Raw genomic sequence first — 72089 nt, forward strand, 5'->3', positions numbered from 1 at the left:
ATAGTACTATCATAGCATTTTTGTGAGGATGCAGTGAGTTAATATATGAAAAATACCTGGAATAATGTCTGACATATAGTATGCTCTCAATGAATTTTAGCTGTTTTTATTACCTGTATTTTCTGCAATGACAAAACTTTTCAACAGTAATAGAAAATCCTCTTAAAAAGAAAAATTGGGGTTTAAAGTGTTAAAAGTTCCACAGAGCTGAGAGGAGTCTAGTGACTCAGCACTTTCCTCTCCCTTGTTTACCCATGTCTGTTGAGAAAACTGATTAACATGCTCAGAGGAAGAGATCCAAAATGAATTAGAAAGGGAAACAACCAATCTTTTTGAAACAATTTCCTTACTAAAGTTTTATTTTACTCACAACCAGGTTATATGACATTTTGCCAGGGGGCTTGTGGGGTCACAAAAGAGAAAGCAAATCTGCCTTTGCCTGCTAGCCCTAAAAGACCCAGAAGGACAGCTGACAATTTCCTTTAGTCCTCAAAGTGCTGGCCAGGCATGGCCCACACAGTGGGCGGGCAACCATGTGGTCCAGACATATGATGAGAGTGTCGTGACCACCTGCGTAGACAGGTTGCTCAACTTCTGGTCACCTCAGTGAAGAGACATTGACACCATGGGAAAACAAGACCTGTCCAAAGGGACACATGTTCCAATTTAGTAAATGGAAGAACTAGTAGTACGTCCTCGCCCACCTCTGAGAGGCTATTTAAATGTTTGACAAATATGGCATACCCACTGTTCTCACTGTTCTGTATAATTGTAAAACAGTAATTTTAAAAAAAAGTAAATGTTTGGTTCATCTTTTGCTTGCTAAAGCAGTTTAAGTAATACTGTCTGTTTAAGTGCAGCTCTTATAACAGTTACTTGTAATGCTAAAGTACAACATAACCACCACCTTTTAATTGAATGTGGCTGCTTATAGAATAATAATTGACCCTGAAAAACCATTAGAGAGTGTTGAGAGACTCAAAGAGGAAAGGAAGCTTCAGGAATATCTGGACTTTCCTACTCCCTGTTTTGAAGCATCATTTAATTAGTACCTAAGGGGATAAAAAGATGGTATTAGTATGCAATTATAGGCATAATTATTATCAATTTGTGAATATTTGAAATGTGTTAAACATCCCATAGTTTTGTCCTAGTTATGATCACAAATCCTTAATAAGATACATATTCCAATTCCCAAGACCCTGGCAGGCCTTTGAAGGCCACGGAAGAGCAGACATATCAGCCCCCTCACACAGGGGTCCTGAACTGCTGAGCCCATTTATGTCAGGATTCAAATCAAGACAACTAGTACTGGGAGATGTCTCCGGTCATCACCTAATTTGATATTCCTCAGGAGAGGTTTCTTCCTGGTAAAATGGTAAACATTCCTTTGAAACCTTTACCACATGTAGAAACAATCACTTGTCATGTGCCTAATAATCAAATTATACAAATATGAAGCAACAGTAGGATTATGCCCAGGCCAATGCCTGACACATTACAGTAGGCAATCAATAATTGCTTCTTACCACTAATAAACAACTGACAACCACCATCCAAGGAAACTTCTTAACTCAAGAACTATTTGATTATCAAGAGCCCCATCTGCTGGTCAAGTAGAATTCATCTGCAGATAGTGATTAAAACACCCACGTTATCAGAAAATTAGAAAAGATTAAAAGGAACGTCAAAGATAAAAGGGCCTTAGAAGTCAGCTGACCCAATCCACCTATTTTACAAATGAAGAAGTTTTTTACGATACTAACATATCCCTAGCCAGAAGAAATGGAGAAAGTCAAATAATTTATCAAAATTGTAGCTTACATAGAATTACAGTTCATATTTGAAAAATACTGCAATATAATGAGAATGAAGTTTTATAAGATGAAAGCAATCCTCCTATCAAAGACATTTTTTGGCTTAAATTGATACCCACCCTTCTCAAGGAAAAAGACATGGGACTTTGGAGATGGAGTCAAACTAATAGAGTTTTTCCCCATAGCTATCTGTTTACTTCTCTGGCTTAGTATCCTTTATCCTTATAATGAGTCACAATATTCCACCACAAGAATGGGAAATCACCCACTTAAAGCATCATGGCAGGCACACAGTAGGAACACCAAAATTGAAGAAGGAGGAAGTTTGATGATGTTACTATCATCAATACTGTAGACTAACACTAGTTTTCCTGTGTGCCTAATGCCAGGACTCTGAAGAGAAGTAAGGTAATGTGGAGGTTTATTCAGCCACAAAGAAAAATAAAATTATGTCATTTGTAGGAAAATAGATGGAGACTGTTATGTTAAGTGAAATAAGTCAAACTCATAGGGTTAAGGATTAAATGTTTTCTGTCATTAGTAGAAGCTAGAGAGGAAAAAAGAAAAAAAGGTGGAAGGTGAGGATCTGGGGAAAATCAAAGAGAGATCAGTAAAGGAAAGGACAGAAGGGTAGCAGGCAGGGAGGGAAGAAGTGCTGGGGAGCAATATTGGCCAAATTATACCATTATATTGTGTGCATGTATTAATATGTAACAATAAATCTCATTATGTACAATTATAATGCATGAGATAAAAAATGTGGAAAGAAAACTTCAGGGTCAAACTTAGCTTGTAACAGAATTGTTCCTAATATGGAAATAAAAAACTTCAGCAAGAAGAGAGAGGTAATGTATGTGAATATTCTTTATAAAATGAAAAAGTCTAATACAAATAGAAGTTACCATGATAGTGACAGTTTGTGATACACCAAAAATCACACCTTTAATCATCAATTGAACCACAAAAAAAAACTAAAAAAGAATAAATGAACATTTCTTAGAAAAACATTTAAAAAGCAAGCATTCATTTGTTGGAAAGATTTTTCTGGGCTCCATTTCTTCTAAACTCAGCTCAGAAATTGAACAATCCCCTCTTTAGTTCATTTATCTTGTCTCACATTTCACTATATGCAGCTAGTAGACAGTGGAGGTATTCTTTCTGTTACAAAATCTCCCCTATTGGATCTGTGAGTTCACTGGGTGCTCCTTTTGCCTTGTTAACCACAGGCAGCAGGGTTGGCAAACTCAGTCTTTGCATACATAACAAAGGTCCCTTCTTTTGGCCTCCAAGGTCATTTTCCTCATTGTCTTCAAGCCTCACCAGCAGTTCCCTCAAGGTCTTTCCACTGTCCCTAATGGTCTGAGGAGTCCCTTCTAGCTTGCCATCTCCATTTCTTCAAGACCCTGCCAGTTTCCAGCCACCACTTGGTCCCAAAGCCAAAGCAACATTTCCACCCCTATTATCTAGTGTTGCATAAAATCTACCTCAAAACTCAGTGGCTGAAAACAACCATTTATTCCCAGCTCCCCAGGTTCTGTTTGTAGGCTGAGGGGCTTGGCTGGGCAGTTCTCCCTCAGGGAATCTCACACAGTCAGATGGCAGCTGGGCTGGGCGTCCGCAAGGGCTCACTAGCAGGACTCACAGCTCAGCTGGTGTTGACAGGAGCAGCTACACATGGTCTCTCATGTGGTTTGGGATTCTTATGATCTTGAAGCTGGGTTTTAAGAGGGCACATCCCAAGAGCCAGCGTGCTTAAGAGGCAGGAAGCAAACACTGCCAGGCCAGTTAAAAACTATTCAGCATTGGCACTGTGTCACCCTTGCCATTTTCTACTGATCACAACAATCACAGACAGGCCACGTTTCAATGGCTAGAGAAATAACCTCCACCTCTTAATGAAAAGTGGTAAGGTTGTTTAGTACAAAACGTGGGTAAAAGCGATTGTTAAGAACCATTTTTGGAAACTATAATTATCTCCGTTAAAAATGGTGCAGACAGAGCTAGGGACTCTGCATTACAGTTGATCCAACCTATTAACCTGGTCAGACCTTGAGTGCTGTGTTTAGACTGCTGTCAGGAGAAAACTTTTTCTGAGGTATAGCCATTGCCAACATAAGCACTTACTGGCATGTGTGAAGGTTCATCCTCAACAGGAGGCATGTGAAGAAATGGGCTGTATGATGGGAGATGTGCATCCATTAACCAAAGGCAACTCCTTGGCCTTCAGTCCAGGGGTGACATCCTACTGCTTAGAAACTATTTCCACCCTGTAATGGATACAATATAAATCATAGGAATACTTTTTTAAGTAGACACAAAAATAAAAGCAGACATTCCATGCTTCAGTCTATTTATCACATGTATACATTTCCACTAGTCCCATCCCCAAAGGAGAACATGTAATATGCATTAAATAAAAGGATGGATGTGAAGGAAAAATAACTATAGCTTAGTTCGGAAACATTTATGGAGCATCTCATATGTTATAGAGGTTGTGCTCTATCTATCTCCTTAGAACATCCCTATGAGGTAGGTATTATTATCTTTATTTTATTAAGAGGAAAATGAGACATAAAGAATCTAAGTAACTTGTTGATGATGACAAAGCTGGTAATTGGAAGAGCTTGATTAATCCTGAAGTCTGAGTGCTGATTAATTCATGATGCTGCCTGATCAAATTCATAGTAACCACTGCAGAAACACTGATATAAAGATAGCTTAGGAGAAATATTTAGCCACTAAATTGATCTAAGTATAAACAACCCAATAGCAATATATATTCTCTTGGAGACCTTATTTTTAAATTAATAAAGAACCTCCAGTGCAGTTACACCAGAACAATCATAAAAGAATAAGTCTGAAATAGACATGTAGACCAATGGTACAGAAGACACAGAGACAAAACTATATAAATACAGTTACACTATGTGAAGGTGCCAAAATATACACTGAAGAAAAGAGAGCCTCTTCAACAAATGGTATGCTGGGAAAACTGGAAATCCATACATAGCAAAATGAAAATAAAGCCCTCTTTCTCACCATGCATAAAACTCAATTCAAAGTGGTTCAAGGACCTAGGAATTAGACCAGAGACCCTGTGCCTAATAGAGGAAAAAGTAGGCTCAAATCTTCATCACATGGGATTAGGTCCTGACTTCCTTAACAAGACTCCTAAAGCACAGAAATAAAATCAAGAATTAATAAATGGAATGAACTCAAACTAAAAAGCTTCTTCTCAGCAAAAGAAACAATCAATCAGGTGAAGAGAGAGCCTACATTTTGGAAGTAAATTTTTGCCACACACACGTCAGATAGAACATAAAATCTCCAAAACAAAGAACTCAAACTTAACACGAAAAAAATCAAACAACCCAATTAATAAATGGGCTAAGGAGCTGAACAGACCCTTCTCAGAAGAAGATATACATTTGATCTACAAATATATGAAAAAATGTTCAACAACTCTAGTAATTAGAGAAATGCACATCAAAACTACTTTAAGATTTCATCTCATGCCAGTTAGATGGCAGTTATCAAGAATACAGACAACAATAAGTGTTGGTGAGGATGTGGGGGGAAAGGCACACTCATACATTGCTGGTAGGACTGCAAATTGGTGCAACCAATCTGGAAAGTAGTATGGAGATTACTTAGAAAACTTGGAATGGAACCCCCATTTGACCCAGCTATTCCACTCCTCAGTCTATATCCAAAGAACTTAAAATCAGCATAATATAGTAATGCAGCCACATCAATGTTTACAGCAGCTCAATTCACAATAGCTAAACTGTGGAAGCAATATATTATTCTCTTTGTTTAAAATAGTTTCTTTCCCTTGCAATTACGAATATTACTATATAATGATAAGAAAAATGAGTAAATGATCTTGGCAAATGTATTATTAGTACTTGAAAATTGTAAGCAGATTCATTACCCTTAATTCCCACAAATTGTAGCCTTCCCTCAAATCTGGGTTCCTTCAAAATCGGGTTCCTATAACTAAGAATTTGCTTGTGCATATTCATCAAGCTTCCACCTGGAGAGGGGCTGTGTTGTTCTTGTTCACTCTGATAAAACCCAACATCTGGCACATGCCTTCTTTGAATAAATGCATACTTATCACTATGATCAAAGACTGATATTCTGCACCAGAATATTGCACACAATGGAAACAACTGTTCCGCTATTCAGAAGACCTGGATTCAACTTCAAGCAAACTGGGAAAGTAACTTATTTCTTCCTTCAGGAAAGTACCATTGAGCACATTTTGCCATTGACATTTTACAATTCAAATAAACATTAGCAATGATCATAGAATAATCTTAAGCAAAATACCTAAGCAAAATATCTAGCATTATTTCATTTTAATTCTATAAATACTATATTTCCTTTGTAAATCTGCAAACAGAGATGTGCTGTTCCTTCCTGAAGGACTCATTACCAAGCTGCAAGGAATGTGGCCAGATGATAAGACTCCAGTTGTTAGCGTTGTAAGGGTTCACACCTCAGCTTTCCAGCCAAGATCCTCCTAAACCTGAGGTGGCCTCTAGCCAATGAGACAATGCAATGGAACAACAGTATAGCCATCTTCACCTGCCATGCCCCTGACATCCAGTGTTTATTCTGGAGCTTTCTATTGTGCTGACAGCAATTTGACAGCTCTGCATCATTCCACTTGCTTCCTGTGCCTAATTTCACTTCCATTCTTTTCCATCCACTGGAATTATGCTCCTTTATAAAAGTCTTCACTTCTCCCTACACTTTAGCATCCTTTCCCTGGAAAATGTTATGACAAACCATAGACAAGTTTGTTCTTATTATAGTCTACACATTTACTCTCTCACTTACCTTTTAAATCTGTTTATGTAAGTAATGCTTAGTAAGTTTGGTACAGGTACAGAAATTTTGATTCTTCACATAAACACTGCACTTTGATATACTGGTATAAAATATTTTACATTATTTTTAAGTACTTTAATGATTTAAATGTATTTCACTGTATTAAGATATAACTATTTTTAAAAGATATGTATTTCAAAATTAGGAATTATGAAATCAGAAAATAACAAAACTTAATAGCACCATCTGGTGGTTGTTAACAGAACTGTCTCACTACTCAACCTTTCAGAGCCATATTCTTTGTGCTAGCTTCTGTACACCTCATTTGAGCAAGGTTTGAAAATACCATCTAATTAACAAAAAAGGTAATAAATATTGAATCAAGCCTTTAGAACTGATAAGTACATACAAAATTTATTTTCCTTTCTCAAAGCTTGAGTTTAATAATCCCTTTTTCTCCATGCTTCCCATCACTGTTAGACTATTTACTCAACTTGCTTATTTCTTTGTTGTAGTTGTGTCTGATAATTGATAAACATTTAATACTGAGTATTATAGGCTCTGTGAAATCAGAGCCTTACTTGTCTTATTCGCCATAACATCCTCAGTGCTAGCTAGCAAAAATATGATGGGTACTCAAACTTTTTGAATAAATGAATAAATCTTAATAAACAACTACAATGGGCTCATCCTTGGAATTGGGGTGGCAATGGAAGGAGGGGGGATAACTTACATGAGAGAAATTTTTCCTGTAAACTGAAAAGATCTTAGGATAAACATGAACAGAGTTGTTAAAGAAGTGAAGGCCACAGCCAACCAGGAAGAACTGAAAGGCCTAGCTAGAAGACATTAGAGGAAGACCACAACCGGCCAGGGATGTTTTTACAAGTGTTCAAAAGATTCCAACCAGTGAAAATGAATGCCTAGAGGGAACTTTCATCAAGCACAATTACCTTTACAACTCTGACACAGTTACACAGCCATGCTGAATATTTACAGGAATACTGATACTACTTTATAAGGCATCCAGTCAACTGTATTTTGAGATTTCAGGCTACAAAAAGTACCTAAATGTCATTAAGATGGGACTGAATGATTTATAAACTAAAAGTATTGGCCAGTTGAAACAAACAAATATAAAGGGTGTTAATTAGAAAAATTATTTATTTCTGCTCCTTTCATACATCTTACTGTCGAGGAAACAGTCTTGCATACATATGTGAAATAACGTACTATCACACACACTGTTTAAAGGCAAAGCACCATCAGTGAAGCGGATCAGCAGTCCAGAGTTCTCAGTTCTCAAGAGTTCTCAGAGATCTTGCTTCCTGATTTTACATTAATTTCTGAAAATCAGAAATATCTCCAAAAAATGTTAAAGGGGTTTGTAAAAAATAATCATTTTATTCAATATTATAATTTTAGAAGAACAGTATATTTACGAAATGAAAAACTAAGAAAATGACACTTAACATTCGTTGGACAGGTCAGTAGGAAAAAAATACTGTGATAAACTTGTCTCTGATACCAAGAAATTCTAGTCCAAGCTTTCATTTACTTCCTATGTTTTCACTTGATACTTCTTTTACTGCTGCTTTTATTCTTTTCCACATTTCATAGTAGAGGACTGGTACAGCCTTTAAAACTTCATCAACAGGAGCAAATCCAGAATCCATTGATTTCTTCTCAAAAGGCACTCTAACCCATCAGATAGCCCCTGTAGAAATAAAATTCATAAACACAAAAAGTGAAAAGGGTGCAACATTTTTCAAAGTGCTCAAATTTTATGATGAATCAAATAATCCAAAGACATAGCTGTGATTCTTTATCATGGTTCCTATTTCATAACTGGCCCCTCATCCCAATAAGTAAATAAATTATTAGCCCTCAGTTTATTACTCTTCCCCCTCAAAGAATAAAGTTGCAAAGCAAGGTGAGGATATAGCTCAGTTGGTAGAGTGCTTGTCTTGCAATGCACAAGGCCCTGGGTTTGATCCCCAGTACCACCAAAAAAAAAAAAAAAAGTTGCAAAGCAATACACTAAACACTGAATAAGAAAAAAGGAGAGAAAAGAAAACATTATGTAAAAGAGTTAAGAGTCAGAATCAATCAAAATTACAACAAAAAAATCACAAGTTTTTTATGAAAAGAAACTGGTTGGAAAAGTCTTATTACCACAGGAGAAGGTGGGAGAATGAGTGTCTGGGAGGTGAACCTTTTGGTTCTCAAGAACAATGTCAGAAGCATCTGCCCCAACACCTCCATTCATTTAGGAAATGTCCCAAGAACAGTTATGAGATTTAGTTATATTTATAGATAAGATCAAATTTCACACTGATCAAATAACAGATCCTTTATTAAATATGCAAGTTAAATATAAATATAGAAGCTAAAATCTTCTTTAAGTTTGGTGTTTCCTTTTGGAGTGACCTTTTGAGATCTAGTATTAATTAAGAATCTGCAGATCAGGGAAAAACAGGAAAATTATATAAAACTAAACACAATAAGAATGTCTTAAATAGTAGAATCAATCAGACATAACTTTCCTGTTAATATATGAATACACAACCAGCATAACTCCATATCACATACAACCACAAAAATGGGAAGTTATACTCCATGTATATATGTCAAATACATTCTACTATTATATGTAAAAGAAAAAATTAAAAAAATTTAAAAGAAAAAAATAGCAAGTAGACATTGTGAATATCTTTCTACCTTAACCTGCAGGAATTGAACACATGACTGTAATAAATTGAACATATGACTTTTATACATTTTTTTCTACACATATATGTATCCCTGCTTACATTCCTTTTTTAAATTTTTACTTTAATTATTTTTAGATATACACGACAGAGTATATTTTGACTTTTAGACTGTTATGAAGTATGCAAATAATTTTTAAATACATATAAATTCACCAATGGGGGAAAAAAATCTTTATATACCTTGTACTTATGGATGGCTTCAGAACCTCTCTCTTTGACCCTGCCTCTACCACTTATCAGGTTAACCTGGGCAACCTAACTCAGTTTCCTCATCTATAATGAGAGTTACTGTACAGGGTTTTAAAGATTATCTGAGAGAATCTATTTATACAGTACCTGCTATTCAGGGTAATAAGAAATTGAAAAGTGTTAGCTGTTATAATTATCAAAATCTCAAGGGTTGTTTTTTTTAAAAAGATACAAAGTAAAAACTATTTTATAACACTGAGGACTACTCAGTGTCTGGCACATGGCAGACACTCAAGAACTTGCTTTCCTAGCTCCTAGCTTCGGGACTCACTTGTTTCCACAGACAATTAAGAGCTATTACAGCCAGTGAAAGCTTCCCAGAACTCATATTGTTTTCCTTCTGTCATATAAGCTTGGCTAATCTGCAGCTTCAGTGGAGAACTTTCATCTAAAACAACTACTTTTACAATAACTTAAATACAACCCAACCCTTTTCATATCCCCTACCTTCAAACTGAATTAAAATAAAAAATAAAAAGGCCCTTTAGATATACACGTTGTCTTGGAAGACCCCACATATATCTTCTACTATAATGTCCAATGCATCACAAAAGGAATACTTTAAAACCATACACAAAAAGGCTCAAGAAAAATTTAAGCCAGGATCCACTGGCACCTACACCACACAGAGGAAGTTACTCAATGGCTAGCTTATACTACCTGTGGCCTCTTCAGGATGGTTTCCTGTCATTTGCATATACTAATACGTGAATATGCACTTTGGCCCTCCATCCCTCTCTCTCTCTCTCTCTCTCTCTCTCTCTCTCTCTTTTTTTTTTTTTTGGAGATTGGATCTTACTATATTGCTCAGGCTGGGCTTAAACTCTCAATCCTCCAGGCTCAGTGTCCTGAGTGGCTGGGATTACATGAAATCACCACCATGTCTGACTGTTCAGACCTCCATCTCCTGACACAGTACATACTGTGGTATTCTTTCTTGCAACCAGTGTGTGACGTATGTTTATGTACTATGAGTCCATGAATTATTGTCAACCTATATTTACATGGAAAAGAATAGTTAAATGGATATACATTTACTCAAAACTGACAAACCTGTATATGTGTGTGTGTGTGTGTGTGTGTGTGTGTGTGTGTGTGTATATATTCCTATCATTTGAAAAATTTAGAGGACACTTTGAAACACTGCAATACTATAAAGAAACCATTTTAGAAGAACAAATAAATCAATATCATGTACTTCTCAGTAGGAAATAAAAATGTGCTGAAATACATTTACTATGATCTCTCCTGGAATCATTTAACCCCTTCTAATAAATCAAAAATTTCATAATTATTATATTCAGTTCTGTGAACTTTTAAGTATTATATTCAGGTCTGTGAGAATTTTATGCAAGTATAATTATAGATAAATATAAGAACTCAAAAATTAACCACAGACAGGAGAAGCCACCATAAAGGATCTTCTATTTAACCTTTAAGGTATTTGTTCTTTCAATAATCACTGAGTGCCTTCAGTACATTAAGACAGACAGTGAACTAGGTTAGCATTAACACAGAAATTTCTGAAAATAGTATGACTCACATTATTACTTTTTCTTTTTTTTGGCACCAGGGATTGAACCCAGGGGTGCTTAACCACAAAGGCACATTCCCAGTCCTTTTTAATATTCTATTTAAAGACAGGGTCTTGCTAAGTTGCTTAGGGCTTTGGATAAGTTGCTAAGGCTGGCTTTGAACTTGTGATCCTCCTGCCTCAGCCTCCTGAGCCACTGGATTACAAGTGGGCACCACCACACACAGCTTGCATTATTACATTTTTAATCTCTGTAACAATCCTAAAAAAGTAATGGCTGAGGGTGTACAGCTCAATGATTGAGTGCTTGCCTATCCTTTGCAAGGCTCCGGGTTTGATTCCTAGTACGGCAATATAAGACAATGAGGGTGGTTAAGTCGTTTGCTTAAAACCGCAAGGCAAGAAAACAACAGAAGAGCATTAAAACACAAAAAGTCTCCTAATGCCTGTTCTGAATATTAAGGTGGCAATACAAATGTGTTAATACTTCTAAAGTTTCAGCTATATGGAAGAACCACATATAGGCATCATCATTCCCTAAATAATGTTAATTTAAGTTTTATTATATTCTTTTTTATTTTTCATTTCCTCCTCCTTTTTTGTTTTGTTTTACAGTACTGGGGATCAACTGAACTCACAACCTCATGCATGCTAGGCAAGTGTTCTGCCCCTGAACTATATCTCAGTCCTTCATTTATAAATTTATTTATTTTTATTTTCAGACAGGGTCTCTCTTCTACCCAGGCTAGAATCAAACTTGTGTTCCCCTGGTCTCAGCCTCCTGAGTACAGGTGTGTGCCAATATACATAACTAAGCAGGATTTGTTGTTGTTTTTGCAGTACTAGGGATTAAATCCAGGACTTCATGCATGTTAAGCAAGTGACTTATCACTGAGATACACTGTCAGTCCTAGAGTAGTTTTATATACAGCTTTATAACAGACTTGACTAATTGTAGGAACCTTGCTTGATTTTTAGTCATTACACTACAACATTGCAAGCCACCTTTTATTTTTATTGTTTTCATGTCTATCATGCATGAACCCCTGATTCAATGCCCAAGTGGCAAAAATAATTAAGAACAAAAAACCTCCTGCTTTTAGGTCAAAAGTGCCCTAATAGTGGAGGCTAAAGATAGTCTAATAACCATTCATTCTTTTTCAAATGAATCATTCGTACCAAAATCTTCTACCTGATGTCTGAACATTTTATTTTCTTTGAGCCTGTGTACATTTTAAACACAACATCCAACAGACACAATTTTATACACATTATCTTATTAATTATATTAGAAAATTTTTATCTTCACAATAAAAATTACGCCTTTGTAACTCTAATAATAAAAATATTAGGGATTAAAATTAATTTTTCCACTTCAAGTATATTGCTGCATATGCAAATAGCTAATGAACATTCCTTTTATTAGAGTCTATATTTCTTCAAAGGTCAAGGCATCAAATAAAATCATGTTTAATTAGTAAAATCACATCAAAGGAGAGACATCAAGTTTTTAAAGAAGCATAAAGCAGTAAACATAGAATACAGTAATACTGTTTCAGTGCTCCTGTTTTTTCCTTTTTAAAGTTACTTCTTGATAAAAGTAATAATCTAACTCTTTTGAAAAAAATTTCACCCTGAAGTTATCATAATCCATGTTATAGCACAGCCATCCTTTTGTTAGAAAATGAGTTGATTTGGAAAAGCCAGTGAGCTACTCACATTTTTTAACATCTTTTAACATCTTGTTATTCCACTTAACGTATCAAAACATTACATACCTTAGGATATTATAACTTGTGTGAAAGAAGAAATACACACACCCTTTCCTTGCTGGTGTCTTAAGCCAGCATTGTGTATAAACTGGGCCAACAGAACTCATAATCTCCTTTGAAATCACCAAATACTCTAGAAAACCAATACCATTGTTCCCCTTCATCTAAAACTGTTCACTGTTTATCTCTACTCTATCTACTCTACACCCACAGGACCAGGCATTAGGAGTTACAAATGAAAAATCATATGAAAGAATGAACTATAAATTTCCTCCTCTAAAAAAAAAAAAAAAAAAATCACATCTTGCTAGGTGCAGTGACACACGCCTATAATCCCAGTGGCTCGGGAGGCCAGGGAAGGAGGATTGCAAGTTCAAAACACCCTCAGCAATTTAGCAAGGCCCTAAGCATCTTAGTATGACCCTGAATCAAAATAAAATATTAAAAAAAAAAAAGGCTGGGGTTATGGCTCAGTGGTTAAGCATCCATAAGTTCAATCATATCTTCAATTTAGGTACAAGACAAGTGATAGAAAGTAGCAATTTTGTGTTTGGACCATTATTCTACTTTGATTAGATCTAAACATAAACTGCCACTGGAACCCAGAGGATATATCTGGTTTCTGTACCTTCAAAATTGGTTTTATTCAAACAATTTCACATACTGGCCTGTACAACTGGAATAGGGAGACAAATGTTTACATAAATAATTGTAAAAGATGGAGGATAATCCAGAGAATTAAACACTTTCCAAAGCTTTTTTTATAAATAACAGATGGAAGAGTTCTTTTATCATAAAAGTCAAATGCCTGAGCTAAAAAATAAGACACTTCTCATTTAACATACCTACGAGAAAACTGCAAGAAAGAAAGATGATACTAGGTAGAATGGGAACAAAACAGTTCTATCAGTAAAACCAGCTCACTTCTGTTTGCTACATGTCTCCAAAGATTTCCTCAGTTTCCATTAATTCCTAGTAGCTTCTTTATCCTCTCTAGGAACCTCTACTTTTCCTGCTCTACCAGTCTCTCCCGTTCCTGTACGCTTTGCCAGGATATGGTGGATTATTCCCAAACAGCAGAGGAGTCTAAGGGGCTATGTGACCGCACAGGCATTAAGCTGACAAAGAAACTTGTGCACTCTCTTTCCATACTTCCAGGGATAAGAGGGGAATACTACTGCAGGATAAAGAATTCTGACTTCTGAAGAGAAGTCTGCCCACTCTACCCCAGATATGTTAGACAATAGGTAGGCTAAGCCATAGGACAAGTGAACTTGTAAAATTCAAAATATTAGGAAATCAGTACAATTGACAGTAATGTTTAAACACAGTACCTAATAAATAAATAAACCCACCAAGAGTTCATCTTTCTGTCATATTTGCCCAAATTTCTAGTTACTAACGCATACATAGGCAAAATCAGAATGTAAGAAAATGTGATCAGACTTGCCCACCTTTCAAATTAATTATCTTAAATGGAATTATAAGTTTCCACAAAACAAATATGCTTTTCTTCTAAAGATAAGTTCTCTGATTAAAATAATTTTTAAATATATATTATATATAAATATAATCTTTTTCCAAGATTTTAGGAGGCAATAATTCTCTTTTCCCATCCAAGGCATAACAAATTTTTTCACACAGATTGAATATCCTTATTCAAAATGCTTAGAATCACAAGTATTTCATATTTCAGACTTTTAATATTCACATATACACAATGAGATACACTAGGGATGGGACCCAAGTCCAAAGATAAACCTCATTTATGTATGTCTATACAGACATAACCCAAAGGTAATTTTATATAAGATTTTTAGTAATTCTGTGATTGAAACAGTTTCATGGTATAGAATTTTCCACTTGTAGCATCATGTCAGTAGTCAAAAAGGTTTTAGATTTTGAGATTAAGGATGATTAAGCTATACCAATATTTGAAGAGCAGCAGCAATTAATGACTTGAAAAATCTTTCCTATTATTACACTGAAATCCCTTTTATTGATTAATCAAAAGGCACTTTAGGGAAAAAATAATTATTGCCAGTCAGTGATGCTGAGGTAAAATAACTAAATTTTCTCATGAACATGCATGGGGTGCAACCAAGACAACCTATTTGGTCTCAGTTTTATTACCAACTATAGCTATAACCTTAAGCAATAACAATTTCCTTTAGTTCTTGACCTTTTTATCTGTTTAACTGAGTGTTAAATTAAGTCTCCTACAATTTTACATTGTCCAAATAATCCTTTTTTGAATTTGTAACAAAAGTTAAACTGCTGATTAAACAAAATATTTAACTTACGGCAGTTTCATTCTCATGAATACTCTAGCCATGAAAAAGCTCAGTAGGACACAGACGAATCCAATGAATAGAAGAAGAAATCTATTGAGTTTTGGAATATTTGGTGCATTGGATCGGTCCAGGATTATGAAGCCTAAACCTCCCATTGTAAACAGGAAGCTGGATGCAAGTCCTTCCATGATATATTGTCCATTTACTCTGGAAAAGAAAAGATCACAGAAAAAAAAAATGAATATTTCCAGAAAAATGAAATTTTTCCCTTTAGATTGAGATTTCTATTTCTGCTTTATGTTAAATCATTTTTATGATAGTTTTTTTTATCCTTACAACTTTTTAATTATAACTTTTTATTTTACCTTTACAGCTTTTTATTAAACCTTTGGATATTTGCCTCCTCATTCATTCAAATATTTAGTGTGTCAATCATGTAGAAAGCACTGTTCTAGGAATAAAACCATGAACAAAACAGACAAAAACTTTTCATGTAGCTTATATTTTTAAAAAAGTTTAGTTTAGCTTTTAAAGTTATGCTATTTAAGAGAGCTAAGCTTGATGGTGTTCGCCTATAATCCCAGTGACTCAGGAGACTGAAGCAGGAAGATTGCAGGTTCAAGGCCAGCCTCAGCAAATTAGTGAGACCCTGTCTCAAAATTAAAAAGTAAAAAGGACTAGGAATATAGCTCAGTGATAAAGTACCCCTGGTTCAAGTCCTAGTTCCAGAAAATAATACAATTATGCTACTTAAATTTTTACTATTATTTTCAAATTAATTTGAATTGGTAAAAGTGTTTCTTAAAGGTTTTAACACAATAAATAGTAAACTTCTTTTTTCAGTGGGAAGTATTTTTAAAGTAAGTGTTCTTGATCCCACAAAGACTTCAGCAATCTATAGACCCTTATAATTATATGTGTATATCTGATTTTTCATGAGTTAGAGAGCTTCTATCAAATTCTCAGGGTTCCAGGACCTCTAAAAACAAATCTATTTGTTAAAGGGAAGGTTTTATGTAGGTATTATAAAGAAGGTGTGATATATTTTTAATTAACTGATTATTTTCGTGGAAAACACCATACCTGCACCAGATCCAAATTCCAAACAGTACAAAAGAGGACACTATGAAAAGTCTCCCTACTATCAAGATGTCCTGTCAGTTACCTCCCCACCTAAGAACCACAACCAATTTTTTCCAAGCATGCCCTATACATATATTAGCATTTCTATAAATATAAATGTACAGCTATATTTAGATAGATACTTATCAAGTGGGTTTTAGAAAGCAATGTGATAAGGATTGTTCAGGTGAAACAAACCACACTGGATTGTTGTTTCACATATTAAATGGAACTCTTAAGTCTCAACAGTTACTTTTCTCATCCAATGGTGTAGTACAGGGTCCACAATTTTTTTTTCTAAAATGCCATATAATAAATATCTTAAGGGGTAAGGATATAACTCAGTGGCTTGTCTAAGCATGTCTCAACAAGGACCTACATTCAATCCCCAGCACAACCCACCCCAAATACACACACTACAAATAAATAAATATCTTAGCCATATGGTTTGTGTCTTTCTCAGTTCAGCTACTTTAGCTTCAAAACAGCTATAGGTAGTTTACAGATGGAAACGCCTAATTCCAGTAAAATTTTATTCGCACACACACACACACACACACACACACACACACACACACACAAATGGCTGCAATTTGCTGACCCCCAGAATATAGGCTATAAATGTATTTTAAACTGACACTTCCTTTGAGTTGGTGATACATTAATCATTGTCAAATATTTTTATTTTCTAACAAATGAATATACTTCTACTCTTGCTTCGCTGCCTTCCACTTCAAAATCCCACGTTTTAAAGACAGTTTTTTATCTAAATGTAGATGGGTCCCCCAGGTTTTACTATATTTTAAAATAAGAATGGCATGCCCCAGCAATCTTCTTGCCCTCCATCAAGTCATTCAGAAAGGTTTTTTACCTGTAGGCCAAGAAAGCTACTGGCCTCTGATGCCCATGTTCATCAGTCATAGAGCCAACACTCGGAGGTTCAACAATAACATCATAAATTATTCCTATATGAAAGACAATAGTACAGATTAAATTGAATCCTAATCTTTAAAAAAGAATTAGTTCTCATTGTCTCTAAAGGTTTGTTTACATTTAAATAGGACTTCTTTGACTGCATTATTATCATCAAATTAGGTCAACAAATCTTCCAGGTTTCCAATAAACCATTCAGATATGCAACACAATGTTTTTGGGAAGTTTTCTGGCTGTTTTTTGTTTGTTTGTTTTTCTTTTTTTGATACTGGGGACTGAATCCAGGGGTGCTTTACTATTGAGATACATCCCCAGCCCATTTTTATTTTTGAGACAGGGTATTGCTAAGTTGCTGAGGCTGATCTCAAACTTGTCCTCCTGCCTCAGCCTTCCAAAGTTGCTGGGATTACAGGTGTGTACCACTGCACCCTGCTCAACCCATTGTTTTAAAATGACTTCTAAAATAACATTATCTCTAAAAGAACTATCAATTTCATAAAGGAAACTTTTTCAATAAAACTTGCTAATACTATGAATTATTCCATAATAAAGAAGACTTAACATTAAAGGTTTTATTTTTGTTAACACACAATCCACTGAGATCAACTGAATCTAGTTTCAACCAAGCTTTAATTATATTCTCCTCCTTTTCTACTGCCACACAACCTAGTATAGTTTGTCAAATACAAAAGTCATGTAATTGGTCTCCTGGTTCCACATTCGTCTATACTTTCCTCTCTGCCTAGAAATGTTCCACATATTCTTGTATTTCTATAAATTGAGAAACAACTAGAAAAGTTTTCCTGCTTAAATGTAGAAGGAGGAGACATTTTAAAAACACACCATCTGGCAGATTTGCAATACTAGAGATTCACAGTCATTAATATTAGTGTCCATCATTATGTCATAGTATCAGCATGAATTATTAATATTAATGCCCATCAATGCTAACAGTTTTCTTGGTTCCCACTGTTGACATCTATTCCTCACCTTCTTCGCTGTTTTTAAGCATCCTCACCCCAGCTTTTCTTAAACATGGCAGACCTATGCCTATCCCTCACCTAGCCTGACAAAACAATGACCTAGGAATTCCCTTATCTTCTCCCCATCAAATCTACAAACCCCTGATACTTGTATCCATCCTCACCTCCTTTACTTCAGCTACAATAGAGGAAAAGTCCCTCCTCTTATCAATGTGGAATTTCTTCTACAATTATCAGGACTCCATTCCCTCCCGCCTTCTCAGGCACTCTTTTCCTGTAGTTCTCTCTTTACTTGCCTCTCTTTTCACTCCCTTTCCCTACATCAACCCTCCCTTGACTTCTGATTCTTCTTACATCCTCTATGCTTTCTGTTTTGAAAGGAACTCAGACTTTAATGTCTTTTAATGATAATATCCTTTATGATAATGATATCACTAATGATAATCATTACCACTAATTATCATCATTATCATAACATAATTAATGTCCGATAATGAGAACATAGTTAAAGCAGATATAAGCTCAAGAGGAATTTGTGTATATTCTTCAATATCTAACTTACAAGAGTTCAGGAAATAAGCGACCAACTTCAGTACAGACCTCTTTCCTCAGTTCTAGCTCTTATTAGCAAATTTCACATATCCAACTAATTATAACCCCAAGTGGCCTCTGGTTCACTGTTCCCCATCAAAAACTCTTTGTTTATTCCCTCTTGGAAAACAACACTTCCATCTGTCTACATGTTCAAACCTGAAACCAGTAAGTTTCCTTCATACTTCATTCTTCCCCTACACTCAATCCACTGAGATCAAATGAATCTAATTTCAACCAAGCTTTAATTATATTCTCCTTTTCTACTGCCACACAACCTAGTATAGTTTGTCAAATACAAAAGTCATGTAATTGGTCTCCTGGTCCCACATTCCTCTATACTTTCTTCTCTGCCTAGCATATCTGTCCTAATTTTTCACATGTGGGCATACATGTCATTTCTCTAGAACCACCTTCTAATCTAAATGATGGCTCCCAATTCTATTTTCCATAACTTCTTGTTCTCCTCCTTCATTGCATTTGTGACAATTTGTAATAGAAAAAAATTATACAACATTTAACATGTTTCAACTACAACATTATAAGCTTCAGAAAGGCAGGATCATTATGTATCTGTTTACTATAATGACAATACCTAGTGAACAGAGATTCAGATGGACTTGCTCAGTACTTCTCAGTGATACATATTGTTTATTTATAAAGGTACACTCAGTTTTTAAAAGACTCTTTTCCAGTGGCCAAACTGACACCTCACGGCCTTGACCACTAAAAGATGCCCCTTCCATTTCTTCCAGCAGTTGGAGTAGAGAATTTCCTTCATTACAATCATTTACAGAGAAAAAAGTGGCCACAATGAAAAAGAAAGCTTCAAGCAAAAGCTTTGGCACCAAGAAAAGTAAGAGCTACAGGATAGAGATTTGTGGATAGCTCTATTATCCATTAAAAAAAAAAAAGGCACAAGCATTGTAAATTTCATTTATTCGTTTTCAATTACTATTAACTTGTTGATCAAATGTTAATGCTAATACAAATGCTAAGTAATACCTTACCAACATAAAAATATTTAAAATGAAATTCATTTAAATGAACATAAATTAAAACTATTTCCAGATTGGAGTCAAGGGTAAATATCAAAGTACCATCTACAATCAAACCCTCTCAGTTTCATATTTCTTCCTCTTTAATGCCAAGTATTCTCACAAAATATCTATAAAAATATGGCCATTCCCTTAAAAGCAGATAAATCTGCAGAGCTTTAATTTTGTAGTTTCCGAATTAAGCACCACATTTCCCCAAATCTAAAAATACAGTTAGTAGATCTTGGAATTGCAGCTTGAAGGAATGGTGGCTCTGAAGTCTACAGTCAGAATGCCAGCTCACCAATAGACAAGGCAACGCCCCTTTGAAACTTACTACTTGAAAAGTACAGGATGACAGATAATTGAAAAACGCTTCATAGTAAAGCTGTTTTTCTTACTTTAAAAAAATTCCTCTACTTCTGCATTCGGAAATATAATAGCTTCTGCAAATCTCATCTCCAATATCAAGTATTTATCAAAACCGTGGTTTTGGAAAACTCCCTTCATATTAGGCAGAAGGCAACACAAGAAGTTATCTTCCAAGATTCAGAGACTTCGGACAAGTCCCATACCCTCTTGAAAAAAACAGTGGGCCAAACGTGACATTCCCAAGACCTGTGTCAAACAATGTATGGCAAGAAGTACACAACAGCCTGAGGGTGAAAAAGACATTCGACGTGGACCTCTGCGACAATAGAAGAAAGGCAAAGGGCGTGAGAACACAAGTTTTCTCAAGATTCAGGACAGAGCGCAAGGGTAAATAAGCCTGTACATTAACACCTGGGACCCCGGGACTTCCCTCCAACCTCCAAGAAATGAGAGCACAGCGATGCTCCCCGGGGCTGAGGGAGCCAGCGAGCTGAAGCCCCTCCCGAGCGGGTCAGCTCTCCCAGCGCCTCTGGGGCCCCAGACGGCCCGAGTTACCTCCGGTGATGAGGAAATAAGACACCACCACCAGAGCGTACACCGTCATGGCCGACGGCATGTGCACCCAGGGAGGCTTCTTCAGCTTCAGGTTGGGGCATTCGAGCACTAAGAACGGGACCCGGTAGAAAGTCTCCATGTTGGTGGCGGCCGGGGCAGCTCTCGGGCCTGCAGCCCCACGCGCCACCCGGAAACAGGCCCGCCCTCCCCATCAACTGCGCGTGCGCGAACAAAGGACTAGCAGGTCCGCAAAGCTCGGAAGTAGTTTTTATACCCATAGAGGAAAGGAAGAAACTACACAGACCAGTTAAATTTGCGATCACAATGTATCTAATTTTTAATATTATCAAACTTAAGTTGGAAAAATAAACTCGGTTTGTTGCCAAAGGATAGACAAGTGATTACATATCTTCAAGGACCTGCAGGGTTTCAGACGTGGCCAAGCCAGAGAGGCGGAGGGAACCAAATCCAAATGAGCCCCTCCCTCTTGCTGTCGCATGGGATCTGGAAGCTGATTGGATACAGGACGCTCTAGGTTCACAGAACTGAAGAATGAATGGGAACTTTAGGAAAGGTCCGCGTTTTGTATTGGAGGTTTTATTCCCACAAGGGATCGAGAAAGCCTTAAATCACAGAGCTTTAAAAAACTTTCCCGTTGTATAGGGGCGATAGCAATTATTAGTAGTAATTACTAAAATAATGTATTATCACTAAAAAAAAAAAAAAAAAAATCCAACCCAGATCAAAACTATCAACAGGACATCTTGGAAGGCTAAGGCAGAAGATCCCAACTGGGCAACTTAGCAAGACCCTGTCTCAAAATAAAAATAGTTTTTAAAAGGATACGAATATAGTGGTAGAGCACCCCTGGGTTCAATCCCCAAGACCACAAACAACAGGAAATCTCTACAGGGATGCTTTGGTGCTGATACCATGGCATGACCAAACTAGTATTCTAAATAACTTGTTCTCTCAACTTTTCCCCTCCTCAGTCACCCTTAACGTCTGTAAATGGTAAAATCACTCAGACAAAAAATCTTGAAATCATCCTAATTTCTCCACTAATTACCTGGTGCATCCAAAATATCAGCAGGTTTTTTGGAGTTGTATTACTAAAATATTTCTAACTTAAGGGCTGCTCTCCATTCCATTGCTTCTCTAATATGAGCCATCATCTCTTTTCGGGACTATTTTTTACAATCCAAACGGATTAAAAAATAAATGCCAGAGAATTAGTCTTCGGGGATGGCCTAAAGGTATATTTTGGTTATGTTTTTCTTTTTTTATATATATATAATCCTTTAGAATTCTACAAATGTTAATTTCCTTTTGGAGTAAGAGTTTAAAGCAACTAACTATACAAATCTGAAAAAAATTAACATAGTTTTGAGCCAATGTTTCTGAGTTTTGTTTATCAAAGAGCCATAGGTTTTTAATGGGGTGCCATGGATTGGTTCTGCTCTTTTGTTACTCGACTCAATTATTACCCTCTAGCTTTGGTTGCTCTTAGCTAACTTTAAAAAAATCACTAATTTTGAAGTTCTGATGTGTTGATATCATATGTTACTTTTGGAGAACCTGAAGGCTGAGTTTGCTGAAAACACCGGCTTTTCACTTGGGCTTATAGATTGTCCCGTGGTTGAATGGATGGAATGAAAAGTCTTGAAACCTTTGCCTTCATACAGTATCTGTATTCTTTGTTCCCTTTACTGTAGGGTCTGATTCTACTCAACTCTGAACTAGGACTTATTGAACATTTGAGAAATGCCCAAAACTAAAATATAGGGTTAACTTCACCTAGACTTGCCTAGTCTTTTTTCCTACCTTCCTGCCAGCCACCATGACCAGAAACATCAGACCATGAAAAGAGTAAAAAGAGGAAACACCCAAGTTTCTGGTGTTTGAGGAAATAAGACACCACCACCAGAGCGTACACCGTCATGTACCCAAGTTTCTGGTGAATCTCCACTTTTCTCAGAAAAGATGTAAGTGTCCATCCCCTTTAATAGCCTATCCCTCCTTTTTTCTCTTTATTCCTATCCTATGAATATTCCTCTCATTTTTTTTGGCCTATCCCTCTCCCTCATTATTCCTATCCTGTATCTGTAGCACTTCAATCCCTTGAAGTTGAGAAGTGTCTCTCAAATGTTGATTTTTTTCCCATGAGATGAGTCTCTGTACTTGGGTTTAGTAGCAGTAACAAAAACAAAAGTTACAAGTTGGACTGTGTCATTTATAGGGGTCAATGTTCTATAACATGTGAGATATCCTCTCCAAGGTAAAGGGTACTTGCTGTATCTGACTGGTCCTTTCACCAAGGAAGACTCATAATGCTTAGAGAACCCACTTAGGATTTGGGAAGCAACATATACCTCATTTGGTCCTACTATTTTTGACCTATTACTGAGTAATCCAATAAGATTCTAGTTTTAAATGGAACCTGGAACCAGCGAAGATTCTTGGCACTTGGGCCATAAGACCAATCAGATCCAATATTACCTGTAATGTCTTTTTTATATAATGTGATGCATAGGGATGCTCTATGAAGCTTATGACAGCCCATATAAGTGAACCACAGCACAGAGTCCTGCCTTTTGGAATAAATTACGCCATCCTCTACAGGGAAATAATTCCATTTAGAAATATCTTGTCTTACCACTGAGCCTTAGTGGAGATTATTGACCATAGGCAACAGATTACCCAGAAATTTGAACTCTGTATCATTAATTTGGCACTATTGGACCTATCAATCTATAAATGTTGGTGACCACAGTAGCATTCTATCATCAAATGAAAGTGTTATACCCAAGTTCAAGCTGAAGTAGGTCTTGAAGGGACAAGTTGTGTGATTAACAGTCCAATTGGACATGGCCTACATTTCTGCAACATTTCTTCGTTTCCCAACCTATACATACAGAAAATGCCAGTTGACCAAGAAAAAGAGGAGGCCCACTTTACACATAATCCTGCCCAAAGTGCTTTAACTATTTGAAAATAGATAAATTTGCACAAAAGTCTCACTTAGGAGGTGTGAGTACTGAAGGAAAGTAGAAAGGGAAAAATGTTCCTGATGGACAGAATGCTAGCAGCGCAGTTAGTGGTTCACTTTGCCTGTAAAGGATAATAGCAGTTGTGGGTTTATAGTAATTCATGGGCACTGCCTAATCACTTGACTGGATGGTCAGAAATTAGAAGAAACACAATTGGAAAATTATTGAGAAGGTCTATGGAAGTATGTGAGTATAGGTACAAAGACATTTATGCCTCATGTGAGTGCTCACCAAAAGGCAACTTGTGCACAGGATGTTCATAATCAGGTGGACAAGATATCCTACAGAATAGAACATCCAGTGGCAGGTTAGCTACACCAGGCAAGGTCTAGTAGGTGCTTTGATTTTAGTGAAGAAATAACTTAAGAGTAGATATAAATTTTCCTTCCTTACCCACAATGCTGCTTCCCAAAGCACTATTTTATTGACTTATGACCTTATTCTCATTATGATATACAGCATTGCTTCTGGTCAAGGAGCTCATTGCTAGCAAATGAATTTGGATATTGCCTCATGTTTATGAAATTCAATTGGTTTGAGTTTGTGCCCAATCACCTGGAAGTAGCCATGTGGAATGTTTGAATTGAATGACTTTTTTGAAAACCCCGTTATGATGTTTTGAAGCAGGACAGTATCTTCCAAGACATATTATGTGATAAAACCAGAGATCAATATATGATGCTGTTTCTCACATAGGACTTATAAATTCATACATTAATGGTAATACATCCTCTCCTTGTTACTTCTAATAATCCATTAGTAAAATCTTTGCTTCCTATCCTCTACAACTTCGGGCTCTACAGATCTAAAAGTTTTAGTACTAAGGGAGGAACACCAAAGAAACATTAATAAGTAGTTCCATTGAGTTAGGAAGATGAGATTGTCACCTGACCATTTCAAGTGTCTTGATGCCACCAAATCAAAATACAAATAAAATTCAACTGTATTGGCTAGTGAGGTTAAACAGATCAATCGAGAGAAAAGTGGACTTGCCAATACAAAACGGCAGCAAGGAACATTGTGTCTTGAATCTAGGAGATTCTCCCCAGCTGGCTGCCTCTTATTCCCACATCTTGTGATAAAAGTTGAAGAAAAATGATAACAAGCCAAAAACCAAAACAACAAACAAAACACACCATAACTGTTAGTGGTTCAGACCTTTCATGAATTAAGATTTAGGCCACAGCAGCAGAAAGGAAATATGTTTCCAGTTGAGGTTTTTGCTGAGGGTAAAGGAAATATGAAATGAGTACTGCATGAATGTAAGTATCAGCTTTGACCATGTGACCAACTGTGGAAATAAGCACTGTGGTAGTTAATGACTGCTCTTTCTTACTTTGATATGAATATATTTGTGTATAACATTGACCATTTTCCCTCTACCTCCCATTCTTCTACCATATATAATATAAAATTTGCTAGTAGTACCTAAACTACTATTTATATTTTAGTTACTAGATATTGAAGAAGGAATATGACTCATCTAGAAAAGGGATGATTATCAACCAGAGGAGTCTGTTTCCTCTTTGGCAGAAAAAGCATTCTATTTCATTGTTTAAGAGATAGTTACATTATGTTAGGGGAAGTATGATGCCGCTATTGCCCTCATTTGAAAATTACATTAAATGTTATTTTCTTTAAAAAATCCTATATATGGATGACAAGCTGAACTGTACTTATATTTTGTCAATTTAGCTAAACTGGAACTATATTTCCCAGAATCTTTTCAGAATATAGTTCTGATGAATGGGGCCTCCAAGAGACATTATTAGTTGTAAGAGACATTATTCTTAAACTAGGATATAAATCTCTACTTTATCTTTAATAATTTCTTAAACATTGAAAATTCTTGATTGAAAATAGCAGATTATTAAATACATTATGAAGTATCAATATAATGGAATACTATACAGCCACTAAAAGGGCACTGTATGGCTTAGGAAATAAATTTCTCAGCACGAATCATAAATCGCAAGAAGTAAAATCAAGATTCAGTAAATGGGATAGTATCAAATTAAAAAGCTTCACAGCAAAGGAAACAATCAAGAACACAAACAGAGAGCCAACAAAATGAAAGAAAGTCTTTGCCACCTGCACTTCAGATAGAGCATTAATCTCTAGGATATATAAAGAACTCAAAAAACTTAACACCAAAAAAAAAAACCTGATCAATAAATGGGTTAAGGAACTGAACAGATAGTTCACAGATGAAGAAATATTGGTTAACAAATATCTATATTTTTAAAAAAGGTTCAACATCACTGGCAATTAGAGAAATGCAAATTAAAACTACACTGAGATTTCATCTCACTCCAGTCAGAATGGTAATTATTAAAAAAACAAGCAACAAATGTTGGCAAGAATGCTGGTGGAACTGCAAATTGGTGGAACCATTATGGAAAGCAGTATGGATTCCTCAGAAAACTTGGAATGGAACCACTATTTGAACCAGTTATCTTCCTCCTTGGCATATACCCAAAGGACAGAGTCAGCATACTTCAGTGATGTGACCACATTCACAATAGTAAGACATGGAACCAGCCTAGGTGCCCTTCAACAGATGAATGGATAAAGAAAATGTAGTATACACACACAATAGAATGTTACTCAGCCATAAAGAAGAATGAAACTCTGACATTTGCCAGTAAATGGATAGAACTGGAGACTATCATGTTAAGTGAAATAAGCCAATCCCCCAAAACCAGAAGCTGAATGTTCTCTCTGATGTGTGGATGCTGACCACAATGGGGGATTGGGAGGGTGGGAGGAATGGAGATTCACCAGCTGCGAGCGGGAGATGGGAATGAGAAAGACAGTAGGATGAATCAGACATAATCTTCCTATGTCATATATGAATACAAGACCAGTGTAACTACACATCATGTACAACCACAAAAATGGGAAGTTATAAAGTCATACTCCATGTATGTATAATAAGTCCAAATACATTCTACTCTCATGTATAACTAAAAAGAAAAAAGAAAAAATTAATAAAAGAGTACTATAGAAGTTGGGGTATTGTTGTTTGGTTTTCTTAAATGAGTAGGTGTTTGCAAAGGCTTAAAATGAAGAAAATCAGATGACAAAATTGTATGTAGGGTACTGGCTCATTTGTTAGTTGATGAATTTTCCAGGCATCATGCATTGAAAAAAGTCCAAAGGGACATAAAAACGAATGTGCTTATGTGTCGAGATTATAGATTATTTCCCTTCTCTGAAATTGTATATATTAACAAATTTTCTATAACAGACATATATTACTTTTGCAATTTCAATAAAATTTTTAAATGGCACTTTACTGGAAAACAGCAGATATCTCCTTTCTGGTCTTAACACTGGCACATCCGTCTCTCTATCCAGGTATTCACTGCTATGTTCTGTGAGAACAGATTAGAATACTTCCCATGTTTACTTGCATCCAAGAGAGACTGGATGCTCATTAGTAGGAACCATAGACAGTCACCTGTAGTATCAGAACTCAGTGTCTTGATTTCAGAGACACTATCCTTTTTTATTTACCAAATTCCTAGCACTTCTCACAATGCCAGTCCATAGTAGGATTCATTAAATATGAGTCAAATGAATCAATGAATGAGTCCTTGACTTTTCTCTGTCTTTTGATCCTTTAATGTGTCATCTTAACTTTACTTCCTTTACGCTTTTTTAGCCTGTTCCCTCTTCTCTGTCTCTGCCACCACTGATTAGTGCTGACCCACATTGTGTACCTCTAGTTTCTCTACATTTCAGTCAAGGTGCTTTCTCTAAAAAGCTGATCAAATCTTATAATGCCCATCAAAATATGGTTTCTTTGATGCTCACTAGAGAGAAATAAAATAGCTGGATAAGAATTATAATTTTTTTATTGATTGATATTCTCTTTATTCTAATAGCTGCTTTCCATTTTTAAATACTTGCTTCGTGGAAACTGTGGTATACTCCGTAAAGCACTGACCAAATCTCACACACTTTCCTTCTTTCCTCTGCAGAGACAGGGATTCGTGGGTGCATGTAGTAGTGCTTGAGATGGTAACCTTTGCCATTCATTCCTCCATCCCTTCTCCAAGCATTTGCAGAGCATCTAGCAGAGACAAGCTCTGTACTAAGTGCTGGGGGTTCCAAGATAACCAGTGCTGGGGGTTCCAAGACTCCTATAGAGGCTGTTCTGCTAGTCTAGGAAGAATCACATACATAATCAGTGTCAGAACTGACTGAGAAGTGCATCTTGCTAGGGGTTTAGACCAATTTCTTTGAGAAACCCGAGAAGGGAATGATCAATTCTCACAGGTAGGAAAAGGCAGGCTTCCAGAAGAGTCACATTTGAGCTGCGTATTGATGGAGGGGCTGGATTCCTTTGGGATTAGGGGAAAGTTGTCAAGCATGGGACCAGCCTGAGCAGAGGCAGAGAGGGGAAAGGTGGATGACTGTGATGACAGAAGAAAATGGCTGGAGATATGAACTGAAAAGGAAGAAAGAAGTACGATTGGAAGGGGTCTTTCAATGCCTTGATGCATTTAGATTTCATCACCTGGGTAAAAAAGAACCAAGGAAGGATTTTTTAAAAACTGAAACAAACTGTGTGTGTGTGTGTGTGTGTGTGTGTGTGTGTGTGTGTGTGAGAGAGAGAGAGAGAGAGAGAGAGAGAGAGAGAGAGAGAGAACAGAAAGACTTGAGACAGAGACACCTTTTAGGAGCTTAAAGTGCAATTCCAAATGACAGATGGCAAGAGCCTGAGACAGACTATAGGAGGGTGATCTAATAATAATTTTTATTTATAGATAGAATAAGTAGAATTTTATTAAAAAGGATATGGGGCTTGGGTATTATGGAAGATGAGAGCTGAGGTGGAAATGAACTGTAAGAGCTGGCACAGAAAAGGCTTCACCTGGAACCAGAGGAGAATGGCCAGGGTTACGCAGTTCTTCAGTGGATAAGAAAACCACAAAAGATATATCCAGGTATGAATGGACTCATGAAGCTGGGGGCTGGGGCTGGGACTCAGCAGTAACACACTTGTCTGGCATGTGTGAGGCACTGGTTCAAGTCTCAGCACCATGTATAAATAAATAAAATAAAGGTCCATCAATAACTAAAAAAAAATTTTAAAAAAAGAGAGACAAGGTAAAGGCAGAGCTGCTACCCCCCAGGGGCTCTGATTACATGTACTCTCCCTGACCATCACTGCAACCCACACAAGGCCTCTCATAGGGCGTTGCAAGGAGTGGGTGCCAGAGGTTCTGCTATCTGTCTGTTGAGAACTGTCTTTCTAGAAGGACCCTCCAATCAATCCCTTGTTGTAATTGTGGGAGGATAACTGCTGGAACATGGGGAAAAGGTGAACGTTAGAGATCCAGCAGTCAGTGCCACCTGGGTGACAACGGAAGTCATAATAGTAGGTTAATGTGTCTGGACATGAGATGAAGCAGGAATGGTGTTTTGGGTTTTTGTTTGTTTGTTTGTTTGTTTGTTTTTGGAATGGTCACAGATCTCCTTGCAGAGCTGATAAAAGCTATAAACACTCTTCCCAGGAAAATGCCAACACATACCAACCAAATGTATTGTATAATTATAGGAAATTCACAGACTGAAGTTAAAAGAGCAAGAAGAAAGATTGATGTCTATAGAATGACCCACATGGTTAGGAGGATACTGCAGAATAAACCCAGCAAGATCAAAGCAACTGAAGAGCCAACAGAGCAGGGGGGGAGAAGTTGCAGAAGGGAGTTTCCAGCAAGTCTCCAAGAAGCTGTTGGGTTTGACAACTGCCCATCGGTGACTATTAGCCAGAAAATATCAAGACAACAGTATTATAGAGCTTGAAAACAGATGGGATTCTTTACTAAGCACATTTTCACAATTGATGTTCATAAATGTCCAGGGAATTAACTAATTTCAGTAGCACAGAAGTCAGACTGCAGTGGGAAGAAGAAGTGAAGAGGGAATTTAAAGAATAATGATAGTGAATCAGTGTAGGATTTATCCACTCAATACAGCCAGGTATGAATGGATCCCATGAAGAGAGCTGAGATCATAAGAGGGGGTGCAGTTCAGGGTAGTGAGACTTGGGCATGCACAAGATAAGAGAAGAAGACCCTGGAGAGAGAAGGAAACTGTAAGTGAACATGTTTAAGATCAAGGCAAGAGAGTATGAGATGGAGTCCCAAAGAGGTGAAGGTTAACTTGAAAAAGATTTGAGCTATCTTCTAAAGAAAGAGAGCAGAGAGGTTAGAAGCATACAGCAGTCAGCCTTAGAGTGCACTACGCACAGGAATTGTGTTAGGCCATCTTATAGAATCCATCCAGTAGCTCTTTGGAGCAGATGTTATTGATTTCACTCTTCAGATAAGGAAACTGAGGCCTATAAAGATGGGGAATATTTGTAAGTTGACGTAGCCAGAAAATGGCAGAGGCCTGGCCTGCTATCCAAAGTACATGCTTTCATATACATTAAAGTATTGATGTGACAGAGAAGGAGCTGCATAAGTGCACATCTGATAGTTTATATATTTTAAATATTATAAGGCCACTGGGCTGCTGGGATTGAATGAGGACTGAACTAGGGAGAGAGGTAAAGACATAAGACAGACACTATGAAGAATGGGTTGCTATGTAGTAGCATTATGGGCGCAAGTGTTTAAAAAATACATATATATATATATATATATATATGTAGATATATGCATATGCATATCCCACACTATACAGATATTAATTTTTAACATACATATATTTTAGTTGTAGATGGACACAATACTTTTATTTTATTTATTTTTATATGGTGCTAAGGATCAAACCCCAAGTGCCTCACCCATGCTAGGCAAGCGCTCTACCACTGAGCTACAACCCTATTCCCCCAGATATTAATTTTTTAAAGAAAAGTAACTAAAAGATAAGAGAAGAAGACCCTGGAGAGAGAAGGAAACTGTAAGTGAACATGACTAAGATCAAGGCAAGAGAGTATGAGATGGATGTACATTTTTATCTTACCAGTAAAGCTGTTGCAATTCAACTAAATAACTGTCTTTGTGTCCCTCCTGTAATTCCTTTCTGTGGCCACAGCAGGGCAGGAGTTCTCTTCAATAGGAATCAGTCATGCACAGTTTTGCCCTGGTCAAAATTTATTTTTGATACCTTGAGATTTGCAAACTGTATTTACAAGAATGGTAAAAAGGCAAACTTATTTAAAAGACACTTGCCTCAATGCTATGATCAAGTAGTACAATTAAACATTACATAAATGAAAAAGGCTGCTACCCACAGCATTCAAGCATATCTTTAAAATGCAAATGGTTTACCCTTTTAACAATGAAAGAAAGATTTCATCTCGTGAACGCTTAATTTTCAGATGAATAAAATATCAAAACCAAGATTTTTAAAATATCTACTTGCCTTGCAAATCATATAGACTTGTAAATTTATATATATATATATATATATATATATATATAAATATATATATATTTGTCAAGTTTAGTAACTAAATCCAAAGAATTGCTCTTGTTAAGTTTTTAAAAGTATACTTATGAGATTTCTTTTTTCAATACAGAAATCTATAAATAATAAAAAAAAAATGGTCTACAACAGCATCATACAGTTGATCCCTGTTTCTAAAGAAATAAGATGACATGTTTTATAAAATACAAAGGAGAAAAGCATGAAAAGCAAGAACCATCTCCCAGAATCATCTTCTCCTCTTCCCTATTCCTTCTTCCTGAAAGTAACCACTATTAATAGAGTCTCGTGATTGAAGACTATTTTTCCAAGGCATGTTTTACCCCCAGATTAGGAATGGCATTTAAAACAACAGACTTCAATTTCTTCAAAGGAATTTGAACCAAAACCCAGGTTGCAATTTGATTGCACATGTGAAATGTGGCAACAGCCTCAGAACCAAAGGCTTGTACAAATGGCCAGCCATACCACCGCCCTTCCCACAGACACGTTTCAGAACAGCAAGAAATCAAAGGGCCTTCTCACCTCCAGAAATGATCTTTTCAGAGGTAAGGTGCTTGGGGAACATTTAACAACAGCTGCTCCTGCTGTCTGCCAGAAGCCCAGAGAAAAGACTCTTGTCTCCAAGGCTGTCAATTGGGTCCTTTCATACACACTGAAGTCAATTTAACAAAGCAAAACAAAACTATTCTAGCTTAGAAATGACAAAGGACCCTTTAGACATTGATTTGGCCATACTCGTAGACATTGAAGAGAAAAGTATGTTTTATATATATACTGAATGAAATATCTAACTTTTTAAGAATGTTGTAAAATATTTCCATATGTACATTATATCAAAGTACTTTCCCTCCAGTTCAGTTGAAAGGAAATACCCAGAGCATTAGGCCCATCAGAATAGATGTCTCCAGTTGTGGTTTTCAGATGCCCTAACACACTTCTGCCCAGAGCTAATCAAATACAGCTTGGCACTTCAGCCTGCATGGGGTGGCGGGCATACACACACACACACACACACACACACACACACACACACACACACACACACACGATTCCTTACAAAGAGAAAAAAAGTATTTTTGGTAAAACATGATATAGGAGGATATCAGTTGACTTTTTAGTTTATTATGAACATTATCACTTCTCTTTAATCATTCAAAATGAGAAGGCTTCATCCTGATCATGTTGATGCACTTTGTTCTCCACAAGTATGTAAGAAGGCAGTCTGGCGCTAGAAGCATGAAAGAGAACTGCTGAGTGCCCCACCGCAGGCCATGCACACTCTGATAGGGACAACATAGGCTATTTCATTGACCCACAAAACCTCTGAAGTCCTGCTTATTATCTTAGTTTTTATAGGTGAGGTGACTGAAGACATAGAGAAGCTAAGAAACTTGCTTTGGTTGGCTTAGGGCTAACTAAATGCTTAATGGAAAACCGACAATGAAATCCGTTACGTATCTAGCTCCAAATCACACACATTTTCCACCATATCTTTGTGAAAGGGTATTTCAGGATCCATCTTGGGGAGAATCAGTCGTGAGATTCTGTTAAAACGAAGGTTTGGGGCCCAACTTTCAGAAATTCTGATGGAGGAGGTCTTTGGTAGGGCTTGGGAATCTGAATTTTAATAAGCTCCCCAGCCTATTCCTAAATGAATCTAAAATATAAGAACCACTATATCATCAACTCAGGTTTTTGAAACAGAAAAGGAAACTTTGGATGGCAAATCTCATCTGGGTCTGTAGTGTCTATTTTTGAGATCTTGCAATCACAGTGTGTTATTCATTGCTGGTCCTGTCTCTTACATTACCTGTCAACTTTGCATTTTTATTGAATAGGGTGACACTTGACTCTGAAGACATCAAGATACCAGCTTAATTTGTACAATGTTTCTTTAGTAGAAGTAAATCTATCAACCCACCATCAGGTCTTATAAAACTAAAAATACAAATAGTCCTTGAGGGAACACATTGACTCATATTCACATGATGGTTGGTGGCAGATGTGTTCTGAGATTATGTTTTAAAGAGAGATAAGAAAGGAACCAGAGGTAACATAAATTAATTATCTACCAGGTGGCAGGCATATTTAATCTTTATATCAATCTTGGAAGATAAGTAATTTTTATTCCCATTTAGGGCTTTATAAGACATAGATTTAGAGAATTTAATTCACTTCGCAAGGCCACATAAGGATTAAGCAGTGGAGCCTACACTTTGCCCACTACACCAAACCATATACCTGCATCTGTGGTTTGGTGTAGTGGGCAAAGTGCCAGGAAGAGACACTGGAGGGATGTGAGACTTTGTATACTCCAGAAATTCTTCTCAGGATCAGTGTCGGCATAGTGCCTGGTACACACATAATGTACAGTTAATGTTTGTTGAATGAATTAATGTGAATTCTTCAAACCATCAAAGGGAACTTTCTAAATGCTAATGGGCTTAAAACCCTTTGATGTTTTCCCAATTGGCCATAGTAGTGGTTCACAAACTTGTTCAGAAAGCAAAGCACTTAGAAATCATGATGCTCTTGGCAGAGCATGATAGACTTATATATTATGCTACAAACTAATTTATTATTAATCAGATCTTATGCAAACAATTTCTAGCACTAAAGATTTAAGAAAAAAAATGTAAATCAGCATATTCTCCCATACATTTACATTTTTTTGAAAACTTGGGAATCTCAGATTACCTTACAGAAGATCAAAGTTTCATGGATTGTTATTAGTTTTCCCCCCAAATGTCGAATTTCTTCAGATTAACATTCATAAGAAAAATATAAGCTCTCCTGGTTTTACATAGTGGCTACATTCCTGGAAATTTCAGTATTTATTAAAGCCATGCCAAAAATATTTTGTGTTTTATTTAAATGGAGTTTACCAAGACTTAGGTAATGATAAACAGGCTTTCCACATACATAAAAATTTGACTGGATATTAGAAAATCATGTAGGATTCAGTATGATTTTTCAGCAGGACTGACCTATACATTACATCAATGCCCCAGCTTTTCCCAAGTGCTTCATAGCTGCTATCCTAGCTCTTGCCATTGATTTAAGTGAATCTACCAAGAGTCCTAAGTTACCAAGTTAAATGGCTAGCCTAGAGCACCTAGAGGGCAGTGGTGGTACCATATCAGTCCTTGTAGTTCTAGCCAGTGCCTCAAGCATAGCAGATACCAAATTCATTAGCAGAACCAAAAAAAAAAAAAAAAAAAGAATCAATGAATGGAAGACTTTGGAGATCACAGTTAATCTCTCAAAAACAAGTGACTTACCCAACAAACCTGAAATAGTGGCAGAATTGACTCTATGGTCCAGGCTTCTGAGCTTCAATTATAACTCTATTCTCACTATAATAGGAATTTTCAGATTGGGGGAATTCAAACTCTTGGGGTGCCTTTAACTTCCAAGGTTATCTGGGGATGTTCCAAGGGTCCCAGTGCATTGTTAGTTTCAAGGAACACAATTTATAGATTATCAACTTCCATATGTTCTCTTTATTAACATTGATCATCCCAAGAAGGTGTCATGTCAATTTTTTTTACGTCCCTTTCATCACTCCACTTTTCTTCCATTTTACAAAAGAAAGGGACCCTCAAACCCATCTAATGTTCCTGATACATTGACCAGCTTGAGCACAAAAATGGAAAATTTCACATATGAGATCAGCATAACCTCTTTCAAACAAAGCACTTCGGATGGCTTCCCATACACTCCAGACTTGCCCTCAACGTTCTTCAGGAGTCAGCCAAAATCTTATATCTAACCATGTAAATGGTATAAATCAACCTAACAAATTGTTCTACAAAATATATTCTATGTCCTGGTGCAGTAGCACATGCTTGAAATCCCAGCAACTCAGGAGACTGAGGGAGGAAGATCACAGTACGAGGAACTTCAGCAACTTCGAGATGTCCTAAGCAATATAGCAAGACACTTTCTCAAAATAAATAAAAAATAAAAAGGGGTGGAATGGAGCTCAGTGTTACAGCATTCCTGGGTTCAATCCTCAGTACTACAAAAACAAAACAAAAATATGTTTATGTCCTGCCACTTTGACAGGCAATAGGTCTTAATGGCCAGTTTGACATTAGAATTCTAGGGCTCTTCAAATTTCCCTGCCCAGACATGTTGATTCAGGAGACCTGTTCCTTGCCCTGCCCCCACTTTTCCAGAACTCTGACTTTGCTGAGTAGGCCTCATGTGTAGGTGGGTGGACAACTCAGCACACACACCAAACCTCCTTGACATCCCCTCAAACGTACTCAGACTTGGGGTGCATACATCAATGGCATAGTCCTCTCTTAAGAGATGGTCAAGGAAGAGGAATGCCCCCTTGCGAGTGGGGTTGGGGTGCTTTGAAGTGTGTGTGTGTGACGGGGAGGGGTTTCAGGCCTTATGTCTAAAAGGGGAACCCACAAAGTTATCAATCCTTGGTCTCCTGGACTCTGTTTGGAGTGGAGTATTAGCAGGAGAAAGCCAAAGCAGGGCCCTCTAGAGCATGGCTCCCAGAGCCCATCTTTCCCAGGCTTGATGGTCATACTGGCCCTAACAGGGAATCTGAGGACCAGTAGGACCTGCACCCTGCGAGCTCCCTGACCTTATTTCTACTCTCTCCCTTTGCTTCGGTCACATGATACCCTCCTGTCTCCAGCCTACTCTCTGCTTGGAAAACTCCAGATATCTTCACTGCTCCTTCACAGCCTCATGTCTTTGCTTCAATGGCCCCTTCTCAGGGAAGCCTATGTAAATTGCCACTCCATACTTGAAGCCTGCATTCTATCTAATTCTCACTATAGCATTTATTGGTTGTATTGTGTATTTTATTAATTTATATAGTCACTTATTTTCTCATTTTGTCAGTCCTCACTGAGATGAAATCTCTACTAAGGCAGGGTTATTTGTCTAATTTGTTCATCCCAGTGCCTAAAATAGTACTTCATACAGTCAATGAATTATAAATAATGCTGTGAAGAAATAAAACACCAGGGACTGGGCTTTGTGCCTTCCCATGTCTTTCACATAGGGATGAGTAAGGCATTGGGGCAGGTTATCTGCACACAATGGGGACCCTCTGAATGCATAGAACAAAGTGGGAGGTAATGATGATAATTTTCATTCAGTATCTTTACCTTCTTCATCTCTCCTAATGGTCAATGGATCATCCCTTTGAGAATGAAGCAAAGAACACAGTTGAAGAGGCAACACTGCCTTACTCTATCCATGGAACAAATGGGGATAAGACTCTGCCTCTTTCTCTCTTAGAAATGAAACAATGAATCACCAATCAGGAAAGGACTTTTAACATAAAAACACACAACTTTGAAATTCTATGGAAAAAATGGCATGGCCACAAACAAAAGAAAATGGAATATAAGACTTCCAACTGTTTCAAGAGTCAATTCCTGTCTTTAAAAATGGCTGTTATGTCTGTTAGTCAATATATTAAGAAGTTGATGGAATAGTTTTTTTTCTCTTTTTACTGGCACTGCCGGCATTACTGGCTGGGTTCCACAGGTATTCTTTTCTATCCTATGTTCAAAGCACCTGAATTTCTGTGTCCCTATGATTTTGATACTGAATTTCAGTGAATTCTGTCACTCACCTTGCTGGGAAGCAGTATTCCTGGCCACTTGAATCCTGAGCAACAGAGCAACTGGAAATTGCACCCTTCCTCTACCCCACCATCTTTCCTCTCCCTCAAATAAGTTTAAAAGCCAATCAAAATATTTTGCCTGTTTAACTGGAAGAGGTATGGAATCCTGAGATGAAGGTGTCCATCCCATGGGTTCTTACAGCAATGTGCTGGGTTCAAATTCCCACGTGGATAACTCACCCAAAGGTGGACCCAAATGATACTTTCTCTTCAAGTGCTGGCCTAATTTGTGACTTTGTTATGACCACATAGTTTTCTTTAAAATTATGAAGACATAGGTTTTCTTTAAAATAAAATAAAATTTTTTTTTAAATGATGAAAACATTCATTTTGTTGGAAATGACATTCTTTGTTAAGGATTAAATAAATCCCTAATGAAAAGTTTTAGATGATTGTCTAAAAATAAGTGAAGGTCTGTATACTTTTTAAGATTATTTAAGGGATATGCAGGTAAAAAGATGTAAAGATCATTGCACTGTACCACTGTTTTAATGGTATAGTGCTCTGTAAAAAATCATGTCAAGGCTGGGTGCAGTGACACAGGCCTGTAATCCCAGCTACTAAGCATTCAGAAGAGGATTGCAATTTGACGCCAGCCTGAGAAAGTTAAGGAAACCCTGTCTCAAAAAAGTGCTGGGTATGTAGCTCAGTGGTAGAGTACCCCTGGGTTTAATCCCTAGTAAACACACACACACACACATACATTCATCTCACCTCAAAATGTTGTGAAAATTTTTTTAAAAATCCTTTTATTTTTTACCATCACCAATTGGACTGATTAGATTAAACAAGACAATTTTATGCAGTTGCAGTAAAATGGCAGCTGTGGCTATAAGATCATTGAGAACAAGAGAGGCCCATAAACTGTGAAGTGAGTGCCAAAACTGATAACAGTTTTTATAAATAAATCTTTATTGGAACATAGTCATGCCTGTTCATTTATGTACTGTTAATGCCTACTTTTACTCTATAAATGCAAAATTGAGAGACAGTTTGGTCTGTTATGGTTTGGATGAGCAAAACTTCTGTGTTAAAGCAGAAATGGTCTGAGGTAAAATTATTGGATTGAGAGGTGAAACCTAAGCACAACATCCTAGTGTGAATTGGAGATGGCTGGAGGAGGTAGGTCACAGGGGTATTCCCTGGTATTTTCCCTGTGGCCATTCACTCCTCTTTCTCTACTTCGTGGCTACCATGAAGTATGCAGCTTTCTTTTGCCCTGCCCTTCCACCATGATGGTGGGCAGAAGCCTCAATTCAGGCCCAGAGAAATGGACTCAGCCTCCCATAAACTAAACTTCTGAAACTGTAAGCCCAAAATAAACTCGGTCTTGTTGGGTATTTTGATCACAGCCAAGAAAAGCTGACTTAACAGTCTGCAAAGTCTTTATTCAACTTTAAGATGCAGTAATTTTTGATTTTTCCACAAGATCGTTTGTTCATTAGGCATGTCAGGCTGTAAACTTATGTCCAACCCTAAAGAGAAAGAGTTTAGAAAGCAAATCCCTTAGGCTATTTGCACAGGCCTAGGAATATAGAAACCAAATAAATATCAGGGGAATTCTGTCAATACATTTGATCCTTTTCCTTTTTAATAGTGTAGTAAGCTGGTGCCTAAATTATCCAGGGCATTGTATAATTTAAATATTCCCTAATGCAGGGGAGAATTTCTTTGGTCTGAGATGAACAGTTGGGAAAGCTTTTCTTTCACTGGCCTCCCTTAGGATGGATAAAGTGGAATAGATCTTCTGGCCCTGGGGCAATGTTGGTACATTAAAACTTATGTGTTGACAGCGATACTCTTTCTCAGTGATTAAAAATTTGTTCACACATTTCTGATTTACTTGGCTTTAAATACTGAGTGAATTGGGTTATAATAACTAATTTTTTCACAAGTTATTTCTTAACTTTGGCATTTGCCTGTGTTAGTTCCTGTGTCTGAAATGTTCTGCCTACTTGTCATCCTGCTAACCACCACTTATCCTTGCTCTGAGCTTAAACACTGCTTCCTCAGAAAATCCCACTGTAACTCCCTATTAAATTCCTTTTATAATGTTTCACAGCACAGTGAATTTTCCCTACATGACTTTTATTCCAGTGCATGCAATTAAAAATGTTTCTGTGTTCCTCATTTGATATTGTCTCCCCTATGTACCATGAGGCAAGGGAAGAACCTAGTCCACTTTGTTAGTTACTATATTAATATTTATCCAGCTGGTGCGGTGGCTCATGTCTGTAATTCTGGCAACTTGGGAGGTAGAGGTAGGAGGATCATAAATTTGAGGACAGCGTCAGCACCTTAGCAAGAACCTGTCTCAGAATAAAAAAAGACAAAAAGGACAGGATGTAACTCATTGAGTTCAATCACAAATACTGCAAAATAATAATAATAATAATTATTAATTATAATAATTATTATTTATCCAGTAGCAGTTTCTGGCACATGGTGGTTTCTATTATTTGTTAAGTGAATGAATGAAAGCTAAGGCAAATTACTAAAGAATGCAAATGAATGGCAAAATATTTATACAATCCTTCAAGTTAACCAGAAATATTTAAGAAAACTTACTAAAAATGATTGAATAAATATTTTGGAAACCAGAAAGCATCTTTTGATACAGTATTATGATGGACCTTACCCTTTTAGAAATTATTATAGATTTAAGTGCTTATGTCCCTGCAAAATTTGTTTTAATCCTCATCTCCAATGGATGGTATTAGGAGGTGGAATGTTGGGGAGGCAATTAAGAAGGGTGGAGCCTTCATGATGTGATTAGTGCTCTTATAAGATGAAACTCAGATGTTCTTTCTCTTCATTATATGAGAATACAGCAAAAAGATAGCTATCTGGAAACCAGGAATAATGCTCTCTTCAGATACTAGATCTACTGACACCTTGACTTTGGATTTCCCAGTCTCCACAATTGTGAGAAATAAATGTTTCTTGTTTAAATCACCCAGTCTGTGGTAATTGTTACAGCAGTCCAAACTAAAAGAAATAAAACTCATGAAGATAGTGTTAGCCTTTCTATTCCAGTTTAAAACAGAGTTTATCCCATTTACTTCTCATTTTTTAAAGAGATAAAACTTTGCAAGACTTTTGTTTTCCCCTACATTCACACATACAGAACTTGTCACCTACACAGGATTCAACAAAAGGTTCATTCTGGATTTTATAAAATCAAACTCCGATTATTTACAGAACCAAAGAATTAATAAGCATTTATTATAATAAAATCAAACTCAGATTATTTACAGAATCAAAGAATTAATAAGCATTTATTATAAATTTTTGAAAATGCAAATCATCATTAAACAAGTACCAGATATACATCAGAATTTCAATAGCATTCTGTGCAAATTAATAGTCTGTAATTTGAGTAAAGTCCAGTGGCGTGCCAGGATTTAATTTTTCAGCTCCCATGAAAAAAAAAATAGATTTTGAGGCATTTGCAAATTCCCCAGATGTAAATAATCTTACCACAATTTTTTTTTAATTTTATTTTTAATATTTATTTTTTAGTTCTCGGCGGACACAACATCTTTGTTGGTATGTGGTGCTGAGGATCGAACCCGGGCCGCACGCACACCAGGCGAGCGTGCTACCAGTTGAGCCACATCCCCAGCCCCTTACCACAATTTTAGCACTGTAAAGAGATGCACACAATTGGTCCTCACAAGCCAGGATGAGGTAGCTCCAGCATAACTCTTGTTCTAGTGATAATTTATAATTATGGAATAATTGTTACCTGAAATAGTAATCTGCCTTAGAGAATACTTGTAATATTCAGAACTATATCACCATATTACTCAGCAAAGATTGTGTACGATTTTAACTTTTTGGTACCAGGGGCTCTTAGCCATACTTTTAGCCCTTTATTTTTTGAGACAAGGCCTGAGATTGGCTTTGAACTGGTGATCCTCCTGTCTCAGCCTTCCAAGACACTGGGATTACAGGCATGTGCCACCAAAAATTTTGTTTTTTTAAAAATTAATTTTTCTAGTACTGGGGCTTGAACCCAGGGGTACTCTATCTCTGAGCTACATCCCCAGCCCTTTTTAAAAAAATTTTGATAGGGTGTCTCACTAAGTTGCTGAGGCTGGCCTCAAACTTGCAATCCTCCTGCCTCTCCCTCCCATTTTTCTGGGATTACAGGCATGTACCACCATGTAAGATTTTAGTTGGTTTGGTAAGATGCATAGCTCATAACCAAAGTTGGACATAGCCCTGACTATAAAACTTTTGGGAGCCCAAGCTCTTAATCATTAGAATAAAAATGATAAATGTTATTACTGAAAACAAAATCTAACTTATTAACATATGGAGATTTTCTGCTTTTAAGGGTAACAGGCCATTCAACCTTCTAATAGAATTTATAAGCAAGCAATTCAATGGAAGGAGAAATTCTAGACATTTAAAAAGAAAACCACTGACTACATTCACATGTCTTGTCAGGAACCTGTCAAGATTACTTTGTCACACACAGAACTGGATTCAATAAAGTCTGCATTTAAAAAAAAATCAAAACCCAGCAGTTATAGAGCCCATTTTGCTGTCTTGGACAGAATTGGTCCTGTTTTCTTTCATTTTCCAAGTACTGTACTTCAATACCAGTTTATGGGTTTAAAAAAAAAGTAATCATCATTAAATGAAATAATTATCTAAGAATGATCCTAAATTTTAAGAGAAAAACTGAAAATAGCTCAAATGTTTGAAAGAAAGGGAATATTTAAATTATGGTACATGGATTTGATGGCATAGCCACTGAAGTAATTTTTCAAAACAATCTCAGGGCTTGTGTGTGAGGGGGGGGAAGGGTTGAGGATTTATACAGTATGCTTTCAATTTTGATGTATAATATCTACCTTATGCTGTGGGGAAAAAAAAAGGGAGGGAAAACATCTATTAAAATTATCTGAGTATTAAAATTAAATGAGATTCTTTTCATTGCTTTCTCATACTTTCCAAATTGTTTGCAAAGATGTTTAATTCTTTGAAAAGTATGTATGCTTTAGCTTCTCAAATTTCTTAGTTAACCCACTTCTTATTTTGCTGAAACTTGATAGTCCCCACCAGTTAAGAGCCTGTGTTTAGTCATGCTGTACCAAACTTGGGAGAAGTGGAGAGGCAAGAAAAAAGAACCTGGACCAGCAAGAACTTTTTATATTGAGCCGGCAAATTGAGGCTTTCTCCTTTGTAGCTATCTTTGAAAAATTACCTCAAGCCTTGTAAAAAACTAGTCAACAGAGCAATCAGTAAGTAATCCATTTTAAGTTTTAGGGCTCACTGTTGTTTTAACTCTTTGACCAACAACTACCTCGGGGAGCAAAATACCTTGCTACAGAACAATATACAAGCCTGTCATGGGAATACGTGAGATTAATCTACTCTAGAGGTCAAAAGCTTTTTTTATTATGCTCCTATCTAAAGAATCTCACTCTTAATACTGCAATTAAACATTATAAAAGACAATTCCATTAACCTGAATGCTTAACAATTCTCAGAACAGATTTGGGAGGAAACCTAATAAATCTCAATGTCCATCAATAGATATTAAGGGTCTTATCTATCATTTCAGCTAAGGCATTTGTCAGGGAACCCACAGCATCTTAAATTACTAAATTAAATTTTAAATTACACCATCAGCAAAAAGCCTTGCAATAGGTTCAAAATTTTCTGGCTGTGCACAAGCTCTTCCTGTTTCAATTGTAAAATGGCGACAATCAAGTTGTCACAGGGTTGTCAGAAACAATATTATGTAGTTACCAGAAGAAAATAAAAGTTCTGTATTTTAATGCTCTGACCTGGACCACAAATCCAATAAAAATCAAACTTTCAATTTCACTACACTCACGCCCTAAGGTTTTATATACAGTAGGAGTCCAGTACTTGTTAAAGGAGTTAAGACACCATTGCTGAATTGAACTAAGGATTTAGAAGTGTATGGTGTAAAAATGTTCCATTCCAAGTAACTTGATGATCCGAGTTTCTGACTAGGTTATGTAAAAAAGACATGCTATGAAAAACTATCAAGGTGGCATCAAGGCTTGAACAGGATGATTTTCCCTAAACCACTCCTATGCTTGAGAAAAGGCATCTGTGTGGCAAAATAGTAGCTAGAGTTGCCATCAAAAAATTATAGCAATTAGTAATCTTCAATTATTTTTTCCTTTAGAAAAATTAAATCAACTAAAATCATAGGGGGTCTCAAATAATGTAGAAAGCAATCCTGTATACTAAAACATAACAAAACACAAACAACACAGAACAAGCCTTTTGACTTTTTATTACTCAAAGAAGCTTCATTTTTTTTTTATTTAGCTTTCTGACTCTGTGCTTGTGCCTTCAACACTTTCACAACGATTTTCTGTTCCTCAATAAGGAAAGCACGCTTGATCCTAGAAAGAAAAATATTTTATGAATAGTCTCCAAAATATGAAAGTAAAGCCATCAAGGAACCTGGAAAAACAAGTCATTCTGGGCTTGGGGTTGTAGCTTAGTGGTGGAGTGCTTGCCCTGCACATGTGAGGAACTGGATTTGATCCTTTGCACCACATAAAAATAAGCAAAATAAAGATAGAGTCCATCTAAAACTAAGAAAACATTAAAAACAAAACATGTAATTCTATAATTCCATGCAAGTCATATTATCTGCCCTCCTCTTCTGAGTCATGATCAACTTATAAAATCATAACCACGAGACCACCCCACCACTTACAATTTCTTAATTATTGGGATTCAAGACACATGGATATTACTTCATTAGCAAAATATCTTAGAATGTTCTAGTCATGTTATTGCAAGTTTTCAGTAAAAATCAGCTATGAGCTAGAACTAAAAATAAGGGGTAAAAGAGCTAGGCCTGAGAATTTATCTTAATGTGCCCATATAATTAGATTCAATAAAGTTTACTAGTAAAAAGCCAATCAACTCTAGCTTGAAGCTCGTGACTTAGCTCATAGTTTTATGTTTTCCTTCCACTGAGGTCTTCTTTGGAGGCAATTTAATGAAACCAGTAGGGTTAAGATTAAAGGTCTTAAAAAAAAATCTGGACTCAGTCTTCACTTTGTCATTTACTGGCTATGTGAATTTAACACCTGGACTAATACACATTGACAACATAAACTTCAATACTACAATTCTTTCCTATAACTAAAGACCCAGCCCTCTATATTTCCTCTCCCCACAGCCTCCTAGCCATTCAGCCATCAGGTCATTTCCTCACCCTTTGCAAAGAGAAACTCTACCTTCCAAATACCCATCTTTTGTTGATCCAATGACTTCACCATCACCATGCTTTAATTTGTTATAGCACACCAAAGGAGTCTCTGCACTGCTCAAAATGCATAAATTCCCGTTTTTAAGAACTAAGCAGAAAACCTGCCTTTTATCCTGTAAAATCCTTCACAGTTCTACTTTTCCATTCTTTTCTTACCTGCCTCCCTTATAAAACTGCAATTTTTAAATTTCTGTATCTAGCATTAAGTATTCCTGAGCTTTGAACTTGTTTAAAATGAGTTATTTTTTTATCAGTCTTCTAACAACAACTAGCAAACAGGTAGTACACTCACATATATATATTTGCCAAAAAAAGTCCATTTGATTTAAACATTTCACTTACCTGTCACGAACACATTTAGCACACATGGAACCACCATAGGCCCTGCTGACATGTTTTTTTGTTTTAGACAATCTCATAAGAACTTTAGGCCTCACAGCACGAACCTGCATAAGGCAAATACTGAAATTATCTTATGATACTAATAACTTTGCCCAGTTATGATAGGTGGTAACTTCAAATGTAAACTAGGTTACAAAGGGAAATGGTGTACCAACATATTTCAAAGGACATTTTATCACATTTTCCATATTGGTTTAAAAAAAAGCGTTCTGGGCTGATTTGGATCTTAGAGGGTTAGCAATTCTCAAATCATCTTAGTGGTGCCCTTTCCTTCACTCATTTTCTTATCAAGGGATTAATGCACAAAAGTTAAACCCTTACTATATGTTGTTCATGGCAGAAGCGTCACTTACCCCTCTAAGTCTGCCTGGGCACACACCACATGCAGATTTTGGTGCTTTCCCAACCTTCTTTGTATAAAGATAAACAATTCTATTACCAGGGGTTCGAGACCTAGAAAGTGAGATAATAGTAAACAGTTCAGATTCAGTGAAGTAAATGACAATATGTATTTTAAATTTTGGAAATACTTACAGCCTGGTTTTGTTAGAGGCTGTGTTGTAGGAAAGCCTACGACGGTATGTCAAACGTTGAACCATTCTGAGTGCCTAAATTAAAAATTAATAAAATCAAGTTTTGTCATTACAAACACAATTCAAAGCTCAAAGCATCATCACATAATTTATGTCATCCATATGTGCATATACACAGGTACACATTTATAAGTAATACCTTTATATTAAGATTTTTTAAAAAAACTGTATTCCATTTATTTACTTATTTTTATGTGACACTGAGGATGGAACCCAGGGCCTTGCACAAGCCATGCTACTGCTCTACAGCTGAGCCATAACCCCAGCTTCAAGATATTTTAAAAGACTTTACATTAAAGAGAAAATGAATGTCACTTCTCCTACTGATAAATCAAATGTGGCACTTCATTAAAATTTTGGTTAACAGGCTCCTTCTTCAAAGAGCCAGATTTTGTTAGGAGTGGTGTCCAGAAATGTAGCACCTGGTAATGTAATGCACCAGAAAAGTAGCATCTGTAGGAGTTAAATAAAGAGAAAAGTGACCCCTTAAAGTTGAACCCTTAGCTGTTCCATTCAATGGCAAACATACTGAAAAGAGTTTGAATTTTTTTCCTCTAAAATGGGATATTTTACCTAGTTTAGAAAGCTGTCATTAAGATTAAATGAAAAACTATTTTCCCCAACAGTGCCTGGCACATATTAAGATGCATTCAGGGTTCTAGGTCTTGCCCCAAAGCAGCATTTTAGTCAAGAAAACCTGCCTTTCTTTGGTTTTCGGTGTATTTGGACTATGGCACCACTTTCCCCCTCCATTTATAAAATGGAATTGCGACTTGATGTTGTTACTTAGCAAATCGGCCATACAACATACAAACGACTTCATTTGGGAATGAACTATTCCAATTAACAAAAAGCGTAAGAAAAACCATCTCAATCTTTGTAACCGCTTCACCACAGAATTGTGAAGTGCCTTTGATGTCATAACCCGCTTACTAACACTACACTAACAAGCAGCCATCAGACACCGATACGGACTCAGAAGGCCACTGAGCCCCAAGAAGCCACTAATTCTTTTTCATCTACAAAACCAACACGAAAAACTCCCTTTAACACGTTTTCTCTCCCTTGCTATCGCCGAAAACAGAAGCTGGCATTGAAGCAACTATCCCAAACTGCCAGGTTCCTCTCCCTCCCCAAGCAGGGCGTCTACCGCCGAGATACTAAAACGAGGGTGTTATGATCTAAAAATGCTCGACGACTTCCCTGACTCAATCAACGCAGCCACCACTGGTTTGTGCCTCCAAATGCCGCACTACCAAGGTAGAGTTCCGGCTCCTCGCTTCCTCGGAAGGGCAGCCAGGATTGACGGTTTTTCGAAGATAAAGTACAGGACCTTTTCACCAACAGCCTCCCTGTTACGCCCCTTACCCTCACGCCAATTCAAAGAACTATTCCTAAGAGCTCCCTGCTCCCGCAATTTCTCGGATGGCGGCCGATTATACAGGGCGTAAATACACAGAGAAAAAATAAGACACCATACCTCTAAACACCGTCCCCGGAAGAGGAAGAAGAAAGCGACGGAGAGTTCAAAAGTCAAATTCGAATGCGCAAGACAGGAAGTGGCGTTAGAACCAGCGGCGTGACGGTAAGAATGCCGCCATGTTGTACGGAAGCCGACGCATCTCCCTTAGTAGGCGGGGACGCATATCGTCACCGCCCTAAACCGAGGCGGCAGTGGGTGGGGAAATTCCCTAACCGTGTATAGCAACGCTGCACCGAAATGTTTGGGAATGGTTATGGAAGCATACACTAATGACAGAGGAACCCAGACGGACCGAGGCGGGACAAAGTCAACTTCCTTCATTTTCACGGGCTCTACGACTTGTTTAACCTGAAGAGCCGCGATCTCTGGAGTTAGACCTGGATTTAAATCCTGACACCTCATTAGATGACCTTCGAGGACCTTCCAGTCTTTTTGTCACTTGTTCAGGGTACAAGCTTTAGAAACAAATTAGAGTGTTAAGCCAGTATCTGTTAATTACTAGCTATGTTTCTTTGGCCAAGCCCTTAAATCTTTAAAAGGAAGATATTAGTAACTACCCTGCAGTGTTATGTCATGATCAAAGGCATCCTGAAAGTCCAAGCACTTAACACAGGGTCTTACAGAGAGTTAGTGCTCAATAAATGGTGACTAATCTTGTGATCATATACAAAGAGCTACTTCAGGCTTTCCCTGAGTGGTAAAATTTGAGGTGGGCTATAAAGACAAGGAAAAGGAAGGGTAAAAATCTCTAAAAAAAAAAAAAAAAAAAAAAAAAAAAGTACGTTAAGGTTTAAGAGTCTGTATTTTTTCTGAAAATTGAGTTCTTACCTTTTATCGTATATTCAAAGGGATTCATGACCTCCAAAAAAAGTCATGAGTGCTTTGCTTGGACTCTTAAGGGAGCATGCTAAAGGAGCCTTTAAGTTTTTATCTTAGATGATGTTCCCCAGAAGTATACTGAGAGAATTGAGTGCTGTAAAGGTCTGACTCCATGCAATTGGCAAAAGGGGATATTTATTGGGGATCCATTCCAGCGCGCTGGGACTCTGCTCACTCAAGAAGGGAGAGCAGCCCAGAGCCCAGAGCAGAGTTCAAGTGGAGCTTAAGTACACTTTTTGGAGAGGGTGGGGGGCTTTGCATACATCAGAACAAATCATCATGAGGCGCGGGAAAATTGAACAGCAACCCTGAGTCAGGATTAGCGCATACATTGGCGGGAACAATCAGGGCAGGAGTGATTGGTGCTCCTAGGTGGGGTACACATTCAAACTGATTGGTTTAGGTCCTGCAATGCCTATGTGCCAAGCAACTTGGAACCCTTAGCTATTAAACAACCAGAAAGTCAGTGGAAATATTTACTGGGCAGTTCCAGTATTGTCCTAACAGCTGCAGGGATTACAGGTTTTGGGGGTAGCAGAGAAACTCTAACAATACCCAGTCTTTTACTTTTTAACCCAATCTCTGCACTTTGGAAACTTTAGGATGCCTGGTCTTTTACACTTTAACTCAGGCTCTGTGGCTTAGAATCAGCTTGGAAATTTTACCTTTACAGTGCTAGTTTTTTTGGAGAGGGCTCATAGAAAATACAACTGAAGGAGCTGAAGAGGGCAGAATCAGGTGACTCACTATGTGGTAGTAACTGAGGCCTCAGCTACTTAATAGGGAGCTCTGAAATTAAGATGGCTCTTCATAGATGTCAAAACCATCAAAGGAGTTTGTGCTCACACATTAGCCATTTATTGGCCTGTTGTATCTTGACCATCCTGAAGTCATAGGCAGTGTCCTGAGGAAGGCCCTCAGAAGAGAGGATTTGGAATAGAGCACCCCTGAACCCTCTCAAGTTTTCTTTAGGTTTCTCAATCCAACTAGCAAACTCTGAAATCAGGAGAGTGAGGGCAGATGAACTGTCCATAATAGATGTCTGTCTTGAATTGTGTGATTTGTTAATTCTGTTCTGCCCACATCGTTGCCATCTTTCTCATGGCACCAGATGGAAGGCTCCCTCTTAAATAGCTGCTCCTCTCCCAATCTGGTCATGAACTGTTTTTCTCCTTTCCAGTTTTTTGATTTTTGACTTATGAAATCCTCTTCTTCTCTGTTAGCCATTTGGATGGAAGCTGTCATAGAGAGCCAAGACTGGTTTTTGAATGAATGAATGCAAATATTTACTTAGAATATGTTCTCTATATTTCTAGAAAGATTCTGCCGGGCAGATGAGTGCACAGATAGGAGCCCTTTACACACTGTATTGCAAATTACATTTCTGTCCATGCTCCCCACCCCACACCATACCAGAAAAGAAAAAGCGATCTCCCTATTGTAGTTTTCCCATATTGCACTTAACCTAGTTTTATAATGTAATTTTGTCCTCTCTTTCAATCTGAATTTGCATTTTTCCTGATCAGTCTTGCCAGAGATATGGCCATCTTATTAAAAATTTCAAAGGACCTCACTTGTTTTTTATTAATCTTTTTCTCCATTTCGGTTCTCTGTTCATTAATTTCTGGGTACACTTACTAAATATTTTATGAATTTGTGATGAACCTATCCCAGATTTTTTTTTCTGGTTTGGACTGGGAACCTTTGGGGTTTAACATTTGTTTATTTAAAGGGTTTTTGATAAAGGTTATTAATTTTAATGTGGTCGAATTCATCAATTTTTTCTGAGTTTGTGCTTTTTATGTCCTGTTTAAAAAATCCCTTTTTACTCAGGTCTATAAGATATTCACCTATAACTTGTAATAACTTAAAGCCTTTTTATAGAATCATTCAGAATTTTATTTTTCTGTATAGAATGTGTTAAAGATGATACAATTTTCTTTCTTTCCATGTGAATAAGCATCTTTTCCTTCTTCATTTACTGCATTATCACTTCTTTCTTCACCAATCTGATATTGTAACTTTGTCATATACCGAAGCTTATATATCTGTGGGTCTGTATCTGCCTTTTTATTGTGTACCACTGGTCACTTTGTCTTTTATTTTTTTAAATCAGTTTCACATTTTCTTCATTCATTAGTAAATCCTATCCACAGGAAGGGCGCATATGTACCATCTTTCCATCTTTACAGAAAGGAAATTATTGACTTTTTCTTTTCCAGATACATTTTAGAGTCAGCTAATCTGGATTTTGTTTACATCTGCATTAAATCTATGGATCAACTAGAGAAAAACTAATATATTTATATGAAGTTTTTCTAAGAATAAGAATATATCTCTCCATGTTTTTAAGTCCTCTTTAATGTCCCTGAATAAAGTTTTATGATTTTTTTCTATAGAGATTTGCTTGACTTTTGTTAGATTAATTTCTAGGTACCTGACATTTTCTTATTCTGTTGTAATGGTGCCTTTTAAACTATGTCATCTAGTTGTTTGTTTGTTGCTAGTATTTAGAAATATAATACATTATTTATTAAATTTTACTTTGAACCATCTTGAGTGATTCTTCTATTATTTCTAGCTATTTGGCAAAGATTATTTTTAGATATTTCAAGATTTTTAGAAGCCGAAATTTAAGATATATAATAAGCATATATCATGAGAAATTTTTACAAATTAAACACACCCAGTTGAAGACAATATCCTCAGTGCTCCAAGTGGTTCTCCATTCCTCCTTCTGTTCCTTTGCCAGCTTTCTAAGGATAATCCTGATTTCTAACCCCACATATAGGTTTCTCCTATTTTTGCACTTTATATGACAATTCTTTTGTTTAACTTCTTTTGCTCAATTTTTATGTTTATGAGATTCATCTATATTATTTTTCTTTGTTTTTTTTGGGTACTGGGAATTGAACTCAGGAGCACTCAACATGGAGCCACATCCTCAGCTTATTTTGTATTTTATTTAGAGATAGGGTCTCACTGAGTCACTTAGCGAGAAGCTGGCTTTGCACTCGTAATCCTCCTGCCTTAGCCTCCTGAGCTGCTGAGATTACAGGCATGCATCACTGCACCTGGCTCCTCCATATTATTTTTCATTCTTACTGCTATGTAGCATTTCACTGAGCACTTACTTATTATTCTCCTGTTCAAGGGCATTAAGTGCTTTCCAAGTTTGGGCTATTATGACTAGTGCTTCTATGAACATCATGGTTCATGTCTTTGAATGAAGATAGTGTACATATTTCAGTTGAGTATATTGGAATTGGTGGGTCATAAGATACATGGCAAAGGGAATTTTGCCAATATAATTAAGATTACTAATCAGTTGATCATAAATGAAGTCAAAATCCAAAGAGGGCTGAAGGAATGTGCTGGTAGCCTTTATATACTTCATATAGAATTCAATGCTTCCAGTTGTTTTTCTGTTTTTTGAACATATCTTTCTTTTTTTCCTTCTATCATAAGAAGTCAGAAATTATAGTCTTATTTTCACTCCTTTAGAAGGAATTGGTGTTTTGTTTATGGTTTTTTTCCCTCTAGCAGTCTTCTAGGTTTGGTTTGTATTAGTTTTACTACAATATACCTTTTTTTTTTTTTTAAAGTATTGGGGATTGGGCATACATGTGGGCAAGTACTCTACCATTGAGCAACTCCCCCAGCCTATTATAGGAATTTTCAAATCTTTATTTTGATGTGTTTCATGAGTTTTAGAAAACTCTCACTTATAACCTGTTCAAGTATGGCTATTGCCCCATTTTTTTCTCTTTTTGAAATTCCAATGTATACTGCATTCATATCATTGTATCTCTAGATATTTTTCTGGTTATCAGTTGCTACATAATAAACTAATGAAAACTTAACAGCATTAAATAACAAGCATTTTAGTATGTTCATGGATTCCTTGGGTCAGTAATTTCTGCAGTTTGTCTTTAATAACAATGAATAGAACCTCAGTGGGGGGTGACTTGAACAGATGGGATGTAATTGGAGTTCTCCAGAGACACAGAACCAATAGGTTATTTATCTATTTATTATAGAAATTATAGGAATTGGTTCATATGATTAGGGATTGATTCATGTGATTATGGAGACTATAGGGGTTCCATGATCTCTCTATCTGTGACCTGGATAACTAGGAAAACCAATGGTGCAAGTTCCAGAGTCCAAAGTCCTAAGAACCAGGAGAACTGATATATAGGTCAGAAGAAAATGTTGTAGGCCAAAGAGAGAGAAAATTCATTTTTTCTCTACATTTTTTCTATCTAGGCTCCCAGCATATTAATGCCCACCTGCACTGGTGAAGGTTACATATACTGATTCCAATACCAATTTTATCTGGAAACACCTGCATTAGATGTACCAAGAAATAATATTTTACTAGCTATTTGAGCCTAGTAAAGTTGACATATAAAGCTAGCCATTGGATAGGGGCTAGAATCATATGAATACTTTTTTTTTTCATCTGAATACTTTTTAAATTCAATACCTGGCTCACCTGGAACTTTCAACCAACACATTCACACCTAGCCATTTTGTAAGGACTAGAGTTTTCACAAATGGCAGCTTGTTTCTGAAAGAGAGGTTCTCAAGAAGGAACATCTTAGAAAGTATTCTAAGATAACCAGCAGAAGCTGCATGACCTTTTATAACTGAAACTTGGAAATCACATAGCACCACTTCGTCATAATCTATTGGTCATGACTGACACAAGCCCACCCAGATTCAAAGGATAGGTAAATATATCCTTACTCTTGAATAAGGTATCACTGATTTTAGTATCATATTTTAAACCACCATGATTTATTTCTGTCTTTTTAAAACTTGCAACTATTTGTTCTTCCTTGCTTCAGACTTCTTTTTTCCTGTCCTTACAGTTCACTAGTTCTTTCTTCAGCTATGTCTAATGTGCTGTGAAATTCATCCAACTCCTTAATGTGAGTTATTGTATTTTTCATTCTAACCTTTCCACTTCCCATTCTAGATTGAAATTGTCCATCTTGACTTATTTTCTTTCTTTTGTTGTTGTTGTTGTTTAAAGAGATCTTTTTAATGAATACAAAAGCTTGTGAAACAGCATTCTGTTACAATTACACAGCTCTGAACAGGTGAAATCATGGTTACCAAACATCTGAAGTATCTGAAAAAGGGAAGTAATAATAATAAATAACTGTAGCTGCATCACAAGACACTCATTTATTTAATTGCAATAGTGGATCTTGCTACTACATTTTATTCTAAACTTCTTTTTTATTCTTCAGATTCTCTAGGCTTACAAATGTCATCAAGCTTCAAAATCATTCTAACAGTTTGTGTTGCAAGAGATAGATCTGTTGTTTTTTGCCAATCAAGATTTCTATGACATGTTGCATATCATTTGTACCCTTGTGTAAAAAGTCAATTCCAAGAACAGGTTCATCTCCTTAACTTGTCTGGCTTGGACTACAGTCATCATCTGGATGGGATTCATGCCACTGTATTCAGAAAGGGCCATGGGGATGACCTCAAATGCGTCTGCAAAAGTTCTCATGATCTACTGCTTCAAGGTTGGGCACTTATCTGCCTCTTGGATAACTGCCAAAGCACAAGTTATTTCAGTAGCACCTCCTCTATACACCACATTGTTATCGAGGATGAGGTTCTGGATGACACACAAAGCATCATGATGGGACCGTTTGCTTCTTCAATGATCATCTTATTTCCTCTTCTAATGAAGATGTTTATGGTTCTGAAATTCTTGCACTGCTCAATGACAAGCATTTTATCTTTAGTTGTGCCAAATGAAATCTCCTGTACCAGACTGGCAAAGCCCAGCTTCTTGAGCTTGAGTTCTGAGAATCAAGGGACAATCCATCCTCCCATTGCAATGGCAATCAGCTCAATTTCAGGTCCTCCTTCCCAATGAACTGCAAGCAGGTTATTCTGAAGAAGTAAATGATTTGCTTTATCATCAAAGCCCCACTGGCAAATGGCTAGGTTAGCACCAGTTTCTTTAATTTGTTGAATCATCTCTTCAAACTTCTCCTTTTCATATTTTTGAAGGGCTTTAAAATCTTCCACAGAGTACATCCAGTTTTGCTTTGTCTTTGGTTTAGATGGTTCAAAGGACATGTGAGAATTGCAAGTTTAGCATTTTCCATTTTTTTTTTCAGCATAAGTGGGTGTCAAAATCCTTGTCCACGATTACACCCTGAATAAGTTTGGTGTCCTCCAGCCTCCCATACACTTTGTCTTCTACTTTGTTGAGCTCAAAGTCAACATCTTTCCATTCCGTATCTGTGAGGACAGCATTCACAGCAATCTTGGCCTTTTGTCAATGACAACTGTTAACAACTTTGGAGCCCAGTGTGGATTTTGCAGTTTTTAAAGTTTTGTCATATAGGCTTTGTATGTTTCTTATTAAGTTTGTTTCTAGGTATTTTATTTGCTTTGTTGCTAATGTAAATGACTTTTTTTCCATTATTCCATTCACTATGTTCTTTTAAATTGAAGGCAATGGATTTTTTGTTTTCCTGCTACCTTACTAAATTTTTCTTCTTATTATTAACTTTTAAAATTAACTTTGGTGTTTCTAGTTCTTATACCTCCTGTCCAATCCCATTAGCTGATACCACAAATAACAGTACTCCACAGTAGTGTAGCTAATGGTCCTTTTTGCCTTGTTCCTGACTTTAGTAGGAAAATTTTCGGTATTCTCCATTAAGTTATGTATTAAGAAAATAGCCATTAATTAGCATTTCTTAATTTACTTTTTATGTCAGGAATGGGTATTGGATTTGTAAATTTCCTTCACACTACCTACTAAGGTGATAAATTTCCTCTTTAGAACAACTAATGTAGTGCATAATATTTTGGGGACAATGGAATCATTTTTCCAGTTTGTACAAAGGCAACTTGATGTCCATGTTTTACTGTCTGTTTCTGTCCCTGGATTGCTGTTTTTCTAGGTATATGCATGGCTCACCCTCATTTCTTTTACATTTTTGCTCAAGGTCATTTTTGCAGTGAGGTTTATTCTGGCTCATTTGAATTAAATTTTGCTCTCTCTACCGGCACCCTTAGGTCCCTCAAACTTTTCCTATTATTTCACACTTAAGATTTAACATGTATATATTTATTTATTATGCTTATTGTTTGCTGTTTATTGTCTGTCTTCACTAGAAATATACTCCACAAGGCTGGGGATGTTTTGTCCTGTTTTGGGACTGGGGATTAAACCCAGGGGTACTTAACCACTCAGCCACATCCCCAGCACTTTTTACATTTTATTTAGAGACAAGGTCTTGCTGAGTTGCCTGGGGCCTCACTAAGTTGCTGAGGCTGGCCTTAAACTTGTGATTCTCCTGCCTCAGCCTCTTAAACCCCTGGGATTACAGGCATGTATCACCTTTCTTTATTAACTGATATTTTTATAATGCCTGGAGCATTGCTTGGTAAGCACTTAAAATATTTTTTAAAAAATAATGGGAAGAAATTGGAGCCTATTAAGGAATGGTGAGAGGGGGCATTTGGACTTGAGCCTCCTATTCAAGTTGAACTTCAAATAAAAAAATTTACAATTATTAGATACAGTCAGGACAATGAAAGATTTTCACTGTAGAACTTTTGCACTTTATCCTATTACTATGCCTCATAGCCTGTACTGCATCATGAATTAATATATCTTTTTAACCTTGTGATTATTTGCAGGAAGCTCAATTATAGTATTTACATTAAATTCTTAGGTATTAATGCATTAATTGGTTCAATGTAAACATTTGAAATATGTCATATTTTTTAGTGATCTTTCTCTGGCATGTCTTTATTTTTAAAATTGACATTGAGAACCTTAAGTATCAGGAGAGGCCCAAGATTTTCTCAGCCTCTGAGGCCCTGATACAGACCCCCTACTCATCACTTTCTCTGCTGCTCTGGGTTTTCTCTTGAACTACTATTGAATCCTGCTAAATGTGTCACTGCATCTTTAATTACTTTGTCAGCTTGAGCTGGAGTTTAGAGATAACTGTTGCTACAAATAGTTAAAATATCAGCGCATTTTAACCACTGTAAATTTTAGACTAGGAATTTGAGAACAAATTAGATTTTTCTAATAGAAATGTTCTGTGCCTAAAGCCCTAAAGGGAAGTAAGGAAACCAATTAACTTCAATTTAAATAATCATGTCTTAAGTAGCAAATGAACCAAGTTCTATTGTTAGAGAACAACTGTATTAAATCCCCCATAGGTTAGCTTCAAAATGACATTAATGCAGCGGTTTCTTGTCTTACTAATGAAATAAGTTTCTGTTGGTCATTGTACTCTCTGTTGTCTTGCTGGACATTGTTACTGAGAGTAGAGGAGGGGAATGATTGAAAGATCAAGGAAAGAATAATTGTGGGAAATTCTCATAGATGTTCCTATTGTTAGTAACTTTTTTTTAATAAAAGAAACAAAACAGCTAATAATTTTATTCCCTGGTTGTGGGGGGTGTTTAAGAAACTGAGAAAAGCTTATTTTCTTCTAAAACATATATATGCATATACATATATATCTATATATAATACCTATATATAAAGTCATACATATATAATATATGATTTTCTTTTTGTACTTGCTATTTAAAAATAATGTACTTATGATGATGGAGATCACTACTGCTATTTTAGATACAAATAGACCTACTAATTTATAACCATAATGACCGAATTTCTGACAATGTCTCTAAACATTAAAGCAACCATCAAAAATATATTAATTAGATATATATTATTAATAAGGTATAAAGGCATGAACTAAATTCTGGCAGTGTGTTAATGCTTGGAGGTTGATTTTGGATGAATTAATGGTGTAGAGTACAAAGAGCATGAGTTTGGCAGATAGTCGGAAGCCAGATCATGGAAGATTTTAAATGCTATGCTCAAAGGCTTCGACTCTATTTTTCTCATGCCATCTCTTTTGATTTCTTCCTCTTCATGAGCTTTGGCCATCAGAAAGCAGGGTAACCTTACTGGGATTGTCTCTTTATTTTTCATGTGGGGATAATAATCCTACATGATGGGTGAGCTGGGAGAATGAACAGAGGAACACATACCACTAAGGCTCATTCACAATGGATGCTCAATAAATTTTGGTCTTAGTATTATTTTCTAGAAATGAAATTTTGCTTTCTGCTCTCTCTTGTTAACCAATTTTGCACATCACTGTCACATCTTGTCCCTTCCTAATGTTTCTGGGCTTTGAAGAGAAACTTTTCATTTCTTTGTGGTCTTCTGGAGAATTCTAAAGAAGCACTATAGAATTTACCAAAATGGAAAATAGCATGGGTTGACAGAAAATGGAGGAACGAGTTAAAGGGGTCAGTGTATCAAAGCCTTGCCTTCATGGAGATACTTTTTTCCTCATAAACAGCTAGCTGCCTTTGGGGACCACAAAACCTGTGTCTTTGTCCAATTATTTATGCAAATTAAGACAGTTTAACTGGGAAAGGCTTAGTGAAATGCTGTAGAAAAATCTAGTACACTTCCACTATTGCTTGTTCAACAGCAGTACTATTTTGTAGCAAGAGGAAAATAATTTTGCAGAACACTCCCCCACCCCCACATAAAAAGTATATAATATCATGTTTGTGTTGAAACTTTTTCTTCCAAAATGTCATAACCCCATACGAAAGAGAATTAAAATCCTGTTATTTTAATTTACATCTAGCCACAAGATAAGTAAAGTTATCATTGAAATTCTAATTAAATGGGATGATTGACTAAGGTAGCACATCAAAGAAGAGAAGTGAATATGATAAGTCGAAGACTTATTAATTAGTCTGCGTGGAAGAAATTCCAGGGATGTCAAGCTGAGCCTGCTGCAAGGAGAAAAAAAGCAGACAAGAAAACGCTCGTTTCTTTGAAGTTAGGAACTGAGATAGAAATGGAGGTAATTGCGTCTGACTGGATCCAGTAATGAAGAGCTGTAAATCAGACCTCAGAATCGAAGGAAAGATTCAAGTAACGAATGTGGCTGCCCCCCCTGCTGCGAAGAAACAGAATGCAGAGCGCACTAATTGACCCAGCCTATTTCCCAGTAGTTCTCTGTTATTATTTATTAATTTTTAATTTCTAAATTATTTACGTCCTGGGAAATTATTCTTGACAGCCTGTTAGGCGTGCCAAAGTTAATGGAGGATGAAAGGACTGGTACCAGAATTAGCAGGGATATAGTCACAGGCTACTGGATTTAATGATTTTGGAAAGAAAAATTGATTTCACACAGCGTGTCACTTTATACTACTTTAGGGATACACCAGCTATTTGATTAATTGAGGAATAACCGATTCAAAGTATATTTGAAGTGTAAATGAGTCACAGTGCTCAGCTGTTTACTTTTCCCCTTTTCTGAGAGATCTGAATTTTCTTGAAGCTGATGATTAAAAGCTGATGAAGACACACTTGCACGCCTTGAATGCACACCTGTTTGATTTGTATTAAATTCAGAAAGGAGGAAACCCCTGAAATCTAAGAGAAGGTATTTTTCACTATTCTTTCTCCCTTCTAATCTCTTTCAGTGATTTCTTTACTCCAGCTCACAGACACAGCAGAAGGTGCAGCCTGCATCCCTAGGAAAATTTCTCATTGGCCTTTCGGCAATCAGAAAGTAGTAGTGCCTGCTAATGAAGAGAAGGAGCAAAGAGAAGAAAAATATATGAAAAGGACACAATGTCTTCAATAAAGACGAGCCAGCGAGTGATTTGATAGGAAAATGAGTGAGGCAGGATTATACCATCACCATCCAGCCTGTGCCATTTATGACTTTGCCTTTCTGCTCTCCATCATTAGCCCTGATGGATCTACTGTCACATCTCTACTCCTCTACCTTAACCTAGTCCTTTAATTGGTTTCCTTAGGTCAAGTCTTCTTCTAATGGATTCTACATTAGTGCTTCTCAAATTTTAACGTGCAAACAAATTACTTGGGGTTCTTGCTACTTGGCAGATTTAGAGACAAGTGGGTCTGGGAGCAGGGCCTGAGACTCTGCATTTCTAGTAGACTCTTCTGTGAGGTCCATGCTGCTGGCCTTCCACCATTCTTTAAGCAACAGGGTCATACAAAACTGTGTAAACCCATTTTCTTTAAAACTATGTTTTTAACCATGTAACACTTGCATTCAGAATCCTTTAGCCTGACATTCAACAACATCCCAATCTGCCCAACTGGGCATATCCTGTATATTCCCATTTCCATGTTTTTGTTTATTTGTTTATTTGGTACTGGGGATTGAATTCAAGGGTGCTTAACCACTGAGCAATATCCCCAGCCCTTTTTTGTATTTTATTTAGACAGGCAGGGTCTCCTTAAATTGCTGGGGCTGGCTTTGAACTCATGATCCTCCTGCCTCAGCTTCCAAGATTACAGGCATGCAACACCATGCCCAGCACCTCCATGTTTTTGTTGATGCCATTTCTTCTTCATGAAATGCCTGTGTCTTTGAGGATTCTACCAGTGCCTCAAGGTGTATTTCAAATGTCACATCCTCAATGTTGGCTATTCTACCATCTCCCACAACCAGACATGTGTTCTCCTTCAAATTCTTTATCTTACACTTTTTTTTTTGGCCATATGGTATCTTTGATCTTAAGTTATTGTTGTTAATGCAGTAATTTTTCCTATTTACATATAGGATTGGTGTGCCTATAGAAGTAGAGACTGGGCCTTGTGTTTGTATCCTCCTCAAGAACAGGTGCAAAGCAAAGCACAGAGTATATCTTTAAGGAATATTTCAGTCAAGCTGAATTATGTGAGAGTATATATCACATAGTTCCTGCAAACTTGTAGCATCTCTGAAATCCTTAAACATCATTCACAGGTTCTGATTTTTTTGTTACTTTAATTTATTCATTCATTCATGTACTTACTCCTTTATTCATAAGCACTTGAGGGTTCTTTGTGTGGCAGGGCAGTGCCAGGGGCTGAGAACACCGAATTGAAACAACGGCATCTCCCACTAAGAGGTGATGATACTCCCATGCTTAATTGCCCTTCTCTGTACCACTTTTGTTATCTCCTAACTCCAACTCCCAAATATAAATTATCCAAGCAAGAACTCATTCACTTTACAAAAAAGCAAAACTATTCTTGATAATTCTGTATCTGTTAGAGATCCAAGCACCATTACCTCAGAATTTGGACTGCTATAAATCCTGAGGAACTTTCTATTGTAATTGGATTTTGCATATGTCATTCTTTCCAAAAAAATTTTAAATTCTTAAAGCCTTGGCCATTTATCATAACTCTTCCCAGCCCATCCCCATCCCCAAGGCAAGATTTTAATCACTGAACCAGATCTTTAACTGTTGCTGCTATTTGTCCTAGGTTCCCCAAGGTAGGGCTCCACTACAGTTTATTTTAGTTTTGTGTTACTGGGAATTAAACCCGGGGCACTATACCACTGAGCTACATCCCAAGCTCTTTTTCTTTTCTTTCTTTTTTGAAACGGGGTCTCACTAAATTGCACTTGAACTTGAAATGGATTTGAACTTGAGATCTCCTGACTCATCCTCCCAAATTGCTGGGATTATATACTCCTCCTGTCCAGCCCTATGACACTTTAATGAACTTATCCTGCACCATTTTTTTCAAATTCTTTCCCTTTTTTTTCTCTGTGTTTTCTGCTTGTGTCTCATGCCCTTTGTCCTTCCCCAATTTCCAGCCTTAACTTCTATATTCTAGCAAATGCAGAGGGAAAAAATATTTAAGGAAAACTTATGTTATATTTACCATAAAGATTCAGTCAAAAATAAACCACAACAAGCAATATGTGGTGAAATGTATGAAAGAGAAATATGGGGTAGATGGTGTCTAACTACCTAAACTAAGATAAAGAAAATAATATTATGGTTCTTTAATGACAGGAAATAGATGCCAACTCTGGGTAACAAGCAAACAGGGAAGGAGAAAGATGCAGGATTGCTCAGAGAAGACACATGTAATTCAATGGAACTGAATTTAGATATGAAGGACTGGCTCCTAGTGCGAGACTGATCCCTTAGCACCAGGCTAGGAGAACCTGCTGAGTCTAGATTTTACTCTCTTTGCTAACAACTGACTCATAAGTGGAATGACACAGAGAGAAGAAAATGACTGGAACTGAGCCATTCTCCTTGGAAAGACCAGCTACTGGTTCCTTTGTCTCCTAAGCCATCTTGGTTCCATTTCTTCTTAAAATTGTGTCTGTTTAGCTTTTTCTTCAACTGATTTTTATCACTGGAAGCCAAAGCATTCTGATATAAGAGACTGTTAGAATAGCAGGTGCTCAGCAGAGGTTTGCTTATCTTCCATATATCTGATATGAACAGCCTGTCTTTTTACTCTTCTCGCAGCTCTAAACGATTCACTGAGAACAACACCCTTAAAGAAGAGGCAGTCAAAGGGGAGTTTCAGTGGAATTATTTTAAAATATTACTTAAAAGGCCAAACCTTAGAGCTACTACTAGAAGTGAAAGTGTAGAAACTCTTTTGGTGGAATATTTTTAGTGGTCATGTTCATATCAGCATATGAGTAATTCAAACTGCTAGTTACTAAGGCACAGTGTAAAACAAAACCAGTATGGTTCTGGCATAGGAATAGACCAATGGAACCAAAGGTACAGAAATTTATCTATATGTAGATGGGAATTCGATATATGGTAAATGCTGTAAAAATGGAAAAGAATGTTTTCTTTTAGAGTTTTAGCTTATAAAAGGCTGAATGCTTTTATCCTTCTCTTTCTCCTTACTGGGGAGTGAATCCAGGGCTGCTTAACTACTGAGCCACATCCCTGGCCCTATTTCTTTCTTTTTTTTTAGAGACAGGGTCTCAATGAGTTACTTAGGGCTTTGCTAAATTGTTGAGGCTGGCTTTGAACTCTCAATCCTCCTGCCTCAGCCTCTGGGATTATAGGTGAGCACCACCACACCTGTCTAAAGGTTAATCCTGTACTTTATAATTTAGCTCATTTATTTTTATTGTGATATCTGAGAAAATGTCAATCATCACATTTTCTATCTTTGATTATTGAATATTTAGCAAACATTCTTTCCATTTCAGGAAAATATTACATTGGAGTTAACAGTACTCAATTCTTTCGTAATTCTCTTGAGGAGCAATGGCAAAGAACACAAGATCACTAAAATCATGGTCTTCTGTTTCCTTCAACAGTTTTATAACTTAGCAATGATTTTTTCTTTTTCTTTCTTTTTTTTTTTTTGTTACAGAGGATTGAACTCCAGGGATACATAATCACTAAGCCTCATCCCTAGCCCTTTTTATTTTTGGTTTTGAGACAAAGTCTTGTTAAGTTGCTTAAGGCCTTGCTAAATTGCTGAGGCTAGCTTTGAACACATGATCCTCCTGCCTCACCTCCTCAAGCCTCCTGAGCTGCTGGGATTACAGGCATGATTCTTAACATTAGGATGTATATACTAAGACTTCTAAACGTCTGTACCAAAAGCTCTTTTCATAGAACCTGCCTTAGAAAACTGAGCACAAATATTTTTAATATATACCATAACAGTGGAACAAAGCAATAAAGGAAACAGTAATCCTTTGTATTAAAACTCCAATAATTCTGTTTTTCAAAATCTAGCATAGATGGGTCAATACATATCATTGTTGAAATAATTATCAAGCTGGAATTCTTTATTGATGGCTATAAAGGATTTAAAGGTTTCTTCACCACAAATTCAAGGATTTGTTTGCTCTGGGTGCATAACAATTCTTCATAATTTTTAAATCCTGTGAGACACAAATACACCCAAGGTATGCATAGGCAATATTATATTACATGATCCATCTATATTAAAGAAAAGTACTTGCAGTTTTTCAAAGTATCAAATCGTCTAATATTGTTAGAGAAAGCTCATGATCTATGGGTAGTTGTTTGGTGGTTTAGTTCATAAAATACCCTCTTTAGTTTTTTCCTCAGATTTTTTTTTTCTGGCAAAATTTCTATGACTAAAATAATTTCTTTTATTATCTCTAAAAGTGCTTCTATTCTGTTTTCTTTTCTGTACTTCTTTCCCCCCTCCCTTTCTTTCTTTCTGCAAGAATACAAGACAGTTTTAGCTGGCTAAAATTATAAGCTCAGTTTCTGTTAAAAAATATTAAGAATATTTTTATTGTCAGAACTATTATAAGCACATGCTTATAATCCCAGCAAATGGGAGACTGAAGCAGGAGGATCACAGATTTGAGACTGGCCTGGGAAAATTAATGAGACTCTGTCTCAAAATAAAAAATTAGGATTGTGGATGTAGCTTAGTGGTAGAACATCCCTGGGTTCAATCCATAGTATCTCTAAATAAAAATAAATAAATAAATAAAGTTTGTTGCATATTTAATTCCCATTTCAAATTACTAAATTATTAATTCCTTTTTGTCTATCAAGAGGAAATTTCTTATAATATGTATTTACTTAAAATGTCTCCTAATATTGCCAAATTTATTACTTAAAATATTTTTATACAGTTTTCTCCTTTTTCTATACTGCAGCAAATTGCAATTTCCATTCACTGTAAAATTTGTGACATACTTTTCTCTAGTCAATTTTTTTTTTAAAAAAGTAATTTGGCCAAAAAAAAAAAAAAAGTAATTGGCCCAGTTGTGGTACTAATATCTATATATCTACTGGGTTCTGCATTGATAGTATGAATTTATTTTATGGTTAACATTGGTTCATTCTTTTAGTTGTTGTTTGTGTGTTTTTTAAGATAGGATCTCAGTAGGTTGACCAGGCTGGCTTCAAACTCTTGGGCTCAAGTGATTCTCCTGCTTCAACTTCTGAGTCACTAGGACTATAGGTGTGTGCCACCAAGCCTACCTTTGGTTCACTTATTATTTTAAAAATATTTTTTATTTATACATGGATGAAATATCTTTGTTTATTTACTTTTATGTGCTTCACATGTGGGAGGCAAATGCTCTAAAGCTGAGCCACATATTTTTGTTTAAATTACTCTTAGACAAAGGAAAACTAAAATAATTTGTTGTCAGTAAACTTACCTTTAAAGATTGACTAATGAACATTCTCCAAAGAAAGTAAGAGTAGTGTTATAACATCCAGAAAGGAAGAATAATTGAATGGGTGGAAATAGGTTAAATATAAGAGACTATTCTGACTCTATACATGTTTAAAATCACATTTAATAGTTTGTATTTTTTCCTATTGCTTCAATAACAGAGAGCCATAAACCTACCGACTTAAACAATACAGGTTTATTATCTTAACAGTTCTGAAAGTCAGAAGTCTAAAATGGATCCCACTGGGCTAAAATCAAGGTGTTAGCGGGGCACGGTGTTCTGGAGACTCTAGGGGAGAGTCCATTTCCTTGTCTTTTCCAACTTGTAGAGGCCACCTGGTCTCCTTGATGTACAGCCTCTTTCTTTCCTCTTCAAAGCCAGGCATGTTGGCTGAGTGCTTATCATCCTCATGTCATCATCTCTTGTTCAACCTTCTATCTCCCTTTTTCACTTTTGAGGATCCCCAAAACAAAGAGTAAAATGGAGTCTGTTTGAGTGTTGCTCATATAGCCTGGCCCATAACAAAATTTAAAAAAAAAATGAGATAAAGTTTGTCAGAAGAAGAAATACAAAAGATCTAGTAACCATATTAAGAAAACTTTGTACTCTAATCAAAATTTCTTCAACTCCTTACACGGCTTGAGGATCAATTTCTGATTACATTGGGTTTCCCTTGATAATCTAGGATAATCTCTGTATTTTAAAACCAGCTCATTATCAACTTTAATTCCATTCTTACTTCTGCTTTGCCATGTAACACATGTAACCCAACATATTCATTAGTTCTGGAGATTAGGATGTGAACATCTTTGGGGATAGGCCTTATTCTGCCTACCACATTATAATTACAATCTGAAGTGATCCTCATTGTATGTAGAGGAAATATTTAAGATATTACATTTTAAAGGTGGAGAGAAATGAGTCTCTAGGAAATTATGTTGAATAAAAAATCACTCTCAAAGATTAGATATTATATGATTCTACTAATCTGACATCTTTATTATTTATTTATTTGGTAGTTTACCACTGAACTATATCTTCGGTCCCTTTTATTTTGAGACAGCCTTGCTAAGTTTCTGAGGATGGTCTTGAACTTGTAATCCTCCTGGCCCACTTTCCTAAGTCTCTGGGATCACAGGCATGTGATCACTACATCCAGCACATGGAACATTTTAAATGACAGAATCTTGAAAATGCCTGAGGCCATATTGCCAGTATAAATAGTGGCCAGGGGCAGGGGTGGGGGTAGGTAAAAAGATGTAATTATAAGAGGGCAACAGTGAAGATGTGTTTGGGAATCATTGAATATCTTGACTGTGGTGGTGGATAAGGGAAACTACATAGGTGATAACATTGTTTAAAATTTAATATATAAACACGTGTGTATGTGCACAAACACAAATGAGTATTAGTAAAAATATTCCTATTGACCTGAATATGGTCAGAGGATTGAATCAATTTCAATATACTGTTGTAATGTAGAATCTTCAAAGTCAACATATATCCACAGCCTTTTATTTTTATTTCATTATAATTTTGGGGTATAAGTATTTGGTTTAGTTTGTATATTAATTCATTTCCTCTGAAGATTGCAGTATATTTTAGAATATTGATTATTTAGTACAGGATCTTAAAACACTTTGGGCAGGGTTGGAAAGAAGGTGAGTATGACTATAAAAGTTCAGCATAGAGAAATCCCTGTAATGTTGGAACTGGAAAGGATCTTGACTGTGCGATGCACAGTTCTTCGCAGGTGATAAAACTATATAGAACTTCAAAAATTATATTAGCCTGTCCTGGGTCTTATGCCTGTTTCATGGCTAACAATTTCATAACCACTTCAAGAAAAGTTAGGAATGCTCCTCAAGGAAAAATTAGGGTGATATTATCAATAAAAGAAAAGAACTGTAGGGGTTGACATTGATCAAATAATGTTATATGCATGTGCCACTATACCACGTTAATACCCACCATTCTGTATAATAATATGTACCAATAAATGTTGTGGGCCAGGTGGCTCAGAAAACACATCAAATCTTAGTTTTGTCCAAATTAAGGAGTGTTTATTTAGCCGGCCAGTTGGCGACTGCTCCCCGTAGGACCTGTAACTGTCTCTACAAGGAACAGCCCCAAGCTTGAGCATGTTAGGATATTTAAAGGCAAAACCCATATTTGGGTTGAGGTAGCTGCAAGCAAGCAGGTACAAAAGCTAGACTGGGCAGTCAGCGAGACAATGCAATGGGTACATTGGTATTTCCCACAGGACTTTCCAGGTTGGCATAGCAGCAAGCAAACAGAAGGGAAGTGGGTCAAAATGACCCTAGTTGAGTACAAGTTAGAGAATGGTTACTAACGTCTAGACAATCAATCTCTGACAAGGTACATTGCCCACGAAAAATGGAAAGCAAAGAGAGCAATTTTACATTGTAGAAGAATTGCTACTATTAATGGATACAGAGGTGGGACTTTCTCAGGCCAGCGAGAAGCATTTCTTACATGATATGAAGTCTTAGGGTAAAATGGAGTCTGTTTGGTCGTTGCCCATATAGGCTGGCCCATAACAAAATTAAAAAAAAAATGAGATAAAGTTTGTCAGAAGAAGAAATACAAAAGATCCAGTAACAATATTAAGATAACTTTGTACTATAATCAAAAAATTTTCAACTCTTTACACTGCTTGTAGTGCAGCCTCATGGAAGATTCTGACTACAAAAGAAACCCATTTCTGAATAGCCAGATCTGAAAGAATAAATCCATAAATAAATCTGATTTCCTAGAGGAGATTAATTAGAAAGAAAAAAACAGAAATTATATAGAACTTAATAAAAATTTCATAGAAATTATATAGAACTTAATAAAATTATATAGAACTTAATACATCACACTTACACAAAAGATTCCAGGGGTGCTGGGTAGGGGGAATTGGAATATGACTTGTGGATTTTTATCAATGTCAGTATCTTGGTTGTGAAATCATACAATAGTTTTGTAAAATGTCAACACTGTGTGTGAATCTACAATTTTCTCAATAAAATTTTTAATTAAAAAAAGTAAGATAGTAAAGGGATCTAATGAAAGTAAATCTACATACCACTCAAAAAAGGTAAAGTTGAGCATTGGTAGACTGTGATAAATCATTAGTATACATTGTATTACCTAGAGAAACCATTAAGAAAATGACATGAAGAAATACACTATAAAATATAAAAAAATAAAATTCTAAAAAATATTTAAGAGATCCACTGGAAGGCAAGAAAAGATAAACAGAAATGAGAAACAGATGGAACTAATAATGAACAAATAGTAAAATTTCAGACTTTAGCTCAGCATATTAATAATTATTTCAAATATAATTAGCTGAACATATCAATTAAAAGACAGAAAGGTGCATAAATTTAATTGTCAATTATGGTTTAAATAGATATCACTATGATTCATGTTGTTTGCACAAAATATTCAAATAAATGCATTACCATGTAACTTAACTTTATAGAAAAAGTCACTCAAATCAACTTAATAACACTGGCTGTGTTGGTTATATGTTTATAAATAATATAAAAACTTATGTATGTACTCAAACTATGCACTGTAATAAAATAATAATATCTTATATGATGCAAGAGTTAAAGTGAAATGTACACATACTAAAATGCTATCTCTGTTTTTTAAAAAATTCAATTAACATTAAATTTCTTCATCTTATTAGCCATATTTCAAATGTTCGTAGCAACAGACCCAGCCCTTATATAGAACTTGTATATAGCAAAAACAATCATCATTTTTTAAAAATAAAAATGAGTAGAGGTCATGAATAGGCAATTCAAAGAAGCAGACACTCACTAATAATCTGAAAGTTAATTAAAATTCTACATTGGTTCATGAAGCTTTCATCCAGAAACAACATCAATCAACTCAATGCACATTTTTGGCCAAAGCATCTGTTGACTATACTTATCTTAAAGTGGAAAGTAAGTGGCTGAGAGGTGCAGTCCTACTATGTGCCCAGGAACTGCTCCAAGAATAATTGATGGATAGTATTATTTTATACAGAGGTCACATAAGGATATTTTTTGTTATGTTTGTAAGGTGGTGAATTGGAAGCTATCTAGCTGTCCCTTACTAGGTGAAAGGCACTTTTAATTTATATTCATTATAGCTAGTACTTACTGAAAGCTTAATTTGTGACTCACTGTCCTAAGATTTTTGTATTTGTTACCATGATCAATCCACCCATCCATCCATGAGGTGTATTACAACGATCTTTATTTTCCTTGTTCTGTAGTCTAGGATCACTCCTCCATTAAGTGGCAGAGCTAGAACTTGAACCTGTTGTTTTCCAACTCCACAGTCTATTGTGTTGTACAGCCTCTTTTGTCCTTAAGCATGCTGAGAGAGACTATTTCTAAAGCTTATATATTGAAGGAGAGGAAGAAGAGAGGAAAAGAGTAGGAGGGGATGAAGAGGTCAAGAGAAAAGCAAAGCAAGAGAAACGAATGATAGAATGTGCTACGGTTACCTCTGAGTCTTTTAATCCCACTATTGCCCCCGTTGTCTTTGTCCTGTGTCCTTCAGATCTCTTGGTGGTGGCGCAGAACCAACCATAGAGCATGTGAATTTGTGGTACAGTCCATAAAGTTAGTCTTTCACGATGCAGAGCATACAAAATTCAGCATGCTGTAATGTCCTCTTTCTTGATTTTTTTTTCTCTTTCATTTCATCGATGGAAGCATATCTGCACCAGCTTCTTTCAGAACAAGTACAAGGCAATTAATTTTTTTGAGATCTTTCCTGTCTGAAAATGTCTTTATTCTTCCCTGAAACACATCTGATCATTCTGCTGAATTTAGACTTTTCCTTAAAGTTGTTTTCACCTTGTCTCTCTGCAATTGAGAAGAGAATATGAAGACATTCTGATTCCTGATCCTTTCTATGTAATCTTTCTATCTTGAAGCTTATAGAATTTTCTCCTGGTCTTCAGTTTCCTGAAATTTTCACAGTGAGGTACCAGATACAGTTCTACTTGAATCTATTTTGCCTGGGGTACTTGGTGGGCTCTTTCTATTTGGCAATTCACCTCTTCAGTTTTGAGAAATGTTTGTTGACTCACTTTATTGATGGTTTTTTCGACTGTTTTCTCTGTGTTCTCTTCTTGGAATGCCTGTTACTCAGATGTTGGACCAGGCAGGTCTGTGCCCCATATTTTCCTCATATCTTCTATTTTCTTCTCTTTCATCTTTTTGCTGTATTTGGTCTGATCTTTCTTGCACTTTATCTTCCAACTCTTCTGTTGAATTTTTCATTTCAGCTATTTTTTAACTCTCAAGAGCTCTTTTTATTCTTCAGATTTTCCTTTAACATAGTACCATTTTCTATTTTCACAAAGGAAATATTTTCTCTGAGGAGGTAACAGTCTTTTGAAGTTTTCTTCTTTTTACGTAATCTCAATTTCCTCCAAAGATGATTTCTTTTATTTATTGATTTGGTCTTTATCTTGCATTTTAGATGTCTTCCTCAAATATCTGGTCATTTTTTATATGTTTATCATTAAGAATGAGGGAACAAAATCATAATTGATGACCCTGAGTGCAGTGGGCTCATTTACTTTCACTGTCTCTGTTGGGTAATCTGAATAGGTTATTTCTTGGTGAACACCTGATGTCAATATTTTAAAAGTCTTTCCTACTGGATTGATAAGTTTAGTAAGAAAGGAATCTTCCCATTTCTTTCCTAAAGGAAAAGAATCAGGCTGCTGGTTTTCTGGAAGCCAAGTGAAGGAAAGAGAAGTTTTTAGCATTTAAGATTCAATGTGCATTCAGCCATTTAGTCTCTCTGTGTTGAGGATGATAATAATATATGCATTTTCAATTATTTCTCATGCCTTGCAGTCCAGAGCCTTCTGCCATATTTACCTCTGAAAATTAACCATTATACCCAGGTTGTGGGAAAGGGTAATTGTGCAATGTGCAGTGTGGATGGAGATATAGAGATCTCATCCAATGAAATGGCTTTCACCCTATCCTCCTTATGGCAGCCTCTTCATTATTTTAGTCTCCCCTTTATATCAATTGCAGAAGTAGGTGATACTGGTAGTTGTCAATCTGCTTTCAGAATTCCAGAATTTAATTATTCTTACATTCTCTTTGACATGAATTTATACCTTTTAAAGAAAATCTCTTTATTCAAGTTTTAGTAGGATTTTGCAAAGGAGAAAAATTATATGTGTGGTTTAGTCTACCATCTTGACCCCCAAAATAAGTTCAACCTACTTTTGCTCCTCTAGAAATAAACAATGAAGCAGAAGTTTCAGGATACTGAGATAAAGACTCAGGAGATCTTTGTCTCCTTTTTCTCTATCCATGACAACATTAAACAATATTTGGATCAAACAAGTGCTCCTTTAAGCCATGCACTTTCAATAAAAAATAGTTTTGAAAGTTTGAATGATTTCAGAAACCACATTTGGTCCATGGAGTTGATTCAGAGGGTTTTTTCACAACCCATATCCAAACTTCATTGACACAAAGGCTGGTAACTGAAAGAGCAAAAGGCATTTTGTTACCTCTTGTAGGTCAGAAATAATAGGTTCTGCTGAAAGCAAGTTCAAACTATACTATCTCATCTGTTCAATGTCTAAATTTTCCCTAATAAACACATTAAGCAACAGGCAAACTGGGTGCCTTGGAGCATGCACGCCTGTAATCCCAGCGGCCTGGGGGGATGAGGCAGGAGAATTGCAAGTTCAAAGCCAGTCTCAGCAACTTGGCAAGGCCCTAAGCAACTCTGTGAGATCCTGTCTCTAAATAAAATACAACAACAACAACAAAAAAGTGCTGGGGATGTGGGTCAGTGGTTGAATGCCCCTGGGTTCAATTCCCAGTACAAAAACAACAAAAACAAAAACAACCAGAGAAACTTAATTTCCAAATACGAAAATTTTCTTTTGTTACTTATTGCTTTTTACATGCTTATTTTGCACAATTACATGTGTTACTTATTGAAATATAGATTGTGTTACAGGAAAGGGGCACATAAGACTTAATATGAAATATAATAAACAGAAAGTCGGACATTATTTATCCCATTTAAATGAGAAAAGAGAAATTATTAATTGTATTATATGAGTTATGGATACTTCAGAACTATAAAGGAATTTTTCCAGTGGTCTGTCAGACTGATTCTTTCTTCATTCACTCTCTCATTCATGTGTTTCTTGATTCTCAGTATGTACAAAGCTCTGAACTAGGTACTGGAGCTTTACCTATAAACAAGGCAAAGACTGTTCTGCCATCTTGTAATTTGTGCCCTGGCAGAAGAAATAAACATGAAACAAATAATTACACTATGGTTTGCTGTGGCAGTATTATAAAACAGGGGAACTTGCATCCATCTCAGGTATAATATTTGAGATCTGAGAGGAGTAGAAGATGTTAATTAGTCAAAAAGCAAACTAGGAGGTCTGGGAAAGAATGATGAATCTAAGTAACAGTAAATGTGAATACTCACAGACATTCCTAGATGTCTAGAACCTAAAGACAGATGAGGAGTCAGGGGGGGACATATAGGGAGGGTGTGAGGGACAAACTGTCCACATCATGATCTGCTATGACACTCCCTCACAAAGAAAAGAACTTCTTACGGTAGTAACACTTGGCAGAGGAATTTATGTGACCAACAGGCCATCCTGCTTCAATATAACAACACATTTCAATGAAAACATTTTACTGGGGACATCGTTTACAAAGATTATATGTATATATTTTTAATGAATTAGACTTTTATTAGAATGCAAAATGGGCTTTCTAAATGGCAACAAGAACAGGATTTATAAAGAGTACCCAACACCATCCATTGTGTTATTTGGTAATATATTTATCCCCTCTCCCCAATGTTTTTGTTTTGTTTCTATTTTAATTACAATTTGGTTTTAAAAGATAAAGCTTTTAAAACATTCACTATTGCTCAATGGCTGAATACATATGCTGTCCTAGATCATGAGGTTAGTGGTGCTTATTTCAATATTAAATAAAAGGATTCATTTTCATTGAAGCAAGCAGGGAATTAAGCTTACAACTTCAATTACCAATAATTAATTCCCCACACTGCAAGCCATGCAGTTTGCATTTAAACTCCCAATGCCCACAGGATAACAAAAATCTATTTTGATCACTTTTTATTTTCATCATTTAAGGAGTACATCTTATTTCAATTAGGCACATGCATTTCCAGATTATAAGAGAGAACAAATACTCCTTTTAAAAAGCCAGGGAGTTTGGAGGGGTAGTAGCGGGGGAAGCCTTTTAAACATGACAAAGAAATTTCTGGGATCTTTTCTTTTTCTTGCTTTTATTGAAAAAGGACCTAATATCGTGTAGAATTAGCTACCTCATATATGTGA

The 72089-nt window shown here is 36.4% G+C and overlaps 2 protein-coding genes and 1 pseudogene across 3 annotated transcripts; all 3 read right to left on the bottom strand.

Moving 5' to 3' along the window:
- Window positions 1-8040: 8040 nt before the first annotated feature.
- On the bottom strand, window positions 8041-21089 carry Ostc (oligosaccharyltransferase complex non-catalytic subunit). Its single transcript, XM_005340781.3, has 4 exons — window positions 20873-21089; window positions 17273-17366; window positions 15289-15486; window positions 8041-8373 (listed from the first exon to the last, which is right to left on the bottom strand). The coding sequence occupies exons 1-4, from the start codon at window positions 21009-21011 to the stop codon at window positions 8355-8357; spliced, it is 450 nt and encodes a 149-aa protein (XP_005340838.1). The 5' UTR covers window positions 21012-21089; the 3' UTR covers window positions 8041-8354.
- A 22218-nt stretch (window positions 21090-43307) lies between these two features.
- On the bottom strand, window positions 43308-46866 carry Rpl34 (ribosomal protein L34). 2 transcript variants are annotated; one of them, XM_005340783.5, is made up of 5 exons: window positions 46791-46866; window positions 45252-45325; window positions 45071-45170; window positions 44658-44761; window positions 43308-43434 (listed from the first exon to the last, which is right to left on the bottom strand). In XM_005340783.5, exons 2-5 carry the CDS (start codon window positions 45314-45316, stop codon window positions 43350-43352), a joined length of 354 nt encoding a protein of 117 aa, XP_005340840.1. In that variant the 5' UTR covers window positions 45317-45325; window positions 46791-46866; the 3' UTR covers window positions 43308-43349. The 2 variants fall into 2 exon arrangements, with proteins under 2 accessions (XP_005340840.1, XP_040148934.1); XM_040293000.2 differs by lacking the exon at window positions 46791-46866 and adding an exon at window positions 46679-46762.
- A 6056-nt stretch (window positions 46867-52922) lies between these two features.
- LOC101973701 (T-complex protein 1 subunit epsilon pseudogene) lies at window positions 52923-54132 on the bottom strand (annotated as a pseudogene).
- Between the last annotated feature and the right edge of the window lie 17957 nt (window positions 54133-72089).

This window comes from Ictidomys tridecemlineatus, chromosome 9 (assembly GCF_052094955.1).
Source record: "Ictidomys tridecemlineatus isolate mIctTri1 chromosome 9, mIctTri1.hap1, whole genome shotgun sequence".
NCBI lineage: Eukaryota > Metazoa > Chordata > Mammalia > Rodentia > Sciuridae > Ictidomys > Ictidomys tridecemlineatus.

What these genes read in the sequence shown, in the direction of transcription:
- Ostc (XM_005340781.3), bottom strand. Translation starts at nt 21,011, where the DNA reads ATGGAGACTTTCTACCGGGTCCCGTTCTTAGTGCTCGAATGCCCCAAC. An exon ending in TTATTTCCTCATCACCGGAG is followed by an intron (nt 17,367 to 20,872) that starts GTAACTCGGGCC and finishes TCTTTCATATAG; the next exon opens with GAATAATTTATGATGTTATT. An exon ending in GTAGCTTTCTTGGCCTACAG is followed by an intron (nt 15,487 to 17,272) that starts GTAAAAAACCTT and finishes TTTCTTTTCCAG; the next exon opens with AGTAAATGGACAATATATCA.
- Rpl34 (XM_005340783.5), bottom strand. Translation starts at nt 45,316, where the DNA reads ATGGTTCAACGTTTGACATACCGTCGTAGGCTTTCCTACAACACAGCC. An exon ending in GCCCAGGCAGACTTAGAGGG is followed by an intron (nt 44,762 to 45,070) that starts GTAAGTGACGCT and finishes TGCCTTATGCAG; the next exon opens with GTTCGTGCTGTGAGGCCTAA. An exon ending in GCTAAATGTGTTCGTGACAG is followed by an intron (nt 43,435 to 44,657) that starts GTAAGTGAAATG and finishes TTTTCTTTCTAG; the next exon opens with GATCAAGCGTGCTTTCCTTA.